The sequence below is a fragment of the Physcomitrium patens genome, chromosome 25 (assembly GCF_059467195.1).
Source record: "Physcomitrium patens ecotype Gransden chromosome 25, ASM5946719v1, whole genome shotgun sequence".
NCBI lineage: Eukaryota > Viridiplantae > Streptophyta > Bryopsida > Funariales > Funariaceae > Physcomitrium > Physcomitrium patens.
The window spans coordinates 6660276-6731997 of record NC_143434.1 but is presented as its reverse complement, the minus strand read 5'-3'; the positions used below and the strand labels follow the sequence as shown (position 1 = coordinate 6731997).

Below are 71722 nucleotides of genomic sequence, written 5' to 3'. Positions count from 1 at the left end.
GGAATGGTTTTGTCTAACAAGGTGCCACTAATATTGGTGCTCAAACCAATTTTTGTTTCAATGTTTCGAATGTAATTGTACATTTCTTTATCCAAAATAGACTAGTCCCATCCGTTGGTGGTTTCTTCAAGAGATTTGTCAAAGAAAGACATATAACTACGAATAGATAGATAAATCGCCGATAATAACTAACATGGGTGACAAATGCTCAAACACCTGTAATAGTATCTGGTTGCTTTAATTCTACTATAATCTTTATTTTATCCGGATATGTAGCAATGCTTGCCATTGAAACTATATGACCCAATAATTTACCAGAAGGCACACAAAATTGGTACTTTTTTGAATTTAAAAAAAATCCATATTTGGCACATTGATTCAAACATTGACTGAGACATTCTAAATACCTAGCTCTCGTACTAAATGTATAAAAATCATCTAGAAATATTTCCATTGAAATTTGTAGATAATCTTAGAATGCTTACATCATTACGCTTTGAAATGTAGCTGGTGCATTACCAACTCCAAACAGCATAACCTTATAGGCAAAGGTCCCTCAATCCATAGTAAAAGTAGTTTTTAATTGGTCTTCTTTTGCAATGTTAACTTGGTTATAACCAGGGAATCCATTAAGAAATCAATAACATTCATGACCAGCAATAGCATCCAATATATTATCCATGAATGATAAAGAAAAATAATCTTTCTTAGTAGCCGTATTTAATTTTCGAAAATCTTGACAGATGCAAACTTTTCCATTCTTTTTCAATACCATAACAATTGGTGAAACCCATTCATTGAAAAGAATTGGATAGATAAATCCAACCTCCAAGAGTTTATTCACTTCTTTTTTTACCATAAGTAAGTATTTTGGATTAAGTCGATGTTGTCTTTGGCATAGTGGTGTAGCGTTCTCTTCCAATATAATTCGATGCTCACAAACTTCAGCTGGAATTCCTTTCAAATCCGCATATGACCATGCAAAAGTAGTTTTATGCTATAAAAAGTAATCCACTCAAATTTCTTTCTCCCTGCCTTTTATATCGTCGTAAATTTGAATAATTTGGAGAGCCTCCCCTGTACCTAAATTAATTGGTTGACATCGTGGAATTTCAGGAGTCTCTAAAATAATGTTCTGTTCAATTCCAGAATCTTTCATAAAATCTGACACATTAGAACTTTCCAACTCCAATTCAATAGCACTAACGTGATTAACATCTTGTCTATTCATCCAATATGCAATCATATGATCAGAATCGTCAATAACATCTGGAGGAACTAAGTACTCTCCCGATCCTTTGCACTGGTAGTTCATTCTAGTGTGCTCCACAACTTGCCTTGTATCAGCATAAATTGGGATAGGTGCACCAATTTCTTCTTCTATAGGCTCATCTTCACAATCCGACATAAATTCTAAACTGGCAACTTGAGTTTCTCTATGATATTGGACAGGGTACATTTGAAGCACAATTTTATCATTACCTTTCTCAATTATCAATGTACCACGGCCCGGTCATTTCGAGCTTTAGCTTGATATAACCATGGTTTCCTCAATAAAATTGGGTATGACAATATAGAGCTTTGCAATCGAAAAACAATATAATCAATTTTGTAGGTAATCTCCATAATTATTATATCAATACTTCGTAAAATACCCATAGGTTTAACTTGACTGGAGTCAGCCATTCTCAAAACTACTGTAGTAGACAATAAAAAAATCCAAACCCAACTCCTCTATTGTAGCATCATTCATAAGATTTACATTAGATCCTCCGTCTACTTGCACTTCCAATAGTAATACTCTATCAATTAAAACATCAATCGTTGATGCACCCGGATCAAGATTCAAACTTAGTTCTCAAATTTCTTTATTTCGAGATCTGCAACGAATTAATGAGGAATTCAAGATAGTTCGACCCTTAGGTGCTACCGCCAATAGTTGCTTCATAGAGATCGTGGGTTGTATGGTACCCAAATCTTTTAGAATATCATATGATTCTATATTAGTAGTAATTTCCAATGTCCATTTTTTCTTCCCAATCCTAGACACCAACGCAGGTAAATTGGTTTTCTCTATATTAGAAATTGGTAAAGCTAATGGAACTAAATTTGATGGAGCTTGTAAAATCATTTCTTTCAATGGATAAGATTGTTCTCCCAATTGGATTAATATTGGTTCCTTGGAATTTATGCCTCTGAAAGGATCTTTTAACAGAAAAAATGTTTCTCAAAATTGTATAGAGAATGGAACAACTTGACACGGAACCGAAGCCTCCGTAATTGGTACCTCATTGAGGTGCACAACCGATTCAGATCTTATACTGAGTAAGGGATCCATGTCAGGACCTGGATTGGATGTCCCCGTAATTAGGTCCAATTTATCTTTCACTTCAGGATCACCCAAACGTTGAATTGGTCCTTTCCCCTTTTGCTGACTTCTTGTAAGGACAACTTAGACTACTTCTATCTGATGAACTAGTGAATCTTGAGGAACTTGATTATTTTCTTCCATTTTTTCTTGGCTTTGGATCTGTTGATCTCGATTATTGAAATTGAATGGAGCATTACATTGATGATAAGTATGTCCCGACTGCTTGCAATTTGTACATACTGATGCATAATCGTCACTGGCTCTGGGATTGGAACATTCACTGGCATAATGACCAATCTGTCTGCAACAGAAACAACAAAGTCATCTTCTTGCACCCCCATTCGGCATATTGGGTGTCTCCACCAGTATATACCTACTAAGCTTGTCCCATTTAGGGTTAGAAAATGATCCTGGTTGTCTCGTTTGTACGGAGGGTATTTGGTTCGATGACATCGGTGGAGCATATTGCTGATATCTCTACTGCTCCTTCTCATAGTTTTGATGGTTTGATGCAGACCCTTGATTAAAATTGGAACTTTAAAAGTTATTGAACATTTGATTTTGTCGATTAGATCGATTTCTATTCCATCCATACATATTTTTCGTTTGAACTTGATTGACTTTCTATTGAGTCGGTGGGATCATGGTCTGATTACTGAATTGTTGTTGCCTTTGTAAATGCCAGCAGTTTTGGGTAGGGTGCTTTCCTCCACAAAATGTACATTCAACACCTGTTTGTCTGGGTGATGGACATTCCGTATCAAAATGACCTTTTCTCTTACAATTATTACACCATATATTAGGTCTCGTATTAGAAGATTTATGTCATTTTTCCTTATCTTTAGCCAAATTCATGGCCAATTCTTCCATCTTCTCTGTTAGATTTAATAACAAGGCTTCATTTGGATCTTTAACAGTCGCATTTGTCATCAACTCCGGTTGTTGATAGGTTGGCGATGTAAAATAAGGTATCATCATTATTGGCGCTATTGCTTGGAGTGGTGTAACATTAATTGGTTGTTGCAATATAACATTCTTCACATTGGAGGGAGCCATTTGTAGGTAATTATCCATCAACACATTTCTCGGTTGTATTTGTTGGCTTCCTGAACTTGGAATCATCATGGCCCTCAATGTTAACAATTGGTCATAATGACATTCTTCCCACACCTTTGCCCGTGCCAATGATGCCTCTACCATAGCTGGTTGAGCTTCTTTTACAAATATTTTCAATTCTAGTGGATGCAAACTGTTATTTAATATCGACAACATAAACGCATCTGGCATTTGATTATTTGACCATTTACAAAGTATATCCACGATCCAGCCATAATAGGATTCTACGGATTCCCCCGCAAACATCCTGCTATTCATAAAACTTTCTCGAAGCTGATCTTCAAATCCAATTGGTCTAAAATGGGTTAGGAAGGCATTCCTCAAGGCCTCCCAATTGAGAAATCTATCCACTGGTTGCCGAATAAACCATTCAAAAGTTGTATCTTTTAAAGTTGCTGACAACCATCTCAACTAAATGTCTTCAATTCTACCATTATTAGCCACGCAGGCTATGAAGAATTGAGATATATAGTGATCGAGATCAAAGCCTGGCCAACCACTAAAAGTAGGTAATGGTGCCACACTTGTAATTTGGTCTCCTACTGCTCCCATTTGTATCGCAATTGGTACTTTTGGCACTCCCATGGCCATTGGTGTTATCACTGGTCTCCTTACTATTTGAATCTAAATTTTTCTTCTTTTGGTTTTTCTTGGATCTGCAATTCTTTTTTTTCGTTCCCGTAGGATATTTCTTATGTGTAATTGCTCCTGTCTTTCTTTTGCTTATTGATTAATTCTTTGATAATCATCTTCTTCATGATTATCACTCATAATCTTTCATTCTTCTCAGTAAAATGAATATTGCCTTGAATTATAACTCACATATTTGTAACCCTAAAATTGATTCTTTTCACATTTTCATTCAACATATGATTCCATCTCCCATACAATCAATTTCTAACATTTCATATTGTTATCATTTCTCCTACAGCGGTGCCAAAATGTTGTTCTTGTTGTGTTCAAGCTTCAATATACCAAAGCAATTGAACTAATAGAGGTGGATTCGAACACGGGGAAAGACTGGTTATATGAATTGTATCTGTTAGTGTCACAATTGACTGTATTCTGGCTATCTGAAATCAAGTATCAAATTACAAAATACCAAGGCTTACTACTTCCATCTTGATTTAATACTTAATCCATTCTACGACTATCAATTCAACAATACTTCTCTCAATCAGAATTCTTCATAAGTAAATAATAAAAGCAAAAAAAACAAAGAGGTAGCACCAAGCTTATCCCGGCTTACGACTCTCACAGTCTGGCTCTCGGCTTATGACTCTCACAATTTGGCTCTCGGCTTATGAGTCTCACAGTCTGGCTCTCAACTTACGACTCTCTTTCCTCAACCTATTTATCCTACTAAAAAGATGATCCGTCGGCCAACGGATTCCAAAGGTTATTACCCTTTAAATTCTTAACCATTTATTCCACTAACAACCTACTGTTATCGACTAAACTACCTAACCATCAGTCTAATTCTCAAGGTTATCAATAACCAACCAATAACTTACCACAAAGTTTATTTACCTATTCTACAATCACTTAAAAGAATTAAAATGTTACTCAAAGATGATATAATATTAAATTACAATGATTATTGCCAAAGACAAGAAAATTTGAAAGACTTGAAATAAGACTAAGGACTAGAATGGTGTTGACAAGAATAAAAAAAAGCTTCATTCTTGCCTCCATATATACTCTTAACTAGGAGCTACATTTTCATATTGTAAATGCTTATAGTATGTAAAAATTAATTAAAACATATTTTATATTCATAAGTCTTGATGTATGTTAGAATGGTTAATAAATTAATTTAAAGAAAGTAGATATAAGAAACTTTATTTTGAATTTCATCTATTTTTATTATAATATATAAATTATATAAGATTTAGATGTTTAGTATAGAGCTTTAAAAAAAGGTAGAAGCCTAAAGATGAAAATCTAAACTATTAGGAGACTTATGGAGAGGGATGAAATCAAGGCATAGTCAGATGAAAGAAAAAAGTAAAGATCTTCATTCCTATTAATTAAAAGCCATGCCCAATAGGCATTCAACAAGTTTTCAGCAACCACAACAAAGATTTTGGTAACTTTAGAAAGAGTATTTGAGGATCAAAAGCAAAGATTGCAAGTTTTAGGATTTGAGCTAAAACTTATGCACAAATTTTAGAAGATTTGGACTTAAGGTGATGAAGTTATAGTTGTTTGAAGTTAATGTGTCTTTAAGACATACTATTGCTATTTTGAAGATAAGAAGAGTTTTATGATAGATTTTGGAAATCAAGAAGTGCAACCGCAAGGATGATTTTAAGATCTATATTTTTTATGACAAAATTTTTGCCTTTGGAATTTGTATGAAGAAGTTATAGAACATTGAAGACACCATATGTAATTCACAAGCAATAAGTGAGTCATTTTGTTGATAGTAATGGTTGGAGCCATATCTTGAGTTTTTAGATGAATTTTTAGCTAAATTTTTTTTGAAGTATATGTTATTAAGTTAAAAAGCTATATATCAAAATTTTATGGTATTTAAATACTTAGATTGTGAGATATGAGGAAATTGCACATGACTTAAGCAAGAGTTTGAAGCTACTATTAGAATTTTGGCAATATCTCAAGATCTGTAATAAATTTATAGTTAAAATTTGTTGTGGTAGTTGTTAAAAGTACATTAATACTTCATGTAAAATTTGGATTTATTTGGATAATCCAATCGTGAGATATAAGCTATTGAAGTTTGAAAAAAAAATTACCTTAAGAATATACAAGTTTTTATAATATTTTTATCACATTTTTGTGATCTTTGGTACTTAAAGCTTATATATTGATGTAATTGCTCCTATATGGAAAATTTTATATATAGAATTGGTGTTTTTTTAATCTAGAGGCTCGATTGAGCATTTAGTAATAGCTACAAGCCCAATGCTTTCTTAAGGCAAATTCTCTCTATCCAATAATGTGGTGATATCCTATAGGACCTCTAAAATGTATTGACTTTGCAAGACACGTATCTTAACTTACAAGGTTAGTTTTCTATATGTATGCTACATAATTAACTTATTTTACAAGCTTTCAATATGTGGTTAACTTATTGATCAAGTTTCTATTCTACCAATCAACTACAAACACATGTAAAGTCAAAATAACATCTATAAAACTTTTAAGAAGCTTTTTTAGAAAATGTTATGAAATAAAATTATTTTTATCTATTTGTACTTAATCATATAGCTAAATATCAAAGTAAATATGTATGTCCATGATTCATTGTCATTGTAGGAGATAACAACAAAAGAAGATAATTTTGCAACCATAATATCTAACAAAGTGTTACTGGTCACACATTGTATTCTATACTATAGGAGTTTACACTACTACTTAATAAATATAATTTTCTACTTCTTTTCTAATAGCATAATATAATTCCTCTCGTATAACATTTCTACTACTAATCAAAGTCATCAAACAACTTTATCCCATACTACTCCACAAAAGTCCAATAGGAGAAGCAAGAACCTCTAGCCAAATATTGCTTAAGTCCTTCACTACCTCAATAAAATATTATTATACTAGCAACAACATCCATGTAAAAAAAACATTACAAAGTGCCTCCCTCTTTTCTTTTTTTAATTTAATTTAATTTTCTTTTGTAGCCACTAATCAGATCTTGATTACCACATTACATAAGAAAAAACTAATAAAGAGACTTGATAAAGATTAGACACACCTAGGAAAATCAAAGCATGAACCACCGCACTAGGTACTTACAAGTCCTATTGACAAAACTTGAATACCAACCTCACTAAGGTCATCAACAAAAAAAACTAAGAATTCAATGGATTTACCATATAGTTGCTTTTCATACACAATGCAAGAACAAAAATATAGAATTCAATAGTTTAGCCACATCCAAACACAAATCATTGTGAAAATTTCAACAAGAGTATCAAATCAACTAGGTTTTGACTATCGCCATACTAGATTGAAGGAACTTTAATCCGCAAGAATAAGAAGACAAGAAATTGCCACTCTTTTGCTACCACATTGCAACACCAACTTCATGAGAAAATAAAAAAATAAAAAAACTTGGCCAAAAATCCAGATCCTACGTAGCGTTTAGTTTTAGAGAAGAGAGAAAAAATATAAAAAATTGGTCCACAATCTTGCTGATGTCAAGTAGTACAACACACCATACTACCCACTGAGCAAAAGAATATCAACAAGAAGATCACATGGACAACAATGCATGCTGCTAGAACCATCTCGAACTGCAACCAAGAATATTGACTTTTGTCAACGACAACTCAATCAACCCAAAAAGAGCACCTTCATGCCCATTGGAATGGCAACCAAAGAAGAAATGGAAGCAGCATACTAAAGCAACTACAATACCAATGCTATTGCTTGCTGCATACTACTTCAACATAGTGGACCTCCAGTGAGAATACAGAAAAAAAACAGTCAAGAACCAACACACGACCAGCCTCCACTCTACAATCTATAGAGTTCTTTGCAACACAAGAAAAATAAAGAAAAAAACACAAGAGAGATGGGATCTGAGGCAGCTTAAATACCTTTAGACAAAGAGGTAGCCTCTCCTCCTTGTAATCATCTTCTTTTTCTTTTTTCTTTTACTATTCTTCTTTTCTTTTCTTTTCTTTTCTTCCTCTCAACTTTTCTCTTCTATTCTATTGTTTCCCTTCTATTTTAGTTGTCTAAAGCTAATAAGGATATTCCTTTCTTTTTTTCTATTTTTTTTTTCTTTTTGGATTCTTTTGAATTAAAGATTCTATTTTAGCTCCTAGTTGATTAAAATTTTAATAAAAACAAAACTACTATATAAAAAAAAATTAAATCTATATTAGCTATATTAAAGAAAAATATTTATTTTAAAATTCCTTCTCAAGAGAATTCTACAAGAGACCTAGTCTTGTACTAAAATCTTATTTTTTGCTATTTATCTCAAAAATCCTACACTAACTCACTAAAATAGTGATCTTAAGTACCATAAGAGCATTTTTTTTTTGTACTAAAACACACCACTAGGTCAATTTTGTGACTCATAGAAGGGCATCCTTTTGGTACCCAAGCTAAGGAAGAGAATTAAAGAAGTCAAATTAAATTTTTACTTGAGTGAAAAAATTAAATTTGGAGTAGACCTTAATTTTAATTCTCATGTTTTGTTCTTTTTTTTTGAATCCCGGTTGGGAGCAAAGTGCTGGCTGGAGTCTAGGATTGGCAACTCTACTCCTGGTCAGCAGCCCAAGTAGGTCCCCGGATTTTTCGGACGTAGCTATTGTGAAGGGTTCTGGGGCCAAGGGTCCTTCTCTCTCTTTTTCTCTTGTTCTCTCAAATCTGTGAGCTCCAAATTTCCATGGTATGCGGCTGCCTCAGTTGCGGTGTTCGTAGTTGGTGGAGGAGCGGCATTCATTCTTCTTAGATTACTGTTTGTGTTTTCATGTGTTGTGTGGCGGAATTACAGCGAATTCCAATTTGGTCTTGGTTACAACAACTCGGTGAGTTGTGGCGGTTGTTGTGTGCGGAGAAGCATTCAATTGGTTGGCAAGTGAATATTTGCGGATCATGACTCACATAGACCAGCAAATACTTCCGGTCAAAGTTAATACATACAAGGCTTTGACAGCAGGGCCAGGTGCACCAAGTAGATCGTGAATATTTGGCAAACAGGTAGGACTCAAATTTCTTAGAGCAACGCAACTAATGCACGACTTATTACGTGGCTGGAATGGGAAGAGTGAGTATGTGGGGCAACAATGGTCTATTCTTTTGTAATACAAACGCAGGTGGTGGAGGTTGAGTATTACTTGATTGCTCAGATTGAATCTAAAATCATAGACGTAGACGATAGCGGCATTAGCTCGTGAATTAGAAACTTTGTTTTTGATTTATAAGTAGATCAATAAGTTTCAAAACCAGCATCACAGTTCTATTGCGAGCTTTTCATTGATTGTTATTGGCATATTATTGCTGGTGCTCAAAGATTTCCAAGCTGATTGAAATGACGTTTCCAAGTCCAAGTTCAACTAGTTTCCAGGCAGAGCAATGGTGACATGGAGGTTAGACAATCTTTTCCGATTCCTAGTCTCTGACAATTTTCTAGGAATAGCTGGAAATGTGCTCCACACTGATCGAGGCGTGTGGATTGATGTACTTCCTTGTTTGTTCGACTTGTTATATTGAATATAAAACACATTTTTGCCGGGACTGGTTGATGAGGCTGCACATAGGTTCAAGTTTGGACTCTAATGGGGAGAAAAATATCCAAAAAAATTGGATACTTTATCGGATCTCGAAACAAGTACGTGCACCAGAGAAGTAATGGACCAATGTTGTTAGGGGTCGCATCATGCTGGCCTCTTTTTGATTTGCCAAAGTCATAGCTAATCGCCTATAACCAGATGCATGCTGGATTCGCCACTTCTATTGCACTATATTAGCAGGCGGTTGTAACGAACTTCAACCAGGCATACTATACCAAACCAACACAAACAACACGGTCCTGTATGAACTGCTGCATTTTCCGCATGCGCGGCCAATGACGAAACCAATCGACCGGCAACATCTTGCTTAGAAAAGTTGGGCAGCCAGATTATCATGTTCAATTGCGAGGAAGAGCTTTCAAATTAACTGCTCGCTTGTCTGGTTCCCTGCCAGCCGCAACCGAAAACGACCCCATGCAGGTGAGAATGAATTTGTCTTGACAAACTCTGTCTGAATGTGAGGTTGGGTGAGAGTTCTTGAGCCTAAGCCATTCTTTCATTTCAATCTACGTTGGTACAACGTCAAGCCATCCTGGAATTATACTAGAGTTTGCAATAATCCGATCCAAAGACCATCTTGGAACAAAAGCCTGTGGCAGCAATTATCATGGCAATTGCTTACCTCGCCTCACTAAGTAAAGATCTCCCAGTGTACTTTGTGCTGCTACTTTGTTGCTTCCGTGCTGCCCTTGCCCCACTAATTCTTGCATCGCTTGCAGCAGCTTCGGTAATGTAGCATCTTGCTTTTCTCGCTTTTACCTCCCTCTGTATCTGCGAGTTAGGTGCTCGGTGACCTTCATTAACTTAAGATTGGAAGCTTTGATGCCATAATGCACTGCACACATGACCTCACTATGGGCTCTGAGCTTATGTAGCACTAGCCCATGGTTTATTGATTAGGGTTTCTGTAATGCGTGTAAATTAGTGCCTGCTCTAACCTTCTGCAGTTTGTGTAAGTGTGATTTTTATATTGCTTTCTGCTAGAATTGTATATGAACAACTGGTTTGTTTACTTAATTGAGAGTTTGGTGGCTTATTGATTGAAAGCCGTTTTGTAAAATATTGGTTTAGCCAATATGTATTATTGATTTTAAAACCAATTTCTATGGTAAGAGATGTTTTTAATATTAATATTTGTAATTATTTATTAAATGAATACATATACATGTATATGCATATGCATATATGTATAAAACTACATTATTATATTCATTTTCTTAATTTAATGTTATAGTAGATCTCTTTATCAAAAAATGTTCCATATTTTTGGAATGAAATTTGTTTGTACAAAATTACTTAACTCTTTAAATCATGCAACTAAATAAGCATTTTTAAGTTCAAAAATAACAACTTGATAGAAATATATCATTTTTATAGAAATGCAATGAAATAAAAATTTTTAAAAAATTCAGTTAAAAATAAGTAAACATTCCATAAAACATTCAGTTTAAAACTATCTATTCAGGAATGCCAGGTAACGAGGTAGGAGCTTTTAGTTCCACAGGTGGTACAAAGTTATTGCCCTGCAATGTCCTTCTCCTTGAATCATCATTGAGCCTTGCTTCAGTTTTTGTTTTTGTTATTTTTTGGCCTTCTTTCTGGACACGTGGGTATTGTAAATAACAAACCAATCACCACATCTGTCAGCACCACGGCTGCTAAAGCGAAACAGTGTGAATCTGTTAAAGACTTTTCCAGGTTTAGCGTTATGGGTTTAGTCTGTGTCTTTTGGCACAACATCTAACTTCATTTGTATGCATTTGTCTGTATTCAACATAGCAATTTCGGTTGTTTTTAGAGTACTTTCCAGTTTCAATGTGCAAGAAGATATTCACTCAAAGAGCAGGAGAAACTTAATTAATTAATTAATTAATTAATAACTTGCTGCCCTCATTTCTGTTTGTTTGGACCACTAAAAGCACAAGCTTCCGTCTGTCGTACTCTGCTACAGTCCAGACTTAGGGGCTCATGAGAAGTTGGTACCTTTCAGACTCCGCCGAAACAAGCTTTTATAAAAGACCCCACGAGGCTCATCAGAAGATCGAACTTTAACAATGAGGTTACCTACTCTATGCAGCTTAGCTGCAGGTATTGTAGCTGTCACAAGCCCCCCCAAGTTCCATCCAATTCGTCAGGCGTACCTCGAATATTAAGTATCTACATTATAGATACAATAAATCAAGATTAGAACAATGGAATTTATACCTTTTAGCAACCATCGAGGTTAACATTAGGATGAACGGAATCGCTTGTGTAGTGCGAGGGTCAAAAGACGTAGACAATTTCGTAAGATCTCATCAACAGGCAACTGGTTAATCGATGATCCAGTTTCTCAATCCGCATACTATTCGACAGATTGCAACCGTAAGAAATGGTAATCCGGTTGCCCCGAACAGGGGCCTACATATCTTTACCCTAAACCTGCTCTGCGTCTGCCACCACTACTGTGCCATCTGCAAGCTCGTGAAGGCGACCAGCCCGTTGATTCCCTTTTTGTGATGCCATGTACGAAGGATGTACAAACCTTAGCAAATTCTGTAAGGCGTCGTGTCAGGACTGACGAAAGCCAGACTCTTGAATTGCTATCATTACCAGCTTTGGTCTTCGCTTCACCCCAATTGAGAATTCAGTGCAACGTTAAATAGCTGCTATGCGAAATGGTGGCATGTCATTGAAACAAGTAATTGCCCCCAGTAAAATGGACAGACTCAGGCTGATGAGCCAGATTGACGACTCAAACACTGCTAGCCGACCCCCAGAGGACAAAAATAAAGCACTCACACACACAATGTATAATTAAGGCTCACAAGGCTTGCAGTGAAGTTGTCATTCGCCGGTCTGCAGAAAGTATCAGCATGGAAGGAAAAAAACGAGGTTCAAAAACTTGCACTCGATCAGAAATCTTATCAATTTCGTAACATCAAGCAACCTCATTTATTTAAAAGACGGTTACAGTAATCAATGCAGGGGTAAGATCTTTTTACTCATATTTTTGTTTACTATGAGTTAAGGATGCAGAAATCTCTCCATGGCCTGTATCCACTCGTAAATTTAAGCACTACAACATTAAGATGCAATAATGTGAAACTGGTAAGTTGATCATTCCCAATGAATTCCAAGTACAAAAACAATCTTCTTCATAGGTAGGACCATGGCACAGTGAGCAGGCATATACATCATTATGCTAGTGCCAGGTGTTGACTATAACAACATTGAGAGATGTCTAACAGGATTCCCAGCAGAACCACAGCTACCAAATGGCTCATGTAATTTACAAACCCTGATCTTGTCCAGGCAGATTGTGAGAAGAGATATCCAGTCCAAATCGCAGCTTGCAAGGTGCATGTACCACCCTTCACGCACAGGGACAAAGTCGACGACTGAAAAGATGGTAACCCTTACATGATAGCTGGCTGACTTGAGTATTGTACAAGCATGCACCTGGGTGCTGTAAATAGCAATTATAAACAGGTTAGAATGCTTGTGTATCCCAAACTAGCTCAATCCTGAAAACACACCAAAGTGAGGATAGGAGAGTACCATATGTCTGGGTGCTGTACTGACAACCTCTGCTGGTTGATCCGGACCAGTGCTGGGTATGCAGAGCCCATGGCACTTGTTATATTTCTGTAACCTGCACATGATCCACCCCACTTTGACGTTACATTTCCAGAATCTGAGTCTTGATACCTCGATCTGATATCCATGACATGACAAAAAATACTAGAACGGGTGATAGTATTGCTGATCTTACTTCGATTAACGAAAGTAGAGTTGTAGACTTTCACAGTGCACAACAAGAGAACAATGCAGTAGACAATCGCATTTTTATCGCTTCTACTCTTTGAGTTAAAACGAAAAAAATCCTTGTGCAAGTAAGTTCATTTAAATACATCAGTCTATCCAGGGCTTACTCTGCACAGTTGTTGAGAGCTGCAAGTTTCTCCTCTCTGCAAGAGAGCTTCTGTGCACTGCAAGTTGCATCACAAGACAGTCCTTCTCTGCATAACAAACAGTTAAGTTCAAATCAGCAGACCACTTTTTTACCCTTCAGAAGAAACGAGTAAAAAATACATTTAGCTATGTCTTCGGTTCATGGCTACCATCAAAGTGTGAAAGCTGTACCAAATCAATTGAGTAGGTACAAGGAGGCTATGAGGATAAAGGTCAAAAGTTCGTCAAAGGTAAGCGTTGCAAACCAAATGAAGCGAAGATGGAAGTGATAAAAAATTAGTACCTTCCAACATAAACAAACACATCTGCCAGTTCATCCTCCGCATCCATTTCCACTTGAACACCTGTAATCAGACTTCAAGTCCATTAAAACCATGAAAATTTGAATCACTTCTGCTTCAGACTTCCGGAATGATCGATACTGTATGTGAGTAAGAGTATAGAATCAAACCAGGTGGAGTAGATCTTGCTGAAAAACAGTGATGATCTTCACTCACGTAAGCATTTTCGTGAACCTGATCCATGAGCATTCATTAGAGAAGTGTCCATGCTTCAATCCTCACATGGAACAAGCACAAAAACCGTACAGGTTGCATACCACGCTCTGAGAGTTGTGCCGACAGCGACCTGAACAGTAGTCAAACAAACTGGTCCACGACCCTGTCGCATGATATCCAGAAGGTAAGGCCAGTATTTGCAAGCACAAGATCTGTTTGACAGCCCAAGCCAAGCAAGGATGACAAAATTTCTTGGAAAACTTACCAGCAGTTGGCTGTCGAGCAAGTTTCGTCTTCAATACAACCTCAAGTGTTGTCTGCGCATTTATACCACAACCACTTCAGCGCTAAGCAATAATATACTGAGCGTATATAGAACCAACATTTGTAGCGAACAGATAGAGAGTATTAAAATGTTAAGAAGATGACACACCCGCACTGGATTCAAGCAGCACGATACACAATATTCGTACGAGTTGCAGCACTGCGACCCTATGTTGCAACCTCTGCATTTAAGTATGATGAATGTCAAATACTGCCAACCAACTGTATAAGTAGAGCATCTAAACAATTCCTCATCTTCGACTTTGAGAAATTATAACAGTAATCCAAATCCAAGTGATTGCGTCTGAGTCACTTGATGTACTGCGTACACTTGTAAAGAAATCATTCATAGTATAGGTATTCTAATTCTTACTGACAAGCAAACTGCTCTCCTTCTCTTGGGCAACAACCTGTGAGGGAATTTACTTCCATGATATTGCAAACATATCCTGAGGCCAAAATCTGAAGGTCAGCCGCTAACCTTAAGAAAACTGAAGAAGTGCCTGTTCTAATGCAACAATGACTATAGGGTTAACACGAAATGTTTCAAAAACAAAGTACGTGCGGATTTTGCGGACTACAACAAAAGACTATCAAAACCAGACAATGATGTAAAGAAATGTGGGGAATGTACGAACTGTTATGAGAAGCGAGTTGATTAGATTAGAAGTGGCAGCACACTTCCCAGGTACTAAATATCTTACCACGACTATCAGACAGTAAATAGCGCCCTTGCACAGTATTATTGCACAGCAATGCATTATACTGGAGCAGCCCATCTGTTCTCTGTTTTTCATCCCTGCATAAAAAGTATCATCAAGTGATTCAGATACAACCAGTTAGACTTGGATCATTGGTGTACCAGTCGATTCCTTAGTGTTCCAGGACGAATCGTAACTCCACCATGACAAGTTACTCTCACGACAGTTTACATGTTCTACACTACCAATATCGAAGGAATTAAGATTAAAACATGTCTAAACAACTGTTACCGTCCTAAAACAATCCGTTCCGAGACAAGAATAACTGATTCTCAAAGGAAACGCTGTTTAAAGAATACAAACACGAACCACAGGTCGTCAATAATTGAATTCCTATCGCAGGGAACATATTGAATACGGTTAAAACTTACAATTGTGGTTTGAAACATGCAACTTTGATTTACAACGAACGGAAAGCTTGGATAAATGGCTGAAAACAGATACTAGTATCATTCTGTAGAAAACCCTAATCTGATTTTTATACTTAATAATATTGTTACAGTCCCCCTCTAAGCATTAAATCGTTATACTAATCAAATCTCGCAAAACTTGCACATCATTGCAGATGGTCGAAATGGAACAAGTATGGCTAGCACACGTCTATAGATATTTACGGCAAAAAAGTATTGCCAAAAATTTGATGTGACCCACCCTATAATGCGCACTGATAAAGACACTGAACAGCAACAAGATAAGCAGATACACAAGACAAGTAACGCTTGATAGCTTGAAGACATCTTCGTTTCGAGGAGGTGATCAGCCATTCTAATTTTACACCAAACAGTGCTCAGTGGTTGCTGTAACCGCAGCAGTTCATAACCCTTCCACATGCCACCATAAAAAACACTTCTTCCCCGAATCTGCATAACATATTACCAAAACACTCCAAAATGAGAGGTAAACTCATATTAAATCGTCTTTGAGGTTAACAAACTGAAAGACACATGTACACCTCCAGAAAGAGGGAAAATTAAATTGAAATTTTAAAATAATTAAAATTTTCATATCCACATTCCTCGAGAGACTGCCAAGGCCCAATATCGATGAAATTAAGTGCTTCATACATCAATATAGAAGCCATACGGAGATTTATATTCTAATAATGATGTGTTCCAAATAGGGTGCGAGGAATTCATCTCCTCACATGCATGCTTGTCAGATCCTCTAGAACTACGACTTAGAATATGTCTGCCCAACTGCACAGCCTCTAACTCCAACTGCCTCTAGTTCATCACATTTATGAACAAAATCATCAAAAACCGAAGATAAACGTCTTCTAGCACAATGCCAGCTAAAACAGCTGGTTCACAAGTGTAAAAATAAGAACGAAGAGTCAAATCTCGACGCCCTTACAAAACAGAGTTGTATCTGCATTGTTCACACAGCAGCAGAAACCCACCAACGAAAATAGAAAATATTCCTAATTTCATACTCACTGCTTGGTTCTTCCAAGCAAATGATGAAAGCTTCTAATACCTCCACTACCATTCTCATGACTACCATGGCTCCAAGAAATCTAAAAACTACACAAAAACCAACCCCAGCGGACTGATCTCGTGCAAAGGTGGTCCTCATAACCCATGACCAACGAAAAACTACACTACAATCGACTGCGCCAGATTACTCTGTTCCCCACACAATTGAGTTCATGGAGTCGTCTAATAGTCACAAAATCTTCATCTATCGTCACATACAAATGCTAAAAAGCTTTACTTGAACACAATTACGTACTGCAAACGGTGAACAAGCTGAAGAAAGCTTACCAGAAGCGAACCCTAGAACCCAGTGCAATTCACAGAGACACGATCGCGGACGATGGAAGGCTCCGTCCCAACCCCAGCAACGTGAGCAGGAATCGCCGCGGTCCTCGAGGGCGTATTCCGGCGATGGCACTGAATCCTCACTGCCGAATCTGGCACTCTCGAAGTGGCGGGAGCTTCCCGCGCGAACTGTCGGAAACCCTCGACCTCCGCCGCAAGACGGTGCCACTGTGTACTCCGACGTTGCCGACGTCACGTGGAGGGAACTTTTGGAGAGCTGTAGGAAGCCAATTTTCATTTTGTCAATTGTGGGCATCAAAAAAAACCAAACAAAAATGTTTCAAGGAAACAAAGACAAGCCCATCAATTTGTGGATGAAAGTAGTATTGATGTCCTCCAAACAAACAAGAGTTTGTATAATCTATTGGAAGTATATATCTCTTATACAAAATTGATAAATACATGGGACAAACCAAGGAGATAAAACAGCTTGTTGATTGGCCACATGCCCTTAGTGTTTTCATCAAAAAAAAGAGAACCAAAATTAGAGTCTCTAGGATTTGTTAACAATGATTATATCAAATGACTACATAATAATAATCTTTGCTCTCGGATAAAACAAAGAGTTTTTGCCTACAATGACTAGAGTGCAACATTTGAGCTTTTGTGTGCTTTTGGTAATATCATTCCACTTGCAAACTTATTAATACATAGTATGCAATAAATAAGGTTTTAATTTGGTTAATTTGGTAATAATTGAAGCTGGGTTGGTATGGAAGATATAGTAGAGGCCTACAAGATATAGACATCCTTTGATCACTAATTCCATCCATGAGTTTTATATAAGAGATGTAAAAGTACATCTTGCTTATTTGTGTTCATCTTTATTTTTTTGCAAAGGATTCTGAGAGCTTTGAAATTACTTCTAGACAACATGAATTAATACATGTTGTTTCATTGTTCTACTCTCAAGTTAATATACATACTAAAAATCTCATTTCATATTAATCAAAGTAATAAGAAATGTTCAAAACTCTATTACACTACCACATCAATAGCATCACTAAGTTTCAAATGATTATATTTGGCCATAACTAAACAATAGTATCTCTTTTGTTTTTATATTGGATAAAAGAGTTCCCTGCAAAAGCTTTTTTTTTCACTGTTACACGAATCACAAAATATTCAAGGTACTAGACTTACTACAAATACAAGTTGAAAGTGCACAAATAATAGGACATGTGTTTGATAGAGAGCTCTAAGTGCTATGATTGCTCTAAGAGCTAATGGTGTTTAGAATATCTATTTTATTACACATATTGAAGACATAGATTTGAAGCAATGAATTGACATCAACTTCACCTTCAACACTTACATTCTAGTGAAGAGAAGATCGCAAAAGTTTTTTTGATTCCAAACAAATTTTGTTCAATCTCTTCATGCTTGAAAACCTTGATGTTTACTCCAACAATATTTGCACTTAAATATGAAAGCCAATGGTGAGCAAAAAATCTCCATGTATGGAACATATTACTCTGATAATTAATATTTTTCTATTTGGTATCTTAAAATACCACTTGATTTTTTCAAGTAATTCAAATGGTAGATAAATGGTAGAAAGTGATATCAAAGAGGTTCCTAGCAAGTAATTCAATAGTAGACTATATGATAGTCATAGGAGTAGTATTGTATTGTAATACAATTATATAGTAAAAATATATCAAAAATAAAAATTTAATTAATATTTAGTCATCTTGATTCAATAGTAATTTAAGACATTTAAATATAACTTTTATAAAAACTTCTTAGTTTATTTTCTTGTCTTAATAGCTAGTAGATCATAAGTTGGTTAATAATTTTACCTTCTAGACTATAGAATTTCTTTTAATGCCTTAAAAAGGTCATAAATTGGTAAAAATAGGATAAAAGAGGTAAACATTTAATATGATTGATACTAAGATTAAGTTAAAGGTAGGATTAATTTAAAAGATGCCTAAGATAAGTTGGATTGATACTCAAGGGTCGACCATTTGTGAAATAGGGTCAAAATGAGACATCTAATCATTAAAATGATTGCCTAGGATAAAATAAGAATTTATTTGAAGATCAAAAATTAGAATTTGTGAGCTAGCTTTAAACTCTTTTGAAAGTTCTAAGTTTTTTTTTTGTAGGGTTTGGAATGACTTTGGAATTATTATTCAAAGTCAAAGTTGGTATCACTAACTTAGGATTTATGCAATACAATTAGGGCTAATACTCTTGGCTCATTTGTGCAATTGGTGTCTCATCTATGGTTCAAAATTTGACAATGCTTGGTTGATTGGATGTCCTAAATATATATAATATTTTGTATTAATATAATAGTGCAATTGAGAGATATCTAGGTTTTGGTATAAGAGGATATTAGAAGTTGGTAGTTTGAGATCAGGTAGGATTTCTATGATATCTAAAGATCTATTCGTTGAATCAAGGTGAAATTTGGCATGGTATTAGAAGACTTTAAGATCAAGCTATACATTGATTTTGAGTTGAAGTTAATAATTGGAGAAAGAGAAATCACTATTAGAACATCTACATCAACTTTCAATTTGGTGGCCAAGTAACATTAGTGCGATGTCATATTACATATCATCTTATTTGGGAATACATCAAGTATGTGGCTATGGAAGGTGGAATTGTGTTTTACAAATATCTAAGAATTATAATATGTTTCACCCTTATAAGAAGAATGTAATTTGAATATTAATTCAAAAGTACTTAAATTTAATACAAAGTATTCAAAAATACTCTTCTTAATAATTTCAACCATACATAAATTCCAATTACCTTGTTACTTTCATAATTAGGTAATTCTTAATTTTCTTTCCAAACCTTAATCTTAATCAATAAGCTTTTGTAAGTTGTAGCTCCTAATCTAATTATCTACTTAAAACAAAATTTTGTATACAAATGCCTCAATAAGTCTTCTATATGCTCAAAAAGAATTCATCCCAATCCAACTTACAAATTGTGAGAAAACACCCAAAAACCACATGGATGTTATTTGGCTACCTACTTGAAAGTTGATACAAATGTTCCAGCAATGATTTTTCATTCTCCAACTATTAACTTCAACTCAAAATTGGTATGTAGCTTGATCTTTAAGTCTTCTAATATTATGCCAAATTTCACCTTGATTCAATTAATAGATCTTTAGATATCATAGAAATCCTATCCAACTCCAAACTATCATTTTTTGATATCTTCTTGTATCAAAATCCAAATATCTCTCAATTACAAGGTTAGATTATTATAAAATTTCACATACACCTAACACATTTAATTAATCAAATATTGTCAAATTTTGAACTATAAATGTGACACCAACTTTACAAACTAGCCAAGGATACTAGCCCTAATTGTATTGTATAAATCCCAAGTTGCCAATACAAACCTTGACTTTGAACAATAATTGCAAGGTTGAAACAAAACTTACAAAAATAAACCTTATATTTTTGGAATAAGCTCTAATCTAGCTCTAAAATCCTAATAGCCGATCTTTAAATGCCTTTGTATTTTATCCTAAGACATCATATTAATAGTATGAGGTCTAATTTTGACCTTATCTCACAAACAATCGACCCACGGATATCAATCTAAGTTATCCTAAAGATTTTTTAGTCCAATCCTACCTTCAATTTAATTTTAGTATCAACTCTATTAATTATTCACCTCTTCTAATTTGATTTTACTAGTTTATGGTCTTTCTAACACAATAAAAGAGTCTCTACATCTTAAAAGGTAAAATTACTAACCAACCTTTAACCTATTAACTATTAAGACAAAAAAATAAAATAAGAGACTTTTATAAAAGCTATGTTTCAATATCTTGAATTATTATTGAACCAAAATAATTGGATATTAATTATAAATTTATTTTTTATTGTATTTTCATCATATAGTTATTTTACAACATAACAAAAAAATTTGGGCTTTTTCTCATAATTTGTAAGTTGGATTGGGTTGAATTTTCTTAAGCATATAAAAGACTTATAGTAGCATTTTTATACAAAATTTTGTACCAAATAGAAAGTCAAATTAGGAGTTACCACTTGCCAAAGCTCACTAACTAGGATTAGGGCTTGCAAAGAAAAATCAAAATTGCCTACTTATAAAAGTAATAAGGCAATTGAAATTAATGTAATAAGGCAATTGAAGTTACTAAGAAGAATATTTTTGAATACTTTGTACTAGCTTTAAGCTTTTTTGGATTAAGATTTGAATTAAATTTTCTTTATATGGATGAAGTGGATTAAGATTTCTTGTATATTTGTAAAATAAAACTTCACCATCTATAGCCACGTGCCTAGTGCATTTCCAAATAAGATAACATATACTTGATGCTTGAATATTGAGTTGATGGGTCTCATTATTAGATCCTTGAGAAGTAATTGCCAAATAGCAAAGATCTTAACACTAGATACATTGTCGCCATAATTATAAGATCTATTATGATAGGAGTCTGGCTTAAACTCCAAGTTTTTTTTTTCTTCTTCCTATGTTGGTATTTCAAACTATGGGTTCCATATATTGTGGTAGTTTTTTCTTCTTGCATAGAGCAGTATTGAAATAAAAAAAAATTACTTCAAAAAAATATAGGATTTTTAGCTACACTAAATATAGTCAAATATTATCTTTTATTCAAATAAACTCTATCACCTCATATATATATGGTAGCTCTTGGTATTATGTAGCAAATAACATTCTTTTTTTATTCAAATAGACATCATAGCTCTATACTTCATTAAATTTGAGCATGTGATGATTCTTTAGAGAATTATTCAATCTCTACATATACACACCAAATCTCACTTTTTATAATTTTCTATACTATATGAAGAAATAAAGCCATAGATTATGTTAATATAAGATAGTTCATCCTTCGTTATTAAAAAATAGGCACCACAGCTTCATAGTTACTCTTTTCAAAGCAAGTGAGAGCTTTTTGGAATATTTATAAAAAAATAAAAATAAAATAAAAAAATAAAATTACTCTTTAAAATCTCAAATCCAGATTCTAAACATAGTGTGAAAAAAAATTTAAAGACTAATTAGCTATTCCTAAGGAGAAAGAGTCTGAATAAATGAAAAGCAAAGAACGGTTCAAAAATCAATACTAGCCTATATTACAAATATAGCCTACCACAGCCTATATTTCTTTACTTCAACACCATACTACTCTATATCAAGGTCATACTAATCTATTTTGATTATATCTATAACTATTTTTTTATTTTTCTTTCTTTTTTTTTAATAAAACTTCTTAATTTAAATTATTTAAAAATAAATCAATAAATTCAAAAAAAATTTGAAAGATAAAAATAAATAAATAAATAAAAATAAAAATTTAAGACAAAGGAAGTAAAAGCCTCATGTACATAGTATTAGATATCAAGTCACAAATTTAATTAATTAATAAATTTATGTCACTTAAGCTAGTCTTAGTTTGATTCTTGTGGGACTTATTGATTGACATGGGTGATGCATAGCTTAGAACTACTAATGTGAATAGTAGGCAAGAAAATAATATAGTCAATTGGCCTCATATTTCTTGATTTATGATAAGATATATCCAACCTTTTGTATTCCATAAGACAACAATCACCTAGATAATTTATGATTCTTACTATTGAAAAACATCAAATATAACATTCCATTACTTCACTAGGACCACTTTCAAGGCAACCACATGTCTACAATAAAAAAAAAAAAAAAAAAAAAAAAAAAACCACAAAACTACAAACAATATTGAACTAATAATGGGAAAAAAAATGACACTACTACATCCACTAATCTCAAATTACTAAAAAATTAAAACACAATATTAAAAAGAATCTGCAAAAGAAACACTCAGGAATGTCAAGTGCAAGGCTTCTATTCCAACATGGAAGCTGCAATGAAGTAAGGACACAATCTATGCTTGTTTTCCTTCTTTATTGAATTAAAAAAAAAAAAAAAAAAAAAAAAAAAAAAACTTCCATATCAATTAGTACATCTTCATCTTCTTTGGTAAGTGCTACAACAACCTCTTATAATGATGCAATTGGCACAATTTGAATATATAGGTCTTCTTTTTAGCTAACCTTAATGAATTGAAAGTTCCACAATTCTTTGATTGTTGATCGATCAAGAAGATCTTATTGAAGGAACAAAGGTTCTTTAGCAATCAAATAGTACAATCAAAGAAGTGATTGTTTGTAGTTTGTATTGTGGTATAATAGAAGGGGGCAATAGTCAACTTCAAGGCATGGTAGGTAGTCTTTGATGGATCAGTTGGTGAGTTGGTTCTATCATCAAAATTACTTCCTTTGGCAACTTTTAGTACAATCTACTTCATTCTTAAAGATAAGCCTCAAGTTAAGGATTGAACATCTAATTCATAGCTTAGTATTTCTATTCTCTTAATTTTTTTAAAAATAATTAATATTTATATTTAGTTCAATAGGAGTAAAATTTTAAATAATAGACCATTGAGTGATATGGTAATAGGCTGATTTAGTGATAAATAAATTATATTGTAATACTTTGTTAATATTACAACATTCTATTTTATTGTACTATCAAGACTATTTATCCTTGTAATAAGTTAGATTATTGTAGACTTGGATCATTTCATATTTATAAACAAATCAATTCAATTGCTTTTTGATTATACTTATCGAAGTCTATGAAGATCCATTCTATATTCTATATATCTCTTTTGAGCCATATAAGACAATAGATATATCAAAAAGATAAAAATGTTATTTCTTCTTATAGAAGTAAATAATAATGAAGAATATGAAGTCAAAGAAGTCTTAGACTCAAGGTGATGTCAAAATAAATTAAAATATCTTATTCATTGGCATAGATATGATATTAGTGAATACACATAGGAGCCAATTAAGAATTTTAAAAATGCAACAAAAAAGGTTGATGCTTTTTATTGATGACATCCATCAAAATTAATATAAGGAATAAAAAATCTTGACTATAAAAGAAGTAAGATTCAAAAAAAAAAAATCATTCTACCTTCTATGCTTATTTATAATTTCTATATATTTGTGGTCCTAAAAAAAGGGAGAACCAACAACCAATAGATTCAATTCAAGAATTATTATTTGCTTAATTGTCAAACAAGACATTACAACTATTACAATATTCAAGATGATACAATAGAGATTAGATTGTTAAATAACAACATATTCTTCTTTAAGTAGATAGAAAAATAAAATGTTGACATATTGTGGTTTGGCTACCATGTGAAAATCATGTGTTTATATATTTAATATATAATTTATTAAGCAATATAATGAGAGCCATGTTGGTGGATTTTAGTTAATTGTAGAATGTGATTAAATTACTACTTTGGAAGGAGGTTGTTTAAAAGGACTACTATTAGAATTTTTATAACTTTATTTTATTTTGATAGTGGCTTTTGAAGTTGATTTTTTTTTAGTAGTAACTTTTATACATTTAAAGCCACTTTTATTAGACAATGTATTTGATATCATAACTTTGGAAGAGACTTCAAATTTGTGGTGATATTATTAGATATAAAAGCTACTACTGATAATGTTTCAAATATTTTACAAAGCTTTCACTGGGTCCTACATTTTGTGCTTATGATAATTTGCATGTGACTGTATTTTGTATGTGCATTAACAAGGTGTAGTGTTAAAGTTTTCAAGTTCCACTAAATTATGTGGAGAATAGATTTCAATCCTTTTGATGTTGATAGCCACGAAATTAGTAAAGTAAAAACATTATTGTTTAGAGCTGGCAACATAACATTACATGTTATATTGAAAAAATAACAATAGTCTGATTTTATACATCTAGCACAAAACAAGCATGAATGGTTCTGTGAAGAAAATTATAGATACTACTTGACAGAAGCTATTACTTCAGTTTTTTTTTGAAAATCGTGTTAACAAAATATATCAAATTTTTTGAAAATAATTTGAATTGGTATTCAACTTTATGTTTTGTAACACGAAAAGGTTCAACTTAAGATATAAATCATCTAATATGAAACTTAGGGATGAACTTTCCACTTATTAACAACATTCAATTAAAGCCAAATTAAGTATTTATATTATAATCAAAGTAACATAAAAGGGGTTACTTTTATTAGAAATAAGTGTAAAAGTTACAAAATTTTCAAAAATAGATAAATTTAGAATTTGTGATAAAATAAAAGATTGAGTCAAATGTCACATAGATGCCTAACCATTTATGTTAAGAAATTATAATCAATCACAAAGATGCATATATTTCCTCAAAAATATTTGTTGTCATGTTTTAAAATGCAGATTTGACGTAAATAGTTCTACAATGAGTTGTTTTTTAATAAAACAGATCATACAATAGAAAATAGCCAATTTAATATTTTCATAACGAAAATACAACTTAAAATGTCTATTTGGGTTGGGTTGTGCTTTATAATGACGTTTAAAAAAAGAAAAAAAAGAAAAAAGGGTAAGAAAGGTAATTAATTTTTATTTTCTATGGGTAGTGAAATTATCAGAAAATTTATTAGGTTTATACAAACGTGGATACACACACATATGTACATGTATATTGGGTTTTTAAGCAAAATTTATTCAAGAATGATAACAAGGATCAATTTAAAGCATATTACCTTATCACGAACAGACTTGGTGGGAACAAACACACACCTCAGAAATAATAATAACTGTGATTCTAAATACAGTTGCAATTCTGTCTGGTTGCAGATTTGTGTACAGCACTCTTACCTTTATGTACTGCGAGGATTAAAAAGATAAGTATGCATGCATACCTATATCTATATCTATATGTATATATAAAGTGTATTTCTGTGTGTGTGTGTGTGCTCAACAGTGCAACGTCACGAAGTTGGAACTGTGAAGAATTTAGTCAAAGTAATTCCTGATATTGTTATTACAACTCCCAGAAATAACCAGAAACAAGTCCTCTACCGTTCTATTCATATAATTATACGATTTTATCCATAGAAAGTGCATCGCTGATCTGCATGCGAACCGCAAAGGAATCGTCATCAAACGGCAGCGACTGATGCTGGTGTTCGATCCCCTCGACAGATGTCACAGTAGTCTCGTCGAATCGATCAGGACCAAGCTTCGCCGCAACAGCATCTGGTTCGGTGCTCGGAGGCTACAGTGTTAAGTTGCTAATAGTCCACATACGAACTAGATGCGACCTGGGAAGGAAGCAAGCGTCGATAGCCGGAGGTCCGGCGCCCTAGAACCCGTATGCCTGAGCGAAGTGACGGTTCAAAGTAGCAAACAGCAGTTAAGAAACGAGATCGCGTGGATCTAGTCCAGTGACTCGTGTCGCCGACCGCACCAGATCAGGCATCCCGCGGCCTGCGACAATTCGTGCAGAGTGCAGCAACAGCAGCGAATTGCAGCTGGCTGTCACATGCGAAATGGAAGTGCGTCGTCATGCAACATGTTCTCAGTCGATGCTCGGACCGCCTCCTGAGAAAAGCAATCATCGAGTGTAGCCAGCGTACTAGCGCCCGCGAACGTGCGCACGCCGCGATCGATGTGGGGGAACCTCTTCGTCTCCGCGCAGTAGCAGGTTTTAGGGCTTCGTAAACACTAGTGTAGTTTTTGCACCCACCATCGTAGATCTGTTCCTAGGACGATGCTGCTGCAACTGGTCTCTCCCTTCTCTGCTTAGTCAAGCGCCTTGATTCCTCGCTTGCAGTCTGGCTCTTCAACCGCTGGCCGTGAAGGGAAGCACCGATGCGAGGCCAGACGCTGGAGGAGAGCTCTTGGTGGCGGTGATGCCTATTCAAGGATAGTGGTGATGTTGGTCGTGGCTAGGTGAGGGAACTGGTGAGTGGGAATTGTAGGTGAAGTGGAGGATTCGCGAGGTTGGGGTTTGAGAAGGTAGAGGAGCAAGGGATATGTCGAGCAGCGAATAAAGGTGGGCGGGCTATGGGCTTAGTCTGGGGTGGAGTAGTAGCGTGTGTAGGACACGCGGATTGGAATTCGCAGGAGGGGCTATGGACGGAGGAATTGACGACAATGACAGAGCTGTGCAGCCGTCTCCGTCTGCCCCAGGGCATTACCCCCCGCTGCCGCCATCGTTCGCTCCTGTCGCTCCAACTCCTGCAAGAGGAGGGCGGTACAGGCGTGAAAGCGTTGGTTTAAGAAGTTCCGCTTCTGTGCCGAGTTTCTCGACGTACTTGAGGGTGCCCGTGGAGGACAATAGAGCTGGATCGTATGTGTACCAGGCTCCACCTGCCTCTCAGGGTCCTAGTAAGGATGGATCCGTCGTGCCTAGGGTTACTAAGCCCAGTAGGAGTGGGCCTTTGGGGAGCGATGGGACGCCTTATCCTGTGAGCCAGCCCTCCAGCCGGCGTTGGTGGTGCCGATTTTTGCCAATTTCTGTTTTGATTCTGTTGGGAGTCACATTGGTGTATTTTGGGTTCCTTCTGGGGAGAGCTTACTTGCACAGAGAGACGCTGCAATTCGCAATCGTTTTGGATGGTGGGAGCACGGGCACTCGAGTTCATGTTCATGGATGGGCGCGCTCTCCGAAAGATCCACTACCGGTCATGGTGGATCCTACAACGAACACGCACATGCCCGGCGCCCCAATGCAAGTCGTGAATGGGCAGCAGCGCTTGTACAAACGAGTGGAGACAGAGCCTGGGCTAGACAAGTTGTATCACAATAGGACTGGCATCGAGAGTGCTCTTGGGCCGCTTTTGGATTGGGCAGGCAGGCATATCCCTCGACACGCGTACCCGAATACCCAGATTTTCCTTTTAGCCACAGCCGGACTGCGCAAGTTGCCCAAAGAGCAATCTGACTGGATCCTCGAGCAAGCTTGGACTGTTCTTGCGAAATCGCCTTTCAGATGCAAGAGGTCATCTGTAAAAGTTATCAAGGGCATCGAAGAAGCATACTACGGCTGGATAGCGCTGAATTACAAGTTTGGAAGATTGGGGAATGTGCCTAGGAAGTCAAATTATGGTACTTTGGATCTGGGGGGTTCATCGTTAGAAGTAACCTTCGAGCCGAGAGATGTTCCTCAGGGTGACCACGGTATGAATCTGAGCGTAGGCTCCACGGATCACCATCTCTACGCAGCCTCACATGCTGGATTTGGTTTGAATGATGCGTTCGAGAAATCGGTGGCGGTGTTACTGAGGTCGCGGAATGTCACGAAGATGTCTCGGAAGGGGCGTAACAGTAACGTCGTGGATGTCGAGCATCCATGTTTGCAAACAGGGTACAGGGCACATTTTAAGTGCTCTACCCATTGCGTTCTCCCCCCTCTTCCATCGCGTGGATCTGGACGGAAAGCCCCGAGTACAGGTGAAGCCACCGTTGCTCAAATTGAATTGGTGGGAGCCCCTAATTGGGATGCCTGTCAAGCCTTGGCTGAGGATATCATCAATTCTTCATCTGCCCAGGGTTGCACTCTTCCGCCTTGTGCACTGGGCAAGCACCAGCCATATCCCCAAGGGACCTTCTATGGACTGGCAGGGTTTTATGTTGTGTACAAGTTTTTCGGGTTGTCTCAAAGCGCGCCACTTGATGATCTATTGGCGAAAGGCCAAGATTTTTGTAAGTTGCCTTGGAAGGAGGCTGAACGTAGCGTAGATCCACAACCTAGTATTGAGCAGTACTGTTTTCGGTCACCGTATGTGTCGGCTCTGCTTCGAGATGGCTTGCACTTGCAGGACAATCAGATCCAGATAGGATCAGGGGATTTTTCCTGGACTTTAGGTGCTGCGCTGTGGGAAGCTGGTGCCCTGAATCCTATGGAGGACGGTGAAGCCTCTGGAGGTGTTGCTGGATTTGATACGAACTTGTTTATGACGCTGGCATTTTTGATGCTGTTAGTGTCTATTCTGGTGGGAGTTACTTGGTATCAGTGGAGATTGCGGATCAGACGTCGTGGAGGATATCTTCCAGTGTCTATTTCGAGTTCGGGTTCGGGTTCGGGTTCTCCTGCAAACTGGTTACCTCCACATCTGCGCAATCTTGCTCGTGGTACGTTTTCATGTCTGATCTAAGCATTTTTCTAGCCTGTCTCAACGGTGAAGGTATCCTTAAATTCATTCGATTATCAAAGTTCGAAATTGTGATGATTCTCACTGATTTAAGAGGATTGATAACTGAATAATTCAAATTACCTTTCTATCCTCGGTAATTGTGTTCTGAAAAGTGAGTGCATCAATGAAGACGAGCAATTGGGCACAAGCCATAGTGTAATCAAGGACTCTTGGTCTCTGAGGTAGATTATATGTCCAATCTTTTCAACACAGTCGGCTTTGAACAGTGCGGCCAGATCTCTGAACTTCAAATAAATGCTGTAAACTCTAACACAAGAGGTTTGGTTCGGCAGCTTTAATTTAGTAATCGCTGGCAGGTATAACAAGGTTCTATATCGCTCAAGCCTGAACGTTGAACATTTTGAAGAGCACCTTTATAATCAGGGATGATGGTATTTGCAGGTGACTCTAAGACGCCTCAAAGCCCGCAACCAGGGTGTAATACGGCATTTGCGGATGAACCTCTTTCAGGATCAACCGAGGGTTTACACATGTTGGCTTTTTCTGGTATAGCCAGTGCCAAAAGTACCCCCGATCGGAGTATGCTGCAAAGTCGACGGACTACTTCAAGAGATGAACTCAATATGTTACTATGAAGTAGAGTTTGATCATTCTTATGGTTTAAATCTTTCCTGATCTTATTTTTGGCTTTGCTTTTACAATGAGAAGTTGTTTCTGCAGAGCCTTCAACCCCTGTAATTTTACCGCTGCTGAAACCCCATTCTTTCGCCTCTTGTATTGGGCTTACTCGTTTTGAATTGATACGTACTGCTTGGATCTACTCTGTATTTTTAAGTATTTTCTTCTCGCTACTTAGTTTTGTAAATCCTGCTTAAATTATCGCAACCTGTGAAACTCATGGGTTCTGAGCCATGTTTGTTTCTGATTCAATAGCCTCATTGAAAGGTAAACTGGAATGAGTGGACGTCTGTCTTGTCTTGAGACTCCTGTTTCAGGCAGGCGCATCATGATAACAGGGAAGCGATGTGAGGAGCCAATAGCCACATTCTCACCATCCTCCTCCTCAAACTGTTCGGATGCCAGATACCTCTTCTATTATGATGAATTAGTCTTTAGGAAATTGACGTCTATGTAAATCAAAATTGAGAATCAGTAATGAGGATGTGAACCGAAGGTGCCTTTTGCGGCAGTATTTGTTTTCAGAAGATACTGTATATGAGGCCGACTTAAATCATTGGGTCTTAAAAAAGCTTTCAGCAGTTGGACACCTCTTCCTTTGACTATTTCGCGATACTTATATAATGGGGATCGCAACTATCACGTCTATGATGAACTCAACACCCTTACGATGCCAAAATTCTGAATGATATTGAAAAAATTACCTAGGGATCTTTTCGGTCTTTACTAACCCCAATAATGAACAGTGAAGTCTTCCTGGTCCCACAGAGTTTAAGATTTGAAGCTGTTGTATTGGACTTTCTATGAATCTGCATGCAGAACATTGCCCTCGAATTATACGGAAATGTTGTTAACATGAACGCCATGTACCTGAATACAGATGTCTCCTTTTAGGAAGCGATCGAAGGAACAGAAGAACCTTCCACGACCAAAAATCAGAGTCATCCAATGGGGCAAAGGTTGCAAAATCGACCACTGCACTAATCTCTAGCATTGTGCTAGTTGCTGGAGTTGTGCTCAGTGGCCTTTTAGCAATTGTCTGAAGAAAGTGAAACTCGTAAGAAAATTATCACCTTAGAACTACGTCGAAGAGAAGAAAAGTAATGGCACACTAAAAGGGGAAGAAAAAATGAGCATTGTTAATAATCTTGAAGCACATGCGCAAGTTTAAGGATTTAGCGTTGCAAATGAATTCGCAATGAGCAACATCCAAGATGTCGAAGTGAGGAGGCTGCGAAGCATTCGCTTCAATGTCATGCACCCTGACATAGGTTGGTCTTTCGGGATTGGCATCTTCATTAAAATAACTCTTAGCAATTTCAATGCACTTCAATTTTTTCAGACAACACAAAGTCAAAATCTACTCTCTACTCTCTAAAATGTTGCACTTAGTTGTGTTCAGCCGCGAATGTGCATAGACCTTTACCAAAACAGATTTGTGACCCCACTCCCTTGCCAGATACGTTTCCAGACAATAAACCTACGATTTAACAGTATCCACGAACTTGGACAACAAACAAGTTAGACAAATAGTCGAGATCAGACAAAATGAGGCCTGTGGTCAGCACGCCCACTTAGGGCTACGTGGCGGACAGAGTGGGTTTGGGTGCAGCCAAAGCAAAGCCCAGAGGTGCGAGAATAGAGAAAAAGTTTGGTCTGGTCCAGTTTGGGCTGGTTTGGGAGTATTATTAGGGTTTGTGGCTCTCAAAAAGGTCTTCAGTGCAAGCCTTCTCCTGTGGCTGCTTGGGCTGCCGGAAGGGTTGGCTTCGAAACAGGGTGCTAATTTTCTGTGTGTTCAATTTTGCTTTGGGGGAAGACGGTTTACGAAGTGCAGTCGGAGGGTTGGGAGAGGGACCAGGATCTGAGATCAAGATGTCGGATCGATTGACTAGGATTGCTATTGTGAGCTCGGATAGATGCAAGCCAAAGAAATGTCGGCAGGAGTGTAAGAAGAGTTGTCCTGTGGTGAAGACAGGTATGTCTGGTTGGATTATGTATCTTGTTATTCATTTGGGAATTCAAGCGATGTGCTGCGGATGCGGCGGATTGAAGAGTTAATGTTATACGAGGTTTTTGGAGTGCGTCGTGAAGTTTGAATGGACACAGCTTGATTCGTTGGCCAATGTTTGCAGGTAAACTTTGCATTGAGGTTACCTCGCAAGCCAAACTTGCGTTCATTTCTGAGGAGCTCTGTATCGGTTGTGGTATCTGTGTAAAGGTGCGTTTGATGGTCGTGGTTGCCTTGTTGTTTAACGTGTCTGGGAATTTTTGTTTAAAAACGCACGGATTTGCTTTTGATACGTTGTTTATAGAAAAATTTCGGAGCAGGTATAGAAGTTCCTCACATGAAGCGTCGTGGATTGAATTGGGGAAAGATATATCCTCATTAGGGTTATGGGCCTGGGTTGAGCACGATGTATATTCGAACTCCTCTGTCTTGAATCCATCTCAACGGCAGTTTTAAATCAAGGATTATTACTTGTGCTTCATATCAATTGATGAACATTAGCCTAATGCTGACTTAAGTAGGGCCAAGCTCAGGGTGATTCTTATTGGATGGCGTGGTGCTGGGTGTTACCTTGAATAGTACGAATACTTTTCCCTCATGGGATCTGAAGTGTTTTCTTTTCCCGGTGGCAGTTTTGTTGTCACTCTATTTAACTATGGAGGAGGAGATTGCTGGATTACTTACGGTCTTGTTTTTATTGTTGTCCCTTTTTGTCCTCAGAAATGTCCTTTTGAAGCCATCCAAATCATCAATCTGCCGAAGGACCTTGACAAGGATACCACTCATCGTTATGGTCCCAATACCTTCAAGCTGCACAGGTGTGTTAATCTCCTGATTTGCAGCATTAGGCGGCAAAGTAAACTTTTCTTCGTTCTTTGGAATTTTAGTCCTTTAGAGTTGATGAATTGGATCGAGAGAAAGGAATGAGCTGATTATTATTGTCTATTAGATTGTCTATCAAAGAAAATAAGTGGTTGCAATTGTATTTTGTAGAGGTTCTTGCACACATGTAAACTCATCTACTAAAAAGTAACATGCTGATGATAAAGAATGACTCTTGCAGAGCTTTTGAAGATTGGTGAACATCTTGTATGAATAATCCATCGTGAAATTTTCAATGATGCAGGTTGCCTGTTCCAAGACCTGGACAAGTTCTGGGACTTGTTGGAACGAATGGTATTGGGAAGTCAACTGCCCTAAAGGTGTTGGCTGGAAAACTTAAGCCAAACCTTGGAAGGTTCCTTGTAAGTTGCATCACACTAATCTTCTATCTTTTCAATGCATTGACGGGTAGGCTGTTGCATACTATGGGTTGGAAAATTGCAGATCCCCATAATTGAGGGTCAGTGACCGTCTACTACGGACTTAACGTTTCATCGCAACCTCTCTTTCCTTCCGGATATGTTTCGAATTGTTATTGGTGCATATATTGTGCAGAGTCCACCTGATTGGCAAGAAATTTTGACGTATTTTCGGGGTTCAGAACTCCAAAATTATTTTACTCGAATTTTGGAGGACAACTTGAAGGTAAGACGCTGTTCACTGACTTAAATTAATTAATTAATTCACCTTGACATCATTTTCTTCTTTGTCTTACTGTGTTTTGGCTTCACTCTAAACAGGCAATTATCAAGCCGCAATATGTCGACCACATCCCCAAGGCTGTCAAGGGTAATGTGGGTGAAGTTCTTGCTCAGAAAGATGAGAGAGAGATGAGATTTGAACTGGCGAAGGACCTCGACCTGAACCAGGTTCTTGACCGTGATGTTGGTGACCTTTCTGGAGGAGAGTTGCAGCGCTTTGCTATTGCTGTTGTGGCGACGCAGCATGCCGAAATATATATGTTTGATGAGCCTTCAAGTTATCTCGACGTAAAACAAAGGTTGAAAGCTGCCCAAGTTGTTCGATCTCTTCTTCGTCCCAACAGGTGATAAACCTATCTCATAATTGGCTACTTTTGAACCATTTTTGTGCATCATAGAATGCAGTGTGGCGCTGGTTAATAGTATTTTTTACAATGATATACTTCTTCTTTCATCCTTGTTACATCATTTCTATTGAGAATTGTACATCTATTTTTGCTGCTTGTGTAGTTACGTCATCGTAGTGGAGCACGACTTGAGCGTGTTGGATTATCTGTCTGATTTTATCTGCTGCCTTTACGGGAAGCCTGGAGCGTATGGGGTAGTGACTTTGCCTTTCTCTGTTAGAGAGGGCATCAACATCTTTTTGGCTGGTTTTGTTCCTACTGAAAATTTGAGATTTAGGGATGAGTCCCTTACCTTCAAGGTTCGCAATTCTACTCTGGTTCTTCATTTATGCACGGCTACCAAGAACGTGTTCACTTGCGGGTTGAAGCTTTAGCGTAACATCTTAGTATTTAAATACTCTACAAGTAAATATGGGGAAATTTAGATGATTGCTGGATATTAAGTTAGGTGAAACTACATGTTTTATTTTAATACCTCAGATTTACAGGAGGTCCATGTCATACCATGGAAGTTGCACAATGTTTTTTTGGTTTTCAAGATTTTTACTCTTGTGGCTGTGGACTTCAGGTTGCTGAGACTCCTCAGGAGAGTGCCGAGGAGATTCGGACGTATGCACGATACAAATACCCTCAAATGACAAAGACGCAAGGTGGTTTTAAGCTGCAGGTCAAGGAAGGAGAGTTTACTGATTCTCAAATTATTGTCATGCTTGGAGAGAATGGAACTGGCAAGACAACATTCATCCGAATGCTGGTAAGTGGAATCCTTCTTTTAGTTCGGTTAATCTTTCTCCGGGCCTGAGGTTAAATTTCAGATTTTCAAAGTTATCCTTCTGTTTGCCAGTTTTTGACATCTTGTTCCAACTTGGGTACTTGAACTTTTTGACGAAGATCGGACCTAGGGATGGTGGTTCAGGAAAGCACAGGATACTGACATTCGTTGTTGGAGTGATGTGTTATTGAGTATATCTATGACCGGACAGAGACTTGTATCTTCTTTTTATGTTCTCTAGTGATTTTTTTGTACATGATCTAGTACTTGTTTCCGAGAGGACGAATTTTGAATTTCCTATTCTTCGATATGGGGCAGTTCCTTATCAGTTTCTGAGTTGATGGGATGGATTTTGCAGGCAGGTTTACTTAAACCAGATGATGTTGGCGATAGCGATGTGGAGGTTCCAGAGTTCAATGTGTCTTACAAACCTCAAAAAATCAGTCCTAAGTTTACATCTACAGTACGACATCTTTTGCACCAGAAGATCAGAGACTCCTACATGCACCCACAGTTCAACACGGATGTGATGAAGCCTTTACAGATTGAAGCCCTGATGGACCAGGAAGTTATTCATCTCTCGGGAGGAGAGCTTCAACGTGTGGCTCTGTGTCTCTGCCTTGGCAAGGTGATGAAAGCTTCATGACATGCACCGCGTTTTTCAATCGTTTAATGTGCACATGGATGTGCTTAGTTCAAATGTTAGGTTTGCTCTAGAGTTCAGTAGTTTTTTGTGCACAGCTTTCGTCCACTAGGATCCATGTCTTTGTTTTGTGTGATTCATTTTGTAGTGGCTCAACTGTCCGTAATGGATGTTGTGCATCGGAGGCTCTCTTTAATCTCGATTTGTAAATTTCTGACAGTGGTTCTTGTGACTTTTATGGCCACAGCCCGCAGACATATACCTGATTGATGAGCCGAGTGCATATCTCGATTCAGAGCAGCGTATTGTAGCAGCCAAAGTTATTAAGAGATTTATTCTTCATGCAAAGAAGACATCGTTTGTGGTGGAGCATGATTTCATAATGGCGACGTACTTGGCTGACAGAGTAATTGTGTACGAGGGACAACCGTCTATTGACTGTATAGCAAATACCCCTCAGAGCTTGCTGACGGGAATGAATCTTTTCCTCTCGGTAAGTTTCGAACTCATTACAATCCTTAATGCTTGCTAGTTTCCTGTGTATTAGCTGTTGTTCAGAAGTGTTTCCTTCATTGGTTAACTAGATATATGTGATGCCTGCTAGTTTCCTGTGTATTAGCTGTTGTTCAGAAGTGTTTCCTTCATTGGTTAACTAGATATATGTGATGCCTGCTAGTTTCCTGTGTATTAGCTGTTGTTCAGAAGTGTTTCCTTCATTGGTTAACTAGATATACGTGTTGGAGTTGAGTGTTTGGATGTTAGCATAAAAAACATCGCCTGCATTTACTATGGCATTGATCTTGTGGATGGATTTTGGTAACAGCACTTGGACATCACTTTCCGGCGTGACCCAACCAACTACAGGCCCCGTATCAACAAGCGTGATTCGACGAAGGATAGGGAACAAAAGAACGCAGGGTCTTACTACTACTTAGATGACTGAGTGTCCGGCATTGAGTTCGCTTGCTTACCTCAAAATCTTGCATGAGAGCACTATACCAGAGAACCCGTATATTGTACCATTGGTTTTCCCCCCTTAGTCAAGGTCGCTTCAATGAGCCATTGCTGGGATACTCTTAGAGCACCCTCTAATGTGACGCAAACGTGGAGTGTCCATCCCTGAACTGACCTTGGGCGCAACTTAATCTATGTAGACTTTTCTTGAAATTTTCCTCGAACTACTGTTCAGCACAAAGAGGTACATCCTGGTTGAGAGTTTCGTTTTACAGCGTGGAGCATAACCTGCACAATGTGTGAGCTCTAGCCTTACGCTGTGTTCGACAACTGCGGATTGCTGGCTTCTCAGAAGCACCATCTTCATGTTCTCGGCGGTTTGGACATTTTATTGGAATTGCCGAGTGGATAGCAGTTGTAGTTAGCAAAGATAATCAAATATTTGATGTCCAGTGATTTATGGTTTGACCAACTATGTTTATGATGGACGAAATTGTACACCAGTCATAGCATCTGTAATAAACTGTGATCGTATCCTGTCAAGCAAATAGGCCTCTTTAATGTAAAAATATTGAATTTATTGAAACGAATCAAATGATCCACTACCGACAGTGACAGACTTTTGATTGCAGAAAACAAAGAGCACAGCGTTTGATTTGATAGGCTTATCACCTTCGTAACTACTTTTAGTTCTGAAATGCTAAATTTATCCATAAGTTATCTGTTATTCTGCTGATCTTTTAATGTTCTATGAAGAATTGTACATCTTCGAGCGAGATGCTGTCACTTTACTTCACACACCGTCACTAACAAATTATACTTGTTACAGTATTGATTTTTGCCTTCTCACTTAGTTTGATTATTCTTATTGTCCTATATCAGATAAATATGTTTTGATCCAATTAACATGATACATTCAATAATGCTCAAAAGATTTCTCATAGTGAAAGATAGTACTAACTATGCCCACAAGAGAAAAGATTTTAAATACTTCTTTTATTATGAAATTTCTCTTTATCATTGTAAGTTATACATGTGTAAACAATGTAATTTAACTTTAGTGTTTAAACCATTAGAACGTTTCGAAATCATGTGTCGCACATACAATACTCCTCACCACACAAAGCTTCACAAGATGTCAGTTACATAGAAAGATTGCAATACAGAACATGTCACACGAAACCAGATTTTCATGCAAAAAACAGCTGGTTTGAATGCTTCCATGGAAGGACGGAATCCCATCTGCTCTTCACAACTGAAAATGCTATCCATGCAAAAGCAATCGACAATAGAAACAATCTTGATTTCTGTCCAACTGAAAAAATTGTATGTCAAAGAACCCGACCTATAAATGAAAGTTTAGAAATCAATGTCAAACAAAAGCAACAAGGAGTTGGTAGGTGATGGGCACCGAATCAACTTGTGAGGTCCAATAATTTCCTGCGAATGTGTGCCGTGCATTCACAGGAAGAGTCAGAGAAGGAAAATTGGTTAGGTGAATGAAATGTACACAATCCATGTGTCCTAAGTAGAAGCGAAATAATTCTCCACCACCAACTCTTTCACTTATGATTTTCATAACTTCCATCCATCTTTTAAAAATTCGACTTCCTATTCCCTCAACACGAACAAGTCTTCTGTTTCCTTTGCTCATGGAACCTGAAGAAATCCCTTCGACAACAGACCCTGAAATAAGAGTCACCGTCAGCGTTCTAAGAATGTAAGCTTGGTGAAAACACTGGAGCCTTGAATGTGGAGGTCGGTCGAAGGATTTTACCTGATTTGGTTCACCTTTTTCAGCGGAAGAGCTGCACTGGGGGTGCATGGAACCTGGATCAGATCTAGGGGATCTACCGGAGACGGTGAAACGCGCGCGCGCACACACACACACACACACTCACTTTTACTCATGAAGTCAGCCACAGCTCTAGACACCGCCACTTGTCTTGACTCAAAAACTCGCCATCTGCAACATGCGCGACCATCCAAATATCAACGAACCCGGCAAGTTGGAACATTCTACTCCCAGTTGATTCGTATAGATGATCGACCCTGCGTCTTATTCTAGATTCTTTCTTTTACGATGTTGAGTAGTAATATGTTACATTCATCACTGTACTAAAAACGTGGAAAATAGTAAGGTGGTTCTATTTGTTTGGTGGTGTGGTGGAAGCACTGCAATGATTCTACGTATAGTGATAAACGTGGCGTGAAATGCGAGGTGTAAGCACTGCGGACCGCTGCAACAGGAGGATTGTAATATTCACCTCAGAACTACAGCGGCTGCTCTGACAGAGCTGGGTACTTGAGACGGACGAGCGGCACCGAACACCAAGTTTGTGATGTGGTGGCAGGCTTGTAATTGTGCTGGTATCATGGGTTTCAGGTCCTTCGGCATGGCTCCCAGAACACTGTCCACGCAACATTTGGATTAGATACTCTGGATTGCTGGGGTACCAGTTTCAGGAGGGCCTTCGGCAATGCATCAGTGTTGTCGAAGTCCTGTTCTCGGCGGTGGCTATTCTTGAGTGCGTCCGGTTGGAGTGGTTTCGTAAGGCTGTTGTTTCAGTGACAGAAAATTCACGGCACTGATGTCGAGATTGTCGCCTACAATTGAATTTGTTGTTGTAGCGGTGTTCGCTTGACTCATGTCAACGTCGGAATCACGTCTTCTCTCAACGGCGAAGAATTTGGTTTTTCAAATGCGGTCATTCTGTATGTAAAGTGGGTACCTTCATGGCTAAGCAAGGAGGCAGTTCAAACAGCTAGCTGTACCCGAATCCCGTTTGAATTTCTCAAGGTGCGCTGCCCTTAGGCGATAAGTGTAATCACCCTGTGCATGCTTTCGGCACCCAAGTGTTCAAACTCACAAGGGAATTAGCTGCATTTTCTGTGTTGGACATGCGCGTATTTTGTTTCCAGTTATAAAAACCTGCTCACTTCTTGAAGAGCTTCCCCACTTGTATCTTATTTCATGACTACACTTCGTTCTTACTTGCACTAGGAAGAAAAATACACGTTAGGGAGCACGTTATTGAATTAGGCAGGAATAGGTGCGAAGTGCGGTGGAGGAAAATGGCGGTTGGTGACGGAGTTTTGGGTGTGGCCCATTCGACGTCGCTCAAAGCTTCGGAGCTTGAAGGGAATGCAGAGCACATGACTGTGGTTTCGATCTGTCTCTTCGTTTCTTTGCTGTGTGCGTGCATTGTAGTGGGACACCTACTGGAAGAAAATCAGTGGACGAACCAGTGTGAAACTGCTCTTCTTTTGGTGAGCACCTTGTAGCGCGTGCATGCATAGGTCGTACTTCAAAGCTAGTTTACACATGCATTCAATTTGCATGCTTGCAATATAGTTCGACATTTCGAGTAAGTTTGGACTACAATATCATTCTTTGCATTTGGAAATGCAACGACATCTCTCGTTACAATCATGGGTTTGAAGATAGGCTAATTGTAAACGAGGATAGTATCTGATATTTTTTTCTCAATTTTGGCAGGGACTCGGAACAGGAATCATTGTTTTGATTGCGAGCAAGGGCTATAGCTCTCACGTTCTGAAATTCAATGAGGAGCTTTTTTTCATATATCTTCTACCCCCGATTATTTTTAATGCTGGGTATGCTGATTTTTCTCCTGCTTTAAATCCTTTTCGAAAGAGCTGGAACAGAATAGGCAAGTCTCGGCTCACATTTCATCTTGTATCGATGACACGGAATTGGTTGATTTTCAGGTTCTCGGTGAAAAAGAAGGAATTTTTCCGGAACTTCATTGCGATCATGTTATTTGGGATCGTTGGGGTGTTTATATCTTTCGCAATTATATCAGTAGGTATGGGCACTGACCTATCTTTGTCTCAAAACTTTAACCATCTCTTCATAAGTGCTGTCTGAGCTATAGAAACTTTCTCCTAGTTATCAGTATTGTTGTTTTGACGCTAAAGTAGGGGAGGCAATAGAACTAATCTTGAAAGGATATGTTGCTCAATGATTTTCTGCGCCAATTGCAGGAACCTGGCTCTTATTCCCCAAGTTAGGACTCAAAAACCTGCCTGTTCGAGACATTCTTGGTGTGGTTTCAGTACCTCATCAAACTTTTCTTTCGGTTTCTTTCAGTATACATATCTAATTATGTTCGATTTGACATGAAGTGTACTGAATATTAAACTTTTCAGCTGCACAGCATGTTTGTAGTTTCGAGACTTTGACTGGGTTGTAGAAATGCCCTACATTGCTGTTATCTCTATTACTCAGTAGTTTTTCTTTTTCCGGAATGGCAGCCATTGGAGTCATCTTTTCTGCAACCGACTCGGTCTGTACTTTGCAGGTAAGTTGGATGTTATGACGTTTTGCCCTTTTTCAAGCACGTTCAGCAATAAAAATAATATATGTTGCTACGAAAAACTTCACGCTTCGTTGTATTTCGGAGCTACACTGGATCGTATGGCATATCACGTATCTTACGTTGATGGATGGAAAACAGAAGTTCCTCAATCCGTCCAGGACAACAATGCTGAATAATATTTAAGTCGTTTTACTTTGTGAACCAGTTGGCCCAGAGTAGGAATAATTTTTTGTTGATTAATTTTACTACTTTTATTTTGTTACATAGATGCTATTTTCGTGGCATATTGTGTAGGTGCTCGACCAGGATTCGACTCCTATGTTGTACAGTCTAGTATTCGGAGAAGGCGTCGTGAACGATGCTACCTCTGTGGTTCTGTTTCGGGCTTTCCAGACTTACAATTTCGACCATTTCACTCCGTTGGACGGCTTGAAAATTGGGGGGAATTTCTTGTATTTATTCTTCACAAGTACTGTTTTGGGAATAGTGGTGAGCATCTGTTTCCATCAGTTCAATGTGTAGAACCCGAAAAGTACCAAAGCACCAATCAATGTGTAGAACCCGAAATTAGTGTAAACCAGCATCGATAAATGTCCAAAGTACTGAGTCAAAAAAATTCTTTTTGAGTATCTTTAAGATTTTCTTATCTTCAAGAAAAATTTGTAGCTCATTTTTTGTATCATCGTGGTCCTTTGTGGCTGTAAACTGCAGTCAGGGCTGGTAAGCGCATACATCATCAGGAAAATATATTTCGGCAGGTATGACTGATTGTACTTCAGACTTAGTATTATCTTATCTTAAAAGACTCGTTTTCGTTCTTGGTTTTGTTGTTTCATTTAATACTTTGTGAGCAGCTGCTCCATTCGCCTCTTGAAAACTCTGGTTAAATCATTGCTTTTGATGGGTTCTAGGGAGTCCACGGATCGTGAGATAGCGATCATGATATTGATGGCATATTTATCTTACACCTTTGCAGAGGTAATGTTTACTACGCATGTTGGTCGCCCATCTTAAAGTTTTCAAGTCCAATTTTTTGTTTACCTTTTGATGAGAAAAGGAATGTGTCAACGTGTAAGAAATGCAGTACATGAATGCGTATTTTGCAATAATTTTTGTTGTGCAGCTTTTTGAACTGACCGGTATACTATCGGTATTCTTTTGCGGCATTATGATGTCCCACTACACTTGGCATAATGTCACGGAGCATTCTCGAACTACAACCAAGTATGTTTTCATTTTTTTTTGTCTCTACTACTGCGGATTCTCCCTGTCCAATTGCATAAAGATTGTTGAATAGATGTGCTTGTTATGTAAATCTCTTTTTAACAAATCATCCAAACTGTCCTAAACTAAGATCCTTCTTAGATTATACAAGAGCAGGGGCACTATTCTTTTTATTTTATTTTCAACGGACCCAATTTATAATGCTGAGTATGAGCGTCAACTTGTAGTGAACGCGCTTCTATTGATTGCAGGCATACTTTTGCAACAATGTCGTTCATTGCAGAGGTTTTCATATTTCTGTATGTTGGGATGGACGCGGTGGACATAGACAAATGGAGACGGACTCAATCCAGGTAATTTTTCAGACCATTTCCTATTTCGCTTCGATCTCTGCCTGCCACTTGCTGTGTGGCTCATACACTACTCCTTTTCTCATACGTTTAGGGGTTTTGTCATTGACAGTTTCAGGGAATCTGCTGGTCTCCTCGGTGGGTTGATGTTCATCATTATGTTAGGGAGAGCCGCATTTGTTTTCCCGCTCTCTGCTTGCTCCAACTTCATGACAAATTCTCCAAGGGCCAAGATCAACCTTCGTCAAATGGTTGGACTTCCACATGCCCTTCCTTGTTTCGTGCCATGGAAGTTAGAGAAACTCGCACTTTAGGTCACGCATTAAGCCAGAATCAAGTTTATAATTACTAAAATCTGTGGTGTTGTAGAAAGGATGCAACTTCCAAAGTTTTAATTTCATTGAGACAATGTTTCTGATATCTACAGTCAATTATCTGGTGGGCTGGATTAATGCGAGGAGCTGTCTCAATAGCTTTGGCGTTCAACCAGGTGACTTTCTCATTCTCTACAGCACCACACTTGGCTTTTACTCATCGTGGACAAGCACATTTTCATCGTTGTCTACTTTTGGGGTGATATTCTGATTAATGATAATCACCCTTGTTTTTTTCTGCGGCAGTTCACCATGGAAGGTGATGCTCAACGTATATACCAAAACGCCACGGTGATTACCAGTACAATCACTGTTGTCCTCACCAGCACAATTGTAAGTCAAGCATCCACACGCCCATCCACAGCATGCCGAAATGTCTAGTTCATGTCTTCTAGTCAAAATCCCTGTGGCTTCAGCACCAAAAACTTCCAGTCTCATGAGCTCACAATTTCAATGTGCAGGTATTCGGCACGTTAACCTCGCCTCTAATCGCCTGGTTATACCCGCCCCAGCATAGGCCAACCCACCCATCGAAGACCGTTATCTCCCCAACAGCCTCGCTCAATTCCCACTTCCACATCCCGCTCCTCCACGACGAAGAACAACAGGACACCGAAGACGGACCCCAAGACGGAACCACGGTGGGACGGTTCTTCGCCGGCATTCCTCGTCCTCACAACGCAACCGCGTTGATAACAGCCCCAAGGTCCACCATCCACGACGCCTGGCGGAAGTTCGATGATGCGTTCATGAGGCCCAAATTTGGAGGCAAATGCTACGAAAGGATCCACTCCCACAAGAACTCCAAAAACCCTTCCCAAGATCTAGACGACGACGAAGATGAAGAATATGATCAAAGCTGAACTGGGTCCATTCTAGTATCCTCGATGCCATAACTTTGCAGCACTGGCTGTGACTCCTGGGAGTATTTTCTGCAGCACCCAGCTGAAACTGCAAGCGGTGTAGGATCACCGTAGTTCACGAACACAAACGTTTGAGGAACTGGACTCAGTTTTTGTGCATTCTGTCTTCGATTTCTGGCTGTTTTTGACGTGTAGGGTGGTTGTTTCTAGCCTGGCAATTAAACCATCTAGGCACTAATTTCACTGTCATATCATCGAAGTTTTTAATGCTTAGTTCCTGCGCTCGGTGACAAGATTGAGGAATCCATGAACTGGGATTTTGTTGCATGATGTGTAGTTAGTGAATCTACATGTAAGAATTGTTTTGTATTTAACATTTATTTTTTTATTTTTATTTTTATTTTGTTTGTTATGTTTCTCTTTGGAGTTATTCGTTTCATTCGTGTGCAAATTGGATTTTGGCGATGGAATTTGCCAGTTTGAATCCGGAAAGATACTAATCACTGCACGAAGGAGTTGCATAATCAGCTATCTTATTTGAATAATAGGGTTGTAGCTAGAACAAAAAAAACTGAGAAATTGCACAGAATTAGGCTGGAGAAATTTATTAGTTAATTTTGGGTTTTATTATAAAAATTAATCAATCATATTTTGATTATTGAATTTTATTCTGATAAAAAATTTAAAACATTATTCAATAAACTATTATATTCTTCAAGAAAGTAAACTTAGAATTTAATTCGATTGTACTAAATTGTTTCCATCCCGTATTACAAATTACTTTTACGAGATATATATATATTCTTATTTTTTGGTGCACATATATAATTGAATATAAAATAATGGTGCTTATAGAAAAATTAGTAGGATTGCTTAACTTTTTTATTTAAAATTGCACAAAATTTCTTTAAAAAAATTGTCTTGTGATTTGTTTCTTTTTTGTCTTTTTTTAAAAAAAACCTTTCCTGAAGAAATGATTTATTTTTTTATAACAACATTGTAAATTGATACAAAAGATCCAATTTTTTAATAAATAGAGAAGAAGAAACACAATAACAAAACACATTAAACATGATTGTAAAATATGTAAGTTTATAAGGCTAATAATACTTAATTGGGACAAAATATTAAACTTGGACAAAAATGAATAAATATCATGGCCTTAAATTGCATAATTCTAGCAACACCAACTTACAAACAGCTGCTTATAATTTGATATTAACATATTTAATCACTTAAAAGATACAATGATTGATAAATATGTTTGTTTTTTGTTTTCTACCCAAGGGATAGTCCACTCATCCTTATAGCAATCTTCTTATATTCATTGTGTTTACTTTCTTGTCTTTCTTCTCAAGGTTATAATTATTTTTTTTCTAATTAGTATCAAATGTTGCAACATGGCACAACAATAACATGAAATAATCTAAACTTAGTAGTAGTCTCTTAAACCTTCAGAATATCTTTTCTTTACAGTTATCATGACCTTCTTTTTTTACATTTTATATGGATCGTGTCTTTTTTTTCTCTTTATTTTTATTCTCATGATATATATATATATATATATATATATATATACATATACACGTATAAATTTATTTATAAGATTTAATATTTTCTTTTTGTAACATGTGAATAATTGAATAGATATTTCAAATGAAATTATAATTGAAATATTGAAATCACACAAATTTACTTTAAATTAAGATTTTCATATCTAAGAAAAAAAATAAGGATTTTTTATTTTTTTTTCATAATGTATTAAAACCTCATTGTAATATTTATATCATGTTTTATTTGTTGTGTTGTAACATATTACCATCAAGTGTAGTATCTGCCTTAAGTAGTATCACTAAGCATGTAGAGTCTCTTCCAAGATCATGGTACAAACATGTTACATCTTGCCATTTATTTGAAGAAGAACATGTTTCTCTTGAGGATCTTCATTAGGATTTGAACTTTGTTTAAACTAAGATAATGAAAGTGTTCACTTTGAAAATTTTATAATTGACAACTTTTAAGATGATTTCACAAATTTTTGGCTCTCTATATTGCAAAAGAATTTTCTATATTAATTGTAAATAAATAAATAAATAAATAAAACTTTAAATTATACCATGTTATTTTTAATAATTTATCTTTATTTTTAATATATGTGGTCAATATAAAGCACTATTAAGTTCTAAAGTACTTTCAAGATTCTTACATTGCTATAATATACATTTACCAATATTATATTTATACAAATGTATAATATATTCTAATTTATTTTGGCAATTCTTTGAATCCAAAGACTTATTTTACTTTAAAATTTTGAAGATTATTTATTTAAAAAATAGGTGGTAATAATTTCTTTTTTTCTAAAATATTGATTATATTATTAGTCTTAAAAAAAAAGGTAGAATACAAAATAATTTTTTATTAATTATAGTAATTATAATTGATATTTAATTATATTAATTTAATTTTGAATAATAAATAAATCAAAAATTTTAAATTTTAACTCATTAAAAAAAATAACCATATTTTATTGTCTACTTTGAATAGATATTTTTTTTAAAGATTACATACATTAGTTTTTTATTATTTTTAACCTTTTTTAGTTGTACCTTTATTCTTAAATGAAGTTTTATTATTTTATATGGTAATTCCTTTGCTGATAGATTTTTAAATTTTAAACAGTCAAAAGTATCAAAAGTTAAAATTTGTTGAATGATATTATCAAATTATAGATGATAATCATAATCAAGAAATTTGATATTTATAGATGATAATCATAAATAAATTAAAATTTGTTGAAAGATAGAGAATGTATAATATTATCATATTTGTATTTTTTAATAGTAATAGAATTGACATCTTTAAATTAATTTTTATTCTATTTCAGATATTATTTTAATACTTAATCTACCTATTCTATTTTATTTTTAATTGAAAGATAAAAAATTAAAAATAAATTAATATCTATCTTTACTATTTTAGAGAAATCTCTACTAAATCTTAATAAAAATTGGAATATTTCATTAAATATAATATTTTTAGAAAGTTTTTAATATCAATAAATATTATAAATAAATAAATACATAGCTATTTATCTATTTATTATTAATCTTATAAAAATTAAAAAATATACTATTTTATTTCCATAATTTATTTTTAAAATATATATATAAGAATTTAAAATTAAATTTTTTATAAAAAATTCCATTGAAATTGATTATTAAAGATTTAGAATAGGTAGAGATTAAAGATGATTGTAGAATTGATAACATGTAGTCTTTAAACCAATGTTACTAGATTAAACAAATATTTTAACACCAAAAAATATTTATTGAAATAAGCTCAAAATTTTTTTATATGTAAGTTATTTTATTGCTCAAAAGTCATAGTATGCTTAAAGTAAACATAATTGTGCTTTATTTGTTGGAATATATAAATGCCCTTTATAATTAAAAAGTTTATCTTTAAAATTAATTTTTTATAAAGTAATTATAAAACTGATTTCTAACATCAAGAAAAAATAGGTTTATTAATAAACTTAAAAAAAATCACCAAAATAAATTATATTAACTAGAATTGTTGACTTAATGGCTTAAAAAAGTAATTTCCTTGGTTTCAAAAAGATGATCTATTGTTGATTCTATATTACATTTAATTTCTTTCATACAACATAAAAACGTCTAGATAAGAAATCCAATAAGCCTTGTTATTTTTTAAATATATATGTATATAGAATATTAAATATAAATTGTAACAAAGATATGTTCTAATGGCCTTGATTTTAACTTGATAAGTGTTGAAATGAAATACTTAAGATTTGTATATTTCATATAAATTATAATTAAATAAAAAAATTCTTCTAAATAAAAATTTCTATTTTGAAATAAATTTATAATAATAAGAATTTTTTTGCCATAAGTTTCACAATCAATTTCAATTGCTTCAAATTTTTTTTGAATAAAAGTCTTAAACTTGAATATTATATTGGTTAAAAAGATGTTCCCTCTAAAAGAATCATTAAAGTTAGAAGGTAGAAGAATTGAAAAGATAAGACAAAGAAAACTTATATCTTTGAATTTAAAATCAAATAATATTTTGTAGAATCTCCAATTTTTCCTTTGATTCTACAAGCATTTATCAATTCAAATTCTAATAGTTTGAAGTTAACAAATTTTTATAAAAAATTTAACGAAAATTTAATAGCCAACTTTAAAAAGTCTTGGATAGTTTTATTTTAAATCTACACCAACTTATAATAAAATCAAGTACAATTAACTTCTATCAAAATAAATAAGTTGAAACAAAACTTTAATTTCAAAATAATTTATACTAAATATAGTTACAATTTGGATTAAGTAATGTCATTTTGATTAGTATCAAAAAGTAAGATAAGGATGAAAGAACATCAAAATCAAGTTTGCATCAAATAGTTTGGATAAGACTTATGATTTTAAGAAGATAAAAAAATATCAAACTATGAGAGAGACTCCTCAATCCAAGTTTATTATACTTTTTTTACTTTTATTTAATGAGGGCGGCTAATTTACTTACTTAAAAAGCTATTTTGTTTTTTTTTTAATTTAATTTAATCTAGATTTAGTATTTAATTCTTAAATAGGTCATATATTTTTGGCCTATCTTTATTTAATAATTGAAATCTCAATCAAATTAAGTAAATTTGGTTCTTATGTAGATTAAATATTTTTAATCCATATTAGGCTATTATCTAAAGTCCACTAATATAGGTTTTCTTTTATTGTCTAAATTTTTTTGAATTTAATTAACCAAGCCAATTAATAAAAAAAAAAAAACAAGATGAAATATATTATCTACATCTATTTATAATAAAACTATATTTAATGTAAAATTTGATGTATTTTTTTGCATAAATATATTTAAATTTTATACATTAAAATCTAAGATAAAAATTATTTTGTAACTTTCAAATGATATTTTTGCATCTTTATTCTATTTTGATTTTTTTCTAAAATTTAATTGTATAAAAAAAGTAACATCTTAAAAAAAATTTATAAGAATTCAATAATAATTTACAAACTTTATAAAGTTCTAAAAATTACATAATATTTTTGTAAATATCTAACATATATTTTTTTTTCTTTTTAGAATCTATTTCATAACCATCATTTTATATAATATATCCTATAAATTGTACTTAAGTTATTTGAAAAAATATATATATAAATATATATATATATATAACTTGACATATAATCTTATATCTCATAGTTTTTGTACTATAAAAAAATAAATTATTTATATGTTATCCACTAAAGCAATCAAACAGCACAAAGTCAGTTGAAACTCATAAAGCTGTAAGCAAGAAGATAAAAATAGCACTAATAGTGCTACCACAAAGTACAAAGGTACAGTTTGAATATGGACTAAGAAAATAGAATATTTAAGGATTAGAGAAACACCACAATGGTTAGTTATAATTTAGCAAAATGAGTATAGTGGTACTAGATTGTAGAACCCTGGGATAGAGTAGTTTTGAGTCAAATGCCACGTGATTTTTATTTTTTGGTAATAAATAAATTCATTCAAAAGATAAGTGTGTATTATTTGGTGGAATTTTTATAGAGTTCTTTCTTGTACTTGCTCATAGTTCTTAAAGCTTGAATAACATTTGGTGACCATACCAAAAAAACATTGCATGATAAAACTCTAATAGAAGTTGTTTGAGAATAAACACAAGATCCAAGAGTGAAATAAATATAGAAACTAGAATAGGAATAAGAATAAGAATAGGAGGAATCACAAGAAGATTTTTTCCTAGCTATCACAAGCTAAGTGAATAAAATCATTGATGTAGTTTCCGCAACCATTAAAATCTACATTAAAAAATACCAATTAATTATTATACTTGTAGATAAAGGATTCGGTAACAACATGATGGAAAATCACATTTGCAAATTCTTTCAACTACCTTAGCTTGAAGTAGTTTCACTCATATACCGCATTGCTAATAATGCTCAAATTAAATCCTTGGGTATAATTTGAAACTTAATTATTATAATATAAGAGATTCAAGTTCTTGTTATCTTTTCTATAATTAAAATGCCAACCAAGAGTTACTTTCTAGTCATTTTAAAAAGACTATGGTTATTAGACATGAATGTATCTCATGATTGGTTTTACAATAAAATAACCATTCATTGCCAATACCAAAAAACTTGTATCAATGTAGACAATTGCGTAATGTGAGAAAAGACCTTAGCAACCTATCAACTCATGGACAACAACTCATCCATAGGACTGAACAATGACCAAAAAGTGCTAGTATTTGCACTAGAATCAAATATAGTTCCCATAGCAAAAGCCAATCTTGTAAAAATAATAAACAACAAACGATTAGATATACTTGATAAATTTGCTATCAAGCTCCAAAACAACCTTGTCATTAATAAACAATCGGCACATATCAAACTTGAAAGAAAAGTTATCATGAAATAGTTATATGACTCAAAGAAAAAAAAATAGAATTAATTAACATGAAGACACTCGAAGAATTCAAATATTTCAAGATAAGCACTGATGTATCCAACAAAATAAAAAATTTTGGCATATAAATCTTTAGCTTTATTATACTTATATTAGTAAGATTTTTATGATTCACTTCTAAAATTGATTTAATTATACTTATTTTTTTTTCAATTGCATAACTTTTTGATGTAAATATTAGACCTTATTGTTGACTTCTTTTGTAGCCCTAGCAACAATGTTCTATTATTGAGATTGCTAATATTAAATATTTAATACTCAAAGAGCATTTCAAAACTAGTAAAGATCCGTAATATGTACAAATCTATTTACACCTCTATCAAGTATGACATCCATATTTTGTTTTTTCTTTATTGAAGTAATAGATAATACTAACAACGACATAATTAAGTCAAATTAGAAGAAAGTAATTTGTAATCTTAATATTCAATAAAATCTTCTATTAAGAAAGATAATCTTTTCTCTACAATGAAGAAATCAATGTTAGAAATCAAAGATGTTAGATTAAAGGTACATAGTATACAACCTTTAAAAACACAACAATATCTCTTAAAAATCAATTTTGCCTTCACATATACTATGTGGTTAGAATGCTATGTAAAAATTTATTACATACAAAAACACTAACAAAAAAGTTATCTAAGTTATAAAAAGCTTTCAATGTAGCTTTTTGAAAATAAAGAAAAAGGTTTGTAGAATAGATACAATAGTCACATAGTGCACTTATGTTTCTAATTTATGTTCATAAAACTTTTTTAATACTTTTTGAAAAAAACATATTTTTTACTTTATTTATTTCTATCTATAGATTATATTTATGCACATGAGTAGTATAATATCTATGATACTATTCATACATTTGAAATATTTTTAATTTTACATGTGCCCATACATGACAATTTGATTGTGCAATCAAGTCCAAACAATATCCCTAGTTATATGGATGAAAATAATTTGAGAAGACACCTCCAAACATCATCAACACATTTGAAATATCCACAAACTGACTCCCTTTCACCAAACCAACGCACATAACACTCTTATTTCTTCTGAATCCAATGGATGGAGTGCTAATTATACTTCAAACGAGGAGAACAAAACTAAGAAGAGACACAAACTTGTCCGAACATGTTTGGATAATATACATCCATTGAACGAGAATCGTCAATAATGACAACGATCCGACAAGCCTCATTGACCCGGCGGATTCCAGGAAGGCGATGTGACCCCGGGCCGGGTCCACCAAAGCATCCCCAGCGAGGGGTGTCAGATAGCGGGACACCGGCATGTCAGGTTGCATGCCGGGCGGACTTTAGAAGCGGGTGCATTATTGACCTGAAGTCTAGGGCGGCCGTGATTTTAACGGATCTTATCCTCCTCCTGTGAGGTTCATGTGGGTGTCATAATCTAGGAAACGGGCTGGATTCAAAAACGGGTAATTAGAAATTAAACCCTCGCTTGATTACTGGCCACTAATGATTAAGCGTAGGTGGGCCAGACGGTGACAGGGTCTCGCTGTTAACCGAGTACGTCATCTCGAGGCGAAAATTTTAGTGTCTGACCCATTCCGATCCTTTTTCGGGCAGGTCTCAGAAATATGGTGGTGCTTAATGAGGCGTAGAATATATTGAATTGAGGCGGTGTAGTGTTGGCATAACTGGATTGGAGCTCATTAACTCACCCATCTTTTGCAGGGAATAAAGTCTATAACCATTTAATACTTCTATTCTTCACCTCCCATTAATTCATACATCTTAATTGCGTGTTAAGGAAACATTCAAAGTTGCAACATAAACAGCTTTGGAGATTTCTTTTTCCCTGAATAACATATGGGGTATGAATTCTAAAGTTTGACACTGTCATGTAAGTGCTTATTTTTTGAAAGTTTCAAGTATGTATATATATATATATATATATATACTATTCTTAAACGGAAATATCAAGGTAATGAATTTTAATTAAAATGTTGACTGATCTTTTCAATTTAGTCTATTTTTTACTATGGGTGTTTATTGTTAATGATCTAAATATTTGAATTGCTTTCACAGTTAAATGTATCTTAAGATAAGCAACTTACAATTGCAGCTGAAACTTGATTACCATGTGTTTTTCTTGTGCTTCCAGGCTGATGAACTCTCTACTGGTCAAATAAAATTAAGAAGTTTGGATTTGCAAATAAGATTGGTGCATTTGCGCTGAACGAGTAGATGTGAGAAGTTTTAATTGATTTTAATTGCACAAAACATGTAGCTAGATAGTACAAAAAATTACCTTTTAAACCTCTGGAGCTGCTTCAGCAAGTGGGCACATTAAAGATAGTGTTACAATTCTTTTTGAATTCTCTACTTCATTGGTTTTTGTAATAAAATGAATCGAAGTTTGAATATGAAAGTTAGTGTGTGTATATGTGTTAGTGTTCAAGTTTTTTTTGTTTTTTTTTTTGTTTTCCAGTTTGTTACTCAACAGTCATACTGAAGATATGGTTTGTGAAGAAGCTGCTGCATTAGTGAAAACATTAGATCCAAATCAATATAAAAGATGTGTCATATAGATTCTGAAATAAAAGGTGCATGTTTGCTTAAAAGTCAATATCAACAACTTGAAATGGATGGATATTAGTGGCTTCCATTGATATCATTTCAATAAATTATGTATATATAAAAGGGAATAAGAAGAAGAGGAAAAAAAAAAAAAAAAAAAAAAAAAAAAAAGAAGAAGAAGAAGAAAAGAGAGAGAAAAAACTCATATAGTAACACATATAGTTATATGTATTTAAAATATAAACTCATTTTTTAAAAAATAATTTAAAACTAAAGTGATATACATTTCAATGAAAAATAAAGCTTGTTTTTTTCTTGAAGCACAAAAAAAAAATGTAGTTATTAAATATTCTCCACATATTGAAAACCATGATACATCTTTATTAAAATGCTACTGATGTCCTCTACAGGTTGTATAGAATATAATAATTATTACATAATTTAGATAGTATTAAGTTCGTTGAGTATATTTTTTATAAATGGATACATTATCATATAGTACATTTTTTTCAATTTTACAACAAATAGGAATGCATTCTGTAATAGAACAAAATAATCACTATTATTGGTAATTCTTGAGATTGCAAACACATATATACATGTATGATTTTAAAATTTAAATCATTTGTATGATTCTTTACTAAACTGCTTTGAATATATGTCATGAATAGTAAAGAACATTGATCTTTATAAAATTGACCCTAAAGCCATGGATTGTGTACAATTTAATTTTTTAAGTAAGAAACAATCTTTTTATAATTCTTGGAATTTTGAAAAGGGACACTTTGGATTTTATTTGTATGTCATTTTTGTGTATATATAAATATAATACTAATAAATAATAATTAATTTAAATTAATTATGGGGTATTCTTATCATCCAATAAATATCAATATATTTGTGCATGCTTTACATTTTAATCCTTAAAAATTCAAAAAATAAAGCTAACATTGAATTATTTTTAAAAAGGGGACATTTTCATATTTCTTTATGTTTTATAAATATGGTATCATAATTACACTTAATACAAAGTCATCTAATCAAGAGTTCATTTTTTTATTCATTTTTTATTTTAATTTTGTGATAAAGTATGTATTTATTGTTTTATATGCTTGCTCTCTTTATGGGTGGTTAAATTTAATACTTCAAACAAACTCTAAATTTCACAGGGTTATTTCTCTTTAAATTTATAATAATGGAGATTAAAGTAAAAGAAAATATGCACATTTGCCAGCTCAATCTCAACAATTAACCAAAGCAAATTTTTCTGAAGTTTAGAATGAAATTTAATTGGGGATATATATATATATATATATATATATATGTTGGTTATGGTCACGGCTGTTAAGACCCACATTATTTTAAAATCAAATCTTCATACTATAAATTCATTTCTCACACACAAAAAGATAAAAGGAAAATAAGTTAACCATCTACGTACATGCACTACCTCAAATACATGCTCCTTAATAAAATAAGAGTTTTCAACAAAACCTCGTCAAATTTCCACCTCAGGTTAAGGGTTTAATTCATCTCAATACCTCAAAAACTACACTCGATGCTCTCCCAATTTGAAAAAAACTTCGGTAAACACTAATTAACAACTTAATAAATAAGCGAAAAAAAACTACTATTACGAGGGACAAAGAAAACAACAAAGCACTTATCAATATCCTGCGTATAATGTCTCTCTGACACTAATTCCGTTCCTTACTGTAATTACAATATCAACACAACTGGGTGTTGAGAACATTCAAATTTCAAAAAACATCGATTCTTCTGTCGTAGGATTGGAAAAAGCGACCTGAGCTGAGCTAGTCCCGCATCGGCTGCTCCTCCACCGACACGTCCGAGGAAATTCGGAAAAACTGGGGCCGTGGGGGGAGTGAGAGCTTCGGGGCTGCGCGAAGCGGAGTAGTCCATTTTCGGGTCGTCGTCGACGCAGGCGGCGCGCTTGGCCCGGTGGCGCCTGACGGGAGGAACGCAACGTTGCGCTTGGAAACATGATCGCTAAGGAGTCCGCCAAAGGAATTCGCCATTTTCGGATAGGTGGAAGCTCTACAGCAAGGAGACTGTAGCCTTCCATTATATAGACCCGACGACTCCCACCGCGTTTATTTTCTCTTCGTCTACAGCTCCAAATCCGTCAGGCCAGGTTGCCTTTCTCGCCTTCATGCTCATTGGTCTCTAAATTCTGCCTGTACGCTCTGGCAAGCGGCGACAATGGCGCTACCTCGACCATTGTGCTTAGCTCAAGCTTTTGCATCGCAATGCCATTCGTGGTCAAGTGTTATTATTGTTTGCGGGATAAATCAATGGTCCTGGCTGCTGGATCACTTGGCGTGGGACCGCACAGTGTACGTTTCAAAGCGCCGCATTGATCCCTGGAAAATAGTTCAGGGTTGAATGTCGACCTTCCCCCTTTGAACTGTGGTGTATGAGACTGAGAAGCACCTTTTAGGTAATGAAGTTTGCAATAGAAATTGGAAATACGTGACAGGGCTTTTGTTCAGACATGCAGCCTGAACCTACGTGCCGGTTTCTCATTAGCTGAAAGTAGCTGGTGCATCATGTTTAGCAAATTGTGGCCAAAATAATGCTCGTCCTTCATTCTTGGGTTGGATGGTATTATGTTTGAATATTGGCGTCCTTACAAGTTAACCTGGATGTGTAGATAATCGATAATCGCCTTTTCTGCAACTCTAATAGTTATCTGAATTGTGGACGATTTTTAATTCATATTATTCTAAGGTTGTATTCATGAGTTGATATTACAAAACATTCGATGATCTACAACAAGCGGCACGAGTTGCGTACCGGTTCTCCTCTCAGAAGAGTTAATGGGGGAGAACCAATGAAACAATATATATATATATATATATATATATGTGTGTGTGTGTGTGTGTGTATTGATAGATAGATAGATATGTATATTTACAGAAACTGTCTGTAGGGTAGTTCTCACCATACCTTGTATATTTTCGATTTCTTTTGTGACAGGAAAATTGTTCAAAGAATCATTATTTGATGTAGCCAGATACATACATACCTTGCTGTTGTTACTTTTGCTAACATGCAAAGACACTATTAACAGTCCTCATATTTGATGCAGCCAGGTACATACTTATATTACTTTTGTTATTCTTTGCTAACCTGCTGAGGCACTGTTGTTGGTCCTCATATTTGATGCTTTTGCTCGTGGTTGCAGCTGCATCTTTAGTATGACGATGGAAGTTTATAATTTTTAACCGCTTTCAACTCAATTTAATGTTAAATAATGATCAGGTTAAAATACATTCCGTCCCACTTAGATTTACGAATTGCCCAACTCAAGTTTGAACTTGGAGTTCCAGTTCATCGCGGCTGGTAACGCAGTAATCGGTACACGCGCCTTGCTACAGTCGCACCACACCTGATCACGACCCGCGAGGGAAGCCACCATTTCCGCGAGGCCTCGTTTCTAGGATCTCTCCGTTCTCCATTATTCGTTCCCTCGACAAGCAACTGTTTGCATGGAGTTTTGTCGCATCTTTCGCCGGTCATTTTCCTAGATACTGATCTCGGGATGCCTGCCCGGTAGGTATTCCTCTCTGGAGCTGGCACTGCTCTACTACGAAGTAGCTCCCACTCAGTGTCACTTCCTACAGTCGGGATGTCGCGGTTGACCTTCGATGTTGTTCATCAGCATCTTGGTGCAACTCGTGGGCTGAGCTCTGTGATGGTAGTCGTTAATGTGTAATGGTCGTGGCCTTGCAGGGAGTTGGAGTGCACTGCGAATTCTATGGGTGACCTCGAAAGCTACGTCGGCTGAGCAGGGCATTGTCTGATTGGGCAAGCATTGCCTGAAATCAGCGTTGCATTGTTTTCCCGCCGTTGCTTTACAAGGATGGCAGCAACAGGAAGTGGCATCAGGATGGGACCAGCGTCAACTCTTGCGGTCCTGATGATGATAGTGTTACTTTCTTGTGTTGGAGCACAGCGGGCGCGTGCTCCAGCTGCTACACCCAAGGGCGCCGTTCAAGCACCAGGGCTATTGCTTCCAGGCCAGCCTGCGACTGCACCCGCACTGGCAGAGATGGCCCCTGCGCCGGCACCTGGATTTGACGAATTGTTTCCCCCATGTGATGGCGTGCACGTTTTGTACGAGTCAACCTTCACCAAGAAAATTTACCCTTTTCTCAACGTCACGCCTTGGATTCAGCCTTATTCCTTTCAGGCATTGGCGACGTTGACGAACATGGGATATTCGACTGTGCAGAACTGGGAGATGGGAATTATGTTCCAGCATAATGAGGTGAGCACAATCCGAAAGGATAGACATCTGAACGCAGTTAGCGAAGCTGCCAATAATTTCCCTGTTGAGTTCCTTTTGTCGATTTAAAAAAGTTGAATTCGGGAATATGGTCCCGTTGGTTTTTAGTGTCCCACCTTGGATTCTTTGTTCGTGTCTCGTCCGATGATCTACCTGAAGCAGCTGCATTCAATTGGATTTCTTTGCCCTGCATTTCCATCTTACACGATCTTCTCCATGTACGTTTAGTGGAAAGCACAGGGTGCATCTGTGCCCATTTCCGAGGGATTTGATAGGGGATTTGAGCATACAACGTGAACCTTAGTGAGCGCATCGTCTCTACCAATAGTCTGATGACTTCGATAGATGTGGTCTTATAAGTTGCGCTGCAGACAATTCGTTTCTAGTTCGAGCAGGCCGGTGAGTCTTGTAGTGTTTTAGTATGGTAGGTTTCTGTGATCTCATCATTAAGTAAGAATCCAGATTAAAAGCTAGGTAGAGGTTGTCGTAGAAGTAAACGGAAGAATGGAGTGTTCAGTTTTAGGAACTCTTTAAGGTCTTCTTTTCACTCGTGACTTAAGGTTGAACCTCATTTCGAATGGTAAGTAGCTGGACAGACTGACGTTCCTTTTCTTGATTGTGTTGACAGATTTTAGTGGACGCGGGAACAGCTGTGTTGGCAGATGGGCAGAAAATGCCCGTGGATGTATCTAACGGTACCATATTAACCGGAGCCACACCTGAGGATTTGAAGAACGCCATTGAGACCGCAGGGAACATAAAGCTCATCCAGAGAAAAATCAACATCCTCGGAACTGAATTTGGAGTGAAAACTGATCCAATGCCGACAAACATCAACATTACAGATAAAGATTACAATTGTAGTGCTCCTAGTTTCAGAGGGAGTAAGTTTTGATTCTTCTGCGCGATCCCTTTCAGCAGTTCAGCTAGTTTTTCTGGTTATTGTGACATGTATTAAAACGGTTTCTTGCCAAGGTTGTCTTGTCGTTGAAGTTCTGACTGTGGATTCTTTGCGCAGACAATACAATGTGGGTTTGTTGCCTGGAGAAAAATAGGAACATCACTCTGTCTGATGATGAAGAAAATTACCTTCCACCGGAGAAGGGTAATATTACAATTTTGTATGACGTCACTGGGGCTTACGAGAAGAACTACATGGCCACGGTTTGCTCCTGGAAACCATGATATGGGCTTATAGAATCAGGTGCTCTTAAGTGATTGTTGTGCGAAATCTAAGTTAGGTCTAAGAATGTGTTCGGCTATTTGCAGGTGTCGATTACCAACAACATGCCTGTAACACGTATTGATCATTGGAATCTTTCGTGGACATGGCAAGAAGATGAATTCATCAACACTATTAAAGGAGCTCAGACATACGAAGCTGACATTAAGACCTGTGTGAGGGGTATTGCTGGGAGGACGTATTCCGAAGGTCCGGATATCAACAAGGCTGCCAGTTGTGCACTTCGTCCAGTCATTCTAGATTTGCCTACTGACAGAACCAACGATACGAACTTGGGAATGGTCAAGAATTGTTGCAAGAACGGAACTATATATCCTGCTATCATAGACCCGAAGAAGACGACAGCGGCTTTTGAGATAAACGTGTACAAAGTGCCCCCTGGTGATGACGATATCACTCACGTAGTGCCTCCCGGCGACTTCAAGTTCGGCGACGGCAGCAATACGACTGACGGGTACTACACTTGTGGAAAGCCAAGACTCATTGAACCCACCGTGTACGGGGATCCCTGGAACAGTCTTATACATAGAAGGTCGGCTGTGAAGACCTGGCAGGTTCGCATGTCAAATCCTTACACTCTAGTACTCATTTCTTCCTCAAGTGGAAGTTTTTTTCTCTTAAAGCTTTGGCTAGTAAATTTTCTGTATTCTTTTATTTGATCGTACTAGAATTTTATCTTTTTTCTGAAAGAACATTTCTTGTTGTGACGACGATATAAACAGGTGACTTGCAACATCACTGCTGAGGTGAAGAGGACACCCAAGTGCTGTGTTTCATTTTCGGCATACTACAACGAATCAGTTGTGCCCTGTAGGTCGGGTGCTTGTGGACTGCCTGACAAACCCCCCTCACTGGTCTACGGTGAAGAGGACTCATCAGCCACATGCGATCGCAATGCATCGTCTGTGCTGCTCCCGTATGGAGCTCTCACTCTCGCCCCTGTGAACCGAACCAAGCAGATTAAGGCGTGGGCTGCGCTCAACCGGAGACCCCTCCCGGATCCTCTTCCTTGCACCGATTACTGCGGTGTCAACGTGAACTGGCACATAGTCTCCGACTTTGCCAAGGGGTGGAGCGCCCGGCTCACGTTCCTGGACTGGTCAAACATCACCTATCCTGACTGGTACGCTGTCATCGAGATGCCAAATGCCACCGCAGGCTTACAGGAAGCATACACAATGAATGCCACACGCCTTCCCCTACTTAACAACAGCCTGGGCGATGCCATGATCAACAACACCTTCGTTGTGACCGGCATAGAAGGGTACAACAACTATTTGATGGCTGCCCAGAACCTTACGTCAGGGAAGATCCAGTCGGTCATTTCCTTCACTAAGGAGACCACTCCGGGAATCGATGTACCCCTCGGCGGTGGCTTTCCATCCAGAATCTGGTTTAATGGGGAAGAATGTGTGTTGCCGGAGATGGTTCCGATTAACGCCGCTTGTCGGTCAGCTGCTCCATCGGCACTTCTCACGCTCGTGGTTGGCTTGATAATCTTTTTACTTTCTCTAATAGGGTGCGATCGATGATCGTCTCGGAGTGCAGGAAATGTAAATTCTACTTCTTAGATTAACCCAAGGAGCAATTGCTGTGGGGCAAGGAGGTGAGGTAGCAGAAGACTTCCTCAGGCAATGAGGTTCCTTGGACTTGTATTATAGTACACATGAATCAAACCATGGAAAGTTTTGATGAGCACTGCAAGTCTTGCATTTATCGTGTATTTCGGCATGCTATTATAATGTAATTTTTTAAGTGTCGGTGTTTTATACAGAATGGTAGACCACATCTAGCTTGTCACTCAAGTTGCGTCATGGTCCGAGTGAGTACACGGCACGACTAAAACCGATTTCTGCAGAGTGGGCAGCACCTGCTACGTAAAAGAGAAGAATCCTCCAAGTCTAATCTGGTACAACGTTCTCCGACTGAGAAAAACTATACCAGGTTCAGTTTTCCACACAATTGTTATGTAGTTGCAGCGTCATCATGCGCATCAGGAAAGAGAGAACTTTGTCCCTGCCCCATCACAAATAGCAAAAATGAATGCGGTGTCGGCGACTTCACTATTAACAGCTAGATTATCAAGAACGCCGAATAGTATCAATCCAAACGAGCCAAATATATACTTGTCCTTCCAACGTTATTGCTATACAATGGATTGCTGCTGTGCGCCCGTTTGTTTAAGTTCATGTTTTATAAAGGAAATTTGGGAAATTTTTGACAGCCTCTGAGGCAACTTTTGGAAAAGGTAGGCATGCATGTGTGGGTATACATAGATATATAGATATATATATATATATATATATATACAATATTAATCCTGAAAAATCAGAAGTGCAACATTATTATTTCTCTTATCTGTTTTTATTTTTTATCGCTGTGTTAAGAATAATGAGCACACTCATAAATTGTCTTGCTCCAATACATTCTATTCATTGATTCAGTGTCTGTTTTTAATATTTGTCTTCTATCACATGGCTAAATTGAGGTTAGATGTGTAAAATATATATATATATATATATATATATATATATATAATATTTTTGGATATAAGAAATTAAATTTGTAAAATTCACCAATTTCTTTTCTTGTTATATATTTATATAAAACACCAACGTGCCATACATCCTTGCATACACACAGTAAAATTCTTATTTATATAAAAAAGAGAATAAATTACAATAAAATATTTTATAAATGAAAAAAGAGATATAAGCCATTGCACACAAAAAATTTAATATGAATATTTTCTAACACTTCTTTTAGTAGTTCCTTATATTTTTAAGATTGATATTTAAACTTTGTCCATAAAAAAAATTAAAATTAAAATTTAGATATCAAAAACCAAAAAAAATCATATTCGTCTTTGTGCTTCATTTTGTATTTGATTGAAAAAATAAAAATATAATAATAATAAAATAAAAACTTTAAATTTTTTTAAAAAAAATATAGTTCAAATATAAAAATATATTTTTACATATATAGTGTTATTTAAATAATAATAATAATAATAATAATATATAATATAGAAAATAATATATTTTATATTATATTAAGCAGTTTAATTATATATCATACTACTATTTAATGTTTTTATTTTGAATTTAATAGATAAAAAAATTAATAAATAACATCAATTTCAAGGTTTTTATGCTATTTTCTAACTTTGTATAATTTAAATATAGGATAATAATTAACGATTAATTTTTGATGTATAATAAATATTACTATTATTTATAGTTCTCTCAACCATTAATATTTAATATAAGATTAATATAATTTAAAATTAAGATTAATAAAAATATCTTTATGACTTGCATATAAAATTTGTGTAAAAAATAACAACTAAGCCATTTTTTGTATTGTAGTGTAAAATCAGTTTTTTCACCTATACATTGTCACGGATATACAAAGGTAGTTTAATAAATACTTATATGATTAGGTAGAAATAGGTAAAAGTAGATAAAAATAGGTTAATTTCATAATACCTTCTAAAAAAGCTTCCTAGAAGCTTCATAGACACTGCTTTGACTTTACATGTATTTGTAATTGATTGATTGATTAGAAACTTGGTCCACAAGTTAACCTCATGTTGGTAGCTTGTAGAACAAGCTAGTTATGTGACTCACAAATAGAAAACTTGCCTTGCAAGTTAAGATATGTGTCTTACAAAGTCAATATGTTTTGGAGGTCCTATAGGACATTGCCACGTAGCTATTAATTAAGAATATATATGGAGGCAAGAATAAAGCCTTCTTCACTCTTATCAACATCTTTTTAGTCCTTAATCTTATTTTTAGACTTTTTAGTCTTCTTGTTTTTGGCAATAGCCATTCTAGTTCAATATTATATCATCTTTGAGTGTCTTTCTAGTTCTTTTTCAGTGAGACAAGAGTATATTGAAGATTTTCTTTCTTCAAAATTTATGTCCTTGAAAAATTAACAAGAGTGCCAATTAATTATTTCTCTCTTGTTTTAGAAGTGAGTAGATTATTCCACTTCTATTTTTGTATTTTGAAGGTTGTCGACTACCTACCTTTAAACAAAAAATCTAATTTTTTAAACACTGATTTTTTCCTTAAAGAAAGTGGATTATTCATTTTTGTAGAAATTTTCATTAGATACTAAAGATTGCAAATTATTCTCCTCTAATTTAACTTTTTGAATTTGTTTGAGTTGTCAATGAAAGAAAAGATTATTGATGCTACTCTTTGCAAAAATACGAATAGATTTACAATTATTGTAAATCTTCATGAGCTTGTCAACACTCTAAGTGTATAAATCTCATGTATTTTCAATATAAATTATAGAGATATTATACTTATGTCCATGAAAGAAGTTCAAATTCTAAGGCAAGAAGTTGTGCAATTGAAGGAAGTAAGTAAATTGACCTCACAACTAAATTAAAGGAGTTTTGCTTCTACAAGAATAATCACAATAAGGATTAATGTGCTTGAGAAGTTTGATGGAACAAGATCAAAATTTCAAGGATTTGTGCAATAATTCAAGCTCTATTTAAGATTGTGTCCCTTCCAATATTCTAAAGGATTTACTCAAGTTGAATTTATAGGTGCACTTCTATCAAAAAGTGCACTCTTTTGATTAAAACCTTTAATAAAAAAGAATTTGTGACTCTTTTATACTCTAAATTCATTCCTAAAAGTGTTTACAGCTACATTCAAAGAAAATGATCAAGAAAAAATAGTAGAGACTAAGTTCTTATCTTTACAACAAAGATCACAATCAACCACCATATATGTTGCTGAATTTGAAAACCTTGCATGCAACATGGACCAGAATGACAAAGCCCTTATTAATCAATTTTGATATGGATTGAAGAATAATGTCAAAATTTTATTATTGACAATGCCAAAGGAAAAATCATTAGAATAATTTATTGCTCAAGCTATTGCATGCTAAAACTGATTATTTGAAAGTCATCAAGAATAAAGATTTGATTAAAGAAGAACAAGTGAAAAAATAACAAAAACTCCCAAATTTTCAAAAATTTATTCATTGAGGCGAGAACGAATGCAAATTGATACAATATATTTTAAATCCTTCATAGAGCAAAAAAAGACTCAACGATGTCAAGAATGCTTATGCTTATATCGCAGAGAAGCTAAACACATTACCCAACTTTGTCCAAAGAAAAAATGCAATCACAAAATAAGAAGTATGGTTGCCAAAGAAGATGATGTGTCAGAAAATAAATTTCTCCAACTACAATAGGGACTGTGTGGCTAGAATCTTGCATCACTTCTAGTAAAGGTCCTATTCTCTCTTCAGATCTTTCATCTTTTTTTACAATAGAAGTTTATTTAGGATCAAAAAATTACAAAGTCTTAGTTTTATTATATTCAAGAGCGTGAATTTGTTTTAAAAATAAAGGATTTGTTAAAAAATAAGAAATATTGTTGGTCAAAAAAATTATACCTATACATATAGAAGTCATAAATGATTGTTTGCTATCTTTTAGAGATGTTATGCATGAATCTATTCATTTAGATGTAGCAATTAAAAATAGCATAGTAATATTTAATGTAATAAGAGCTTCGTTCAACTTCATTATTTTGGAATTATCTTAATTAAAAAAGTATAATCATTACATAGATTGGATTTCTTGTGATCTTAATTTTTCTAATAGTTTAATCCAAAATTTTGTTACTCAAGTGATAATACATAAGTCTAATTTATCCAAATCCTTATTGGTAGGTATGAGAGCTTTTAAGCATGCTGCAAAAAAAGGGCTATCTTTTGATTTATTTGCCACGCCCATTTTTGATGGTGAAAAGACATTAAGTAGTATTATTAATCAATAGTAAGATTTTCAAGACGTTTTTGAAAAAAAGAATGTAAATATTTTTGAAGAACATCATTTTTATTATTGTTCTATTGATCTTCACAAAAAAGTTTAACTACCATTTGGATCAATTTATAGCCTATCATAAAACAAGTTGGTTGCACTCAAGGAATACATTGATGAAAACTTAGCTAATAATTTCATATGTCATTTTAAATCTCCAATCAGAGCTCCTATTTTACTTGAAAAGAAAAAAGACAGATCTTTGTGGATGTGTTTGGACTATTGAAGACTCAACAAGATTACCATCAAGAATAGATATTCTCTATCTTTGATTTTAGAAATTTTTCACCAATTCAATCAAGAAAAGATTTATATAAAAATAGATCTACAAGGAGCACAAAATTTGATACACCTTAAAAAAAAAAAAAAAATAGAAAATTATATTTTAAACTAGTTATGGATATTTTGAATATAATGTCATACTTTTTGGATTAACGAGTGTACTAATTTCTTTTCAACATATAATAAAATGATGTCTTTTGTGAGTTTTTTGATGATTTTTTTGTATGTTATTTGGACAAAATCTTAAATTATTCTAAGAACACAGATCAGCATGAAGTTTATATTTGTCATGTATTACAAAAAATTAGAGATGCAAAATTATATCCCAAGTTAGAAAAGTATATATTCCACATAATTCAAGTTGACTTTCTAGGATACATTATTTTAAGGATTAATGATGGATCCAAAGAAAGTCTAGACTATCATGGATTGGAAGATTTTAAGAACAGTAAGATATGTGTAATATTTTTTGGACTTTGTCAATTATTCTTAGATCTTCATCAAGAATTTTTCTAAAATTGTAGTTCTATTTACACATTTGACTTGTAATAATAGACTTGAGTAAAGTAAAGAAGCCAAAGCATCATTTGATGCTTTAAAAAAGGAGTTTACTTCTATACCAATCTTATATCATGTTGACTTTTTTAAGATATTTTTTATAGAAATAGATGCATCAAACTTTATCTTGAATGTAATGTTGTGACAAATGGGAATAAATGACAAACTCTATGTAATAGCTTTCTGTTCCAAAAATATTTCAGTACCCAAGATTAATTATAAGATCTACAATAAAAAGCTCTTTGTAATTGTAGATTCATTTCAAGAATAGCGTTATTATCTAGAAGGCACCTCAAATCCAATCATTGTATATATAGATCATAAAAGCCTTTAGTACTTCATGTTAGTACATATTTTGAATCATCGCCAAACTCATTAGAGCATGTCTTTATCAAGATTTGATTTCAAGATTACTTATTGACCTGAAAAATAATAAGGTTTGTTAGATGCTCTTTCTAGATGTTCTTATCTTATACCAAAAGAAAGCAATGCATCTTTTGATCAACAAAGAATAATTATCTTTAAACCAGAGTATCTTCACTTTTGAGTAATAAAATCAACATTGACTATTGATTCAACTTATGTCAAGCAAATACAACCAGATATGTCCTTTGATCTTCTTATTTATGATATCAAGAATAATTCTTTTAAATCTCAAGATACTTCTAAGTTAAAGTTCAAAAACAACCTACTCTATTTTAAAGAACAATTACATATTCCAAAAAATAGGGCACAATTACGTATTTTTCAAACTCGTAATGATTCTCTAATAGTTGAATATTTTAGATACAATAAGACTTTGAAGCTAATATCAAGAGATTTTTCGTGGCCTCAAATGTAGAAAGCAATCAAAGACTTTGTACAATCATGTGATATTTGTTAAAGATCCAAAACTCCTTGCCATCAACCTTATCAACTTTTTTAGCCATCATCTATTCAAAAACAACTATTATCTTTTGTTTCTATGAATTTTATCATGGATATTTCAATCTTAGATTTGTATGATTCTACATTCATAGTAGTAGATTTCTTTACCAAGATGGCACATTTTATATCATGTATAAAATTTATCACACGTGAAGAAATAATTAAGCTTTTTCTTAACAACATCAATTGCTATTAGGAATTACTTAAAAATATTATATCACATAAGAAGACTCAATTTATATCAAGTTTTTAAAAAATCCTTTTTAAGATTTTATAAATGAATATAAAGCTCTCTTTGGCTTTTCATCTTCAAGTTGATAAATAAAAAAAATGAGTGAATCAAGTTAGAGAGTAGTATTTAAGGTGCACCATCAATTATCATTAAGATCATTAGATAATTTTTTTGCCATTGGCAAAGTTTGTGTACAATAATTTAGAATATTCTTCTATTCAACAAACACTTTTTTTTGCCAATTATGGTTATCATCCACAACTTGATATTTTTGACTTTTCAAAAATTTATAATCCTACAACAAAAGATTTGGCAAATCATTTCTTAAAGTTGCATACAATAATGAAGGTCCAATTACAAGAAGTTCAAGAATGACAAAAGGTCAATATAGATGCCTAATATAACAAATAACCACAATTCAACATACATAATTAAGTATGATTTCTTCGACACAATATCATGACTATGTCACGAACATAATCATGTAAGCTAGTAATTACATATACAAATAGATAGAAATAAGTAAAAGTAGGTAAAAGTAAGTTAATTCTATAGTATTTAATATGAAAGCTTCCTAAAAGCTTCATAGATACTGCTTTGACTTTATAAGTGTCTTTAATTGACTTTTTGGATTAGAAACGTAGTCAACAAGTTGGCCATGTGCCACACATGTTGTTAGCTTGAAGATCAAGCTAACTATGTGGCCTATACATAGAAAAACTTGCCTTGTAAGTCAAGGCATGTGTCCTACAAAGTCAACACATATTGGAGGTCCTATAGAACATCACCACGTAGCCCCTAGTTAGATAGTATATATAGAGACAAGAGTGAAGGCTTCTTCACTCTTGTCAACTCCTTTCTTGTTTCCAGTTTAGTTTCAAGGATCTCTAGTTTTCTTGTCTTTTGGCAATAGCCATTCCAGTTTCTCTTTCAATATATATACTTTTTTATATATATTTTGTTACCTCACTTTGAGTGAAGGTTCACTTGTCTGAATTATTTTTTCATCAAATTCTTGTCCTTGACAGATTGACAAGATTACACCTACAATATCAGAGCTTTGTCTAATCTTGATTAAGGGTGGATTACCCTTTTTTTTTTATAAGATATAAGCATATTAGAAGTTGCGGATTACCCTCTTCTAAACTGATATTGTCTTTAGTATTTTCTTTGTTCTCAAGTCATCTCTTCTATTTGTCTTGAGCGATATTAGACATCTTCTCTCTTCTAAGTGTTATCATGGCAGAACTTGTTGAAATGAAGAGTGCAATGGCACAAATGCAAGAGCAATTGAGGGAGTAAATGCTTGCGATGCATCAACTCAATTTATGACCACAAGGAGCAACAAGATTGGCAGGAAGTGAAGATATAGAAATGGTTGGAGCTGCTTCAACATCTGCACCAAACCATGTCCTTTTTCCTATAGTGGAACACCCTTCAAATATTAGAGAACCAAGAATTGCCCTACTCGAGAAGTTTGATGGTACCAGATCCAAGTTTTGAGGATTTATCAATCAAGTGCAACTTGTGATTGAACTTCAACCCTAAAGCTATCCAACTCTAGGATCGTAAGTTAGATTCATTGATACGCTTCTTTCAAGTTCAGCACTATCGTGGTTTTCATCTTTTCTTGAACGACGAGATCCAATATTGGATAATCTAGAGGCTTTTTTGGCGGAGTTTCAATCCATGTATGGAAAACATGATGTAATTCATGTTGCAACCAATAAGATCCATATTTTATGATAAGGCAATCGATTAGTAACGTTATACGCTTCACAATTTTGACAACTTGCAACTGATATCAAGTGGGATGATATTGCACTTATTAGCCAATTTCTCTACGGATTACAATATGAGGTAAAAAAATTAATGCTCAACTTACCTGACCCTCAAACATTGAGTCAAGCAATTGACTTTGCTATGAAGTGCGACAATCGCCTTTTTGAATTTCGATCTGAGAACCGTACAAGTGGACCTCAACGTTACTATAATTCAATGGCAACACCAACACCTCTTCAACACATACATTCGGAAGTAGAGGATATGCAAATTGATGCAATACGTTTCAAACCTCTTACTGAGCAAGAAAAGACTCGTCGTCGTCAAGAAGGATTATGTTTATATTGTGGAGAACCAAAACACACTGCTCAATATTGTCCAAAGAAACGACGCAATCACAAAATGAAGAGTATGGCTGTGAAAGAAGACAATATGTCAGAAAACAAGTTTGTCGAGCTACAATAGGGACCGTGTGGCTGGAACCTTGCACAACATCTAGTAAAGGTCCTATTCTCTCCTCAGAACCCTCTCCTTGTTTTACATTAAATGTTATTTTAGGACCTAAACATTAAAAAGTCTCTGCCTTGTTAGATTCAAGAGCCTCGACATATTTTTTAGATGAAGAATTTACTAAAAGACATAGCATATCTTTAATAAAGAAAACTAAACCTGTTCATGTAGAAGTCATAGATGGTCGTCCATTGTCTTCTGGAGATATTACTCACGAAACCCTTCCTATAGAAGTAATAATCAATGGTCATAATAGTTTTGTAGTATTTAATATGATTAGATCTCCCTCTAATCCAGTCATTTTAGGTTTATCGTGGTTAGAAAAATACAACCCTCAAATAGATTGGATTTTCCGAACTCTTACTTTCTCTAAAAGTATAACTAACAGTGTAGTTAATCAAGTAGAGAGTCATAAGTCCAGTTCAATTAAACCCGTATTTATAGGTACAAAAGCTTTCTTGCATGCTGCTATGAAAGAATCACCATATATTATTTATCCCACACTCATTTCTAATGGTGTAAAGACTTCACGTGGCATTCCAAGCCAATATCAAGAATTTCAAGATGTATTTGAAAAAAAGAATGCGGATACACTCCCGGAACATCGTCCCTATGATTGCTCAATTGACCTTCAAGAAAGAACACAACCGCCATTCGGACCAATCGTACAGTTTATCATAAAATGAGTTGGCTGAACTCAAGGAGTATATTGAAGAAAATCTAGCCAAGAATTTCATACACCATTCTAAATCTCCGGCAGGAGCTCCAATTCTATTTGTGAAGAAAAAAGATGGATCATTGCGGATGTGTGTTGATTATCAAGGACTCAACAAGATTACCATGAAGAACAGGTATCTACTACTTTTAATATCTGGACTTCTTGATGAGCTGAATCAAGTTAAGATCTATACAAAAATAGATCTTCGGGGAGCATACAATCTAGTACGCATCAAAGAAGGAGATGAATGGAAGACTACATTTCGAACTAGGTATGGATATTTTGAATACAACGTCATGCTTTTTGGACTTACAAATGCACCAGCAGCTTTTCAACATCTAATGAATGATGTTTTTCGACAGTTTTTGGACAATTTTGTAGTCTGCTACCTAGACAACATCTTGATCTATTCTAAGAATCGAGAAGAACATGAACTTCATGTTCGTCATGTGTTACAAAAATTAAGAGATGCAGGATTCTATGCCAAGATAGAAAAGTGTATATTCCACACTACTCAAGTCGATTTCTTAGGTTACATCATTTCAAATGATGGACTTATGATGGATCCTAAGAAAGTTCAAACTATTATAGACTGGAAGATCCCAAAAACAGTAAGAGATGTCCAATGTTTTTTGGGATTTGCCAACTACTATCGGATCTTCATCAAGGACTTCTCTTGAGTTGCAGCTCCACTTACACGTTTGACTTGTAAAGACAAACTCCAATAGAATCAAGAAATGGAAGTTGCTTTTGAATCTTTGAAGACAACATTTGTTTCTGCACCAATCTTGTATTGTGTTGATTCTTCCAAAGCATTCTGTATGAAAACAGAGGCATTGGACTTTGCTCTGGGTGCGGTTTTATCACAAATGGGAACAGATGACAAACTTCATTCAGTAGCCTTTCATTCAAGAAAATTCTCAATAGCAGAAATCAATTATGAGATCCATGACAAAGAACTTCTTGCAATTGTGGATTTTTTTCAAGAATGGCATCATTATCTAGAAGGCACTTCCAATCCAATCACCATGTATACGCATCACAAGAACCTCAAATATTTTATGTCAACACACATATTAAATCGTCGCCAATCTCATTGGAGCATGTCTTTATCAAGATTCGAGTTCATCATCACTTATCGGCTAGGAAAACAACAAGGTTTGTTCGATGCCTTGTCTAGACGTTCTTATCTTACACCAAAAGAAGGAGATGCAGCTTTTGAGCAACAAAAAACGGTTCTCTTGAAGCCGGAGCAATTTCATCTTCGAGCAATAAAATCAACATTGACTGTTGATTTAACTTTTCTTAAGCAAGTCCAGTTAAGTATCTCTTTAGACCCTCTTGTTCATGATATCAAGAATAATTCTTCAAAATCTCATGATCCCTCTAAATTTGAATTCAAGAATAACCTACTCTATTTCGAAAGATGCCTATATGTTCCAAAAGGAGAAGTACGTTTACGTATTCTTCAAGCTCGTCTCGACTTCCCAGCAGCAGGACATTTTGGATATAATAAGACTTTGAAGCTGATATCTAGGGATTTTTGGTGGCCTCAAATGTGGAAGGTACTTAATGATTTTGTACAATCATGTGATGTTTGCTCAAGATTGAAAATCCTTCGTCATCGATCTTTTGGACTTCTTCACCCATTACCCATTCCAAAACAATCATGGTCTTCTGTTTTATAGACTTCATCACGGATCTTCTAATCTCAGGTTCTTATGACTCTATATTCATGATAGTAGATCATTTTACCAAGATAGCACATTTTGTACCATGTACAAAATCTATCACAAGTGAAGAAATAGCTAAGCTCTTTCTTGACAATATCTATCGCTATTATGGATTACCCAAGGATATTATATTAGATAAGGGAACTCAATTTGTATCAAGATTTTGGCAGACTCTTTTCAAGATTCTTAAAGTGAATATAAAACTATCTTCGACATTCCATCCTCAAACTGATGGACAAATGGAGCGTGTTAATCAAGTTTTGGAGCAATATTTAAGATATACCATTAATTATCAATAAGATGATTGGACAACTCTTTTACCATTGGCAGAGTTTGCTTACAATAACATGGTACATTCTTCTACAAAACAAACACCTTTCTTTGCTAATTATGGTTATCATCCACGACTTGATACTTTTGACTTTTCAAAAGTTGATAATCCTGCTGCAAAAGATTTGGCAATTCATTTATCAGAGCTACATGCAATGATGAAGGCGTAGTTAAAAGAGGCTCAAGAACAACAAAAGGTCAATGCGGATGTCTATTGAAAGGAACAACCATCATTCGTCTTGGGTGATAAGGTATGGCTACTTTGTTGCAATATCAAGACCACTCGTCCTTGTGACAAGTTGGACTATCGAAGGCTGGGACCATTTTCTATTTCTACACAAATCAATCCAGTTGCATATCGTTTACATCTATCAGAGTCAATAAAAATCCATCTAGTATTTCATGTGTCTCTTCTTGAATCATACAAGACAATGGACATACCAAGAAGACGACAAGGTCCACCTCCTCCTATAGAAGTGGACAATAATGAAGAGTTTGAAGTAGAAGAAGTCTTAGATTCAAGGCAGCGTTGAAATAAATTAGAATATCTTGTCCATTGGCGCGGATATGGTATTAGTGAATGCACATGGGAGCCAATAAAGAATCTTACAAATGCAGCAAAGGCGGTGGAGGCTTTTCATCGATGACATCCATCAAAATCAAGATGAAAACCTTCTTTATAAAAGAAACAACATCTAGGCCAGATAACATTCTACTTTCAAGTCTTATTCGTAGCTTCTTTGTAGTAGTGACGCTTAGGAGATGGAGAACCAACAACCAACGGATTCAACTCAAGAACCTTCATTTGCTAACCTGCAGGACGAGACATTATGATTGTCA

The 71722-nt window shown here is 35.3% G+C and overlaps 5 protein-coding genes and 1 long non-coding RNA gene across 8 annotated transcripts; 5 read left to right on the top strand and 1 right to left on the bottom strand.

The window, feature by feature from the left end:
- Nucleotides 1-8832: 8832 nt before the first annotated feature.
- Nucleotides 8833-9715, top strand: LOC149986283 (uncharacterized). The gene is made up of 2 exons (XR_016500841.1): nucleotides 8833-9178; nucleotides 9492-9715. It is a non-coding gene; the product is annotated as an uncharacterized LOC149986283 (long non-coding RNA).
- Nucleotides 9716-12848: 3133 nt separating this feature from the next.
- On the bottom strand, nucleotides 12849-17245 carry LOC112277130 (uncharacterized). The gene is made up of 12 exons (XM_024509146.3): nucleotides 17071-17245; nucleotides 15959-16167; nucleotides 15251-15345; nucleotides 14920-14995; nucleotides 14656-14728; nucleotides 14488-14539; nucleotides 14324-14385; nucleotides 14177-14240; nucleotides 14009-14069; nucleotides 13686-13772; nucleotides 13312-13405; nucleotides 12849-13219 (listed from the first exon to the last, which is right to left on the bottom strand). The coding sequence occupies exons 2-12, from the start codon at nucleotides 16135-16137 to the stop codon at nucleotides 13127-13129; spliced, it is 936 nt and encodes a 311-aa protein (XP_024364914.1). The 5' UTR covers nucleotides 16138-16167; nucleotides 17071-17245; the 3' UTR covers nucleotides 12849-13126.
- Nucleotides 17246-25911: 8666 nt separating this feature from the next.
- Nucleotides 25912-29888, top strand: LOC112277610 (putative apyrase 7). Its single transcript, XM_024510152.3, has 2 exons — nucleotides 25912-29105; nucleotides 29570-29888. Exons 1-2 carry the CDS (start codon nucleotides 27104-27106, stop codon nucleotides 29761-29763), a joined length of 2196 nt encoding a protein of 731 aa, XP_024365920.1. The 5' UTR covers nucleotides 25912-27103; the 3' UTR covers nucleotides 29764-29888.
- A 1649-nt stretch (nucleotides 29889-31537) lies between these two features.
- LOC112277611 (ABC transporter E family member 2) lies at nucleotides 31538-36721 on the top strand. The gene is made up of 11 exons (XM_024510154.3): nucleotides 31538-31781; nucleotides 31939-32024; nucleotides 32535-32632; nucleotides 32941-33058; nucleotides 33252-33341; nucleotides 33437-33741; nucleotides 33908-34103; nucleotides 34373-34558; nucleotides 34935-35204; nucleotides 35467-35712; nucleotides 36043-36721. The coding sequence occupies exons 1-11, from the start codon at nucleotides 31679-31681 to the stop codon at nucleotides 36160-36162; spliced, it is 1818 nt and encodes a 605-aa protein (XP_024365922.1). The 5' UTR covers nucleotides 31538-31678; the 3' UTR covers nucleotides 36163-36721.
- A 1132-nt stretch (nucleotides 36722-37853) lies between these two features.
- Nucleotides 37854-43745, top strand: LOC112277612 (sodium/hydrogen exchanger 3). Of its 3 annotated transcripts, none has more exons than XM_024510156.3 (15): nucleotides 37854-38973; nucleotides 39227-39443; nucleotides 39673-39791; nucleotides 39906-40003; nucleotides 40182-40241; nucleotides 40452-40498; nucleotides 40811-41005; nucleotides 41228-41274; nucleotides 41428-41494; nucleotides 41640-41740; nucleotides 41992-42093; nucleotides 42203-42341; nucleotides 42518-42580; nucleotides 42711-42797; nucleotides 42926-43745. In XM_024510156.3, exons 2-15 carry the CDS (start codon nucleotides 39249-39251, stop codon nucleotides 43325-43327), a joined length of 1722 nt encoding a protein of 573 aa, XP_024365924.1. In that variant the 5' UTR covers nucleotides 37854-38973; nucleotides 39227-39248; the 3' UTR covers nucleotides 43328-43745. The 3 variants fall into 3 exon arrangements, 2 of the variants coding, with proteins under 2 accessions (XP_024365924.1, XP_024365923.1); XM_024510155.3 differs by having other exon boundaries at nucleotides 39178-39443; XR_016500967.1 differs by having other exon boundaries at nucleotides 37854-39443; nucleotides 42024-42093; nucleotides 42926-43068.
- Nucleotides 43746-55919: 12174 nt separating this feature from the next.
- LOC112277175 (COBRA-like protein 7) lies at nucleotides 55920-59642 on the top strand. The gene is made up of 5 exons (XM_024509233.3): nucleotides 55920-56683; nucleotides 57330-57585; nucleotides 57720-57865; nucleotides 57971-58498; nucleotides 58667-59642. The coding sequence occupies exons 1-5, from the start codon at nucleotides 56276-56278 to the stop codon at nucleotides 59474-59476; spliced, it is 2148 nt and encodes a 715-aa protein (XP_024365001.1). The 5' UTR covers nucleotides 55920-56275; the 3' UTR covers nucleotides 59477-59642.
- The last annotated feature ends 12080 nt before the right edge of the window (nucleotides 59643-71722 follow it).

What these genes read in the sequence shown, in the direction of transcription:
- LOC112277611 (XM_024510154.3), top strand. Translation starts at nt 31,679, where the DNA reads ATGTCGGATCGATTGACTAGGATTGCTATTGTGAGCTCGGATAGATGC. An exon ending in AATACCTTCAAGCTGCACAG is followed by an intron (nt 32,633 to 32,940) that starts GTGTGTTAATCT and finishes TCAATGATGCAG; the next exon opens with GTTGCCTGTTCCAAGACCTG. An exon ending in CAAACCTTGGAAGGTTCCTT is followed by an intron (nt 33,059 to 33,251) that starts GTAAGTTGCATC and finishes TATATTGTGCAG; the next exon opens with AGTCCACCTGATTGGCAAGA.
- LOC112277610 (XM_024510152.3), top strand. Translation starts at nt 27,104, where the DNA reads ATGGACGGAGGAATTGACGACAATGACAGAGCTGTGCAGCCGTCTCCG. An exon ending in TCTGCGCAATCTTGCTCGTG is followed by an intron (nt 29,106 to 29,569) that starts GTACGTTTTCAT and finishes TGGTATTTGCAG; the next exon opens with GTGACTCTAAGACGCCTCAA.
- LOC112277130 (XM_024509146.3), bottom strand. Translation starts at nt 16,137, where the DNA reads ATGTGGAAGGGTTATGAACTGCTGCGGTTACAGCAACCACTGAGCACT. An exon ending in TTTACTGTCTGATAGTCGTG is followed by an intron (nt 14,996 to 15,250) that starts GTAAGATATTTA and finishes TTTTGGCCTCAG; the next exon opens with GATATGTTTGCAATATCATG. An exon ending in AGCAAGATCTACTCCACCTG is followed by an intron (nt 14,070 to 14,176) that starts GTTTGATTCTAT and finishes GTCTGATTACAG; the next exon opens with GTGTTCAAGTGGAAATGGAT.
- LOC112277175 (XM_024509233.3), top strand. Translation starts at nt 56,276, where the DNA reads ATGGCAGCAACAGGAAGTGGCATCAGGATGGGACCAGCGTCAACTCTT. An exon ending in TTATGTTCCAGCATAATGAG is followed by an intron (nt 56,684 to 57,329) that starts GTGAGCACAATC and finishes TTGTGTTGACAG; the next exon opens with ATTTTAGTGGACGCGGGAAC. An exon ending in AGAAGAACTACATGGCCACG is followed by an intron (nt 57,866 to 57,970) that starts GTTTGCTCCTGG and finishes GGCTATTTGCAG; the next exon opens with GTGTCGATTACCAACAACAT.
- LOC112277612 (XM_024510156.3), top strand. Translation starts at nt 39,249, where the DNA reads ATGGCGGTTGGTGACGGAGTTTTGGGTGTGGCCCATTCGACGTCGCTC. An exon ending in TTTCGCAATTATATCAGTAG is followed by an intron (nt 40,004 to 40,181) that starts GTATGGGCACTG and finishes CGCCAATTGCAG; the next exon opens with GAACCTGGCTCTTATTCCCC. An exon ending in TATCTTACACCTTTGCAGAG is followed by an intron (nt 41,495 to 41,639) that starts GTAATGTTTACT and finishes TTTGTTGTGCAG; the next exon opens with CTTTTTGAACTGACCGGTAT.